The sequence below is a fragment of the Dasypus novemcinctus genome, chromosome 10 (genome assembly GCF_030445035.2).
Source record: "Dasypus novemcinctus isolate mDasNov1 chromosome 10, mDasNov1.1.hap2, whole genome shotgun sequence".
In the NCBI taxonomy this organism is placed as follows: Eukaryota; Metazoa; Chordata; class Mammalia; order Cingulata; family Dasypodidae; genus Dasypus; species Dasypus novemcinctus.
This window is the reverse complement of record NC_080682.1, coordinates 39,547,607-39,610,696: the sequence shown is the minus strand read 5'-3', so window position 1 is coordinate 39,610,696 and position 63,090 is coordinate 39,547,607. Positions and strand designations below refer to the sequence as shown.

At 37.0% G+C, this 63,090-nt stretch overlaps 1 protein-coding gene and 1 non-coding gene across 2 annotated transcripts; one reads left to right on the top strand and one right to left on the bottom strand.

The window, feature by feature from the left end:
• Positions 1 to 12,900: 12,900 nt before the first annotated feature.
• Positions 12,901 to 13,103, bottom strand: LOC111762040 (small nucleolar RNA SNORA73 family). The gene has a single exon (XR_002795257.2). It is a non-coding gene; the product is annotated as a small nucleolar RNA SNORA73 family (small nucleolar RNA).
• Positions 13,104 to 26,730: 13,627 nt separating this feature from the next.
• LOC101442248 (olfactory receptor 4P4-like) lies at positions 26,731 to 27,702 on the top strand. Its single transcript, XM_004483928.2, has one exon. It carries the CDS (start codon positions 26,731 to 26,733, stop codon positions 27,700 to 27,702), a length of 972 nt encoding a protein of 323 aa, XP_004483985.2.
• The last annotated feature ends 35,388 nt before the right edge of the window (positions 27,703 to 63,090 follow it).

Below are 63,090 nucleotides of genomic sequence, written 5' to 3'. Positions count from 1 at the left end.
AAGTTGTGAAGGAGGAACTTTTGGAAGAAACTCTAACTATATAATTGGTATTCTATATATGGTTATAGCAGAATTGTTCTTGTTACTAGGAATTCATGGAATTTAAGTACCTTCCCCATCGAAATTGAGCAGAGTGTCTAGTAAGAGATTAAATCCAGGCTTTCTGACTATGAAGTGAGTTGTAAGAATGAGCCATACTGTCTCTCTGATAGCAGTAGCAGCAACAACAACAATAATTCTGCTCATAATAATAACTTAATAAAAGAAGCACAAGTGTACTGTTCTCTCAATAGCTCTGGATCATCTCTAGAAGGAGAATGAGATAAATAAGTTAGTGATTGAGGTAAGGTACAGTCCTAATGTGGCCTGCCACCTTTCCTAAAAGTACACCTTGTGCACAGGACCTGGTGTATCACCCAGGCAGGATAAAGCATAATCCCCTAGTAGGAAGGGGATTTCTGGTACATTCCTTCCCCTCTTGTCCAGAGCATATGTAAATAACATTGGAGGCAGTTGACTCTGGAGAGCATGTTTGTTGACATTCATCTCCACACAGGTGGTGTATCTATCCCTTATTGGGAGGGAACAGGATTTCTCTTGTGTATGTATGGCACACAAACACAAGAAAGGGTGGCTGCACATAGAATATCTCACTTTGCTGGCCATGGATTGAGATCTTCTGAGTATGGGGAACTACATTAGTCAGCCAAAGGGGTGCTGAAGTAAAATACCAAAAGCCTGTTGGTTTTATAAAGGGTATTTATTTGGGGTAGGAGCTTACAGATACCAGGCCATAAAGCATAGGTAACTTCCCTCACCAAAGTCTATTTCCACGTGCTGGAATAAGATGGCTACTGCTGTCTGCCAGGGTTAAGGTTTCCTGGGTTCCTTTCTTCCCAGGGCTTGCTTCTTTCTGGGCCTAGGGTTCCTCTCTTCCTGGGGCTTTCTTCTTTTTCCTCTGTGTGTTTCTCTTTCCTCTTAAGCTTCAGCTTAAGACTTCAGTAACAAACTCCAACATTAAAAACCTACAACTCTGTCCTTTGCCACCAAGGGTTGGGGACTCAATGCCCTGCTGGCACAAGAGGAATATAATATAATCAAATATGCCCAGAGGAAAAGACCAGTTTAAAAATATAATCCAATATTTTTGTTTTGGAATTCATGAATAATATCAAACTGCTACAGGAACTAACACTCACTAGTGAAGCTATGAAGCTGGCATTGGTCTGTTTCTTCTTAATGTGAGTAAAATCTTTCCATCTGAGTTATGCTTTTGCTGAGGACATAATACCTCTATTAGAGTGAGTTGACCTCTCTTCTGGTACTCTTCTCTTGACCAGCAGTGATTTTCTCCCTGAAGGAAATTAGGGACTTGACTGGAGCTTCTTTACTGATGGGCAAGTGTATACTCTGACTTCATTTTTCCCTCAGAAGGAAGGAAGAAACCTAGAAATCCTGAACGGCTCTCCCCAGTGGCCTGGCTCCAATCTTTGAATATTCCCAACATTTTCCAGGGTAAAAATACTTTTGATGTCTAAATTTTTTCTGTTTGGTTTCCCTAGATCTTTGAGCATTGTCTCCTCTCCACCAATTTTTTAACATTCTTTTATTGCTTCCACTAGTAATTTTAAATTCCATGAGAACTGCATGAGATAAATTGAGGGTAAAATGATTTCACTAGCTCACAATTAACCTGAAATGTACAGATGATCAGGATGTAATATGTTTTATTCATACATATTTATTTTCTACCAAATGATAAAATTTTGTTTTTATATTAAGGCTTCCTTGAGGGCTCTTCCTTTTCTTGAATTAGTTTTACAAGGTGCTCTCTAGAAACCCTACAAACATTGTTCCCTCAGGCTCTTTCTACAATTCATTTTCATTACCAAGCTGTTATTAAACTCATCTCTGGGTTCAATTTTAGAGGTTTATACTTGCAGTTCTTTAGCCCTATTGAAAAGATGCTTCCAGCATTTTCGACTCTCCAGAATACTTAATGTGTACAATTTGGTGATGATTTTGATCCATGTGCCTACTTAAGTGTAAATATGTTGGAAACAACATTTGCTATAGAGTTTTTGGTTCCTGATGCTGAAATGGATGTGCAATCTTACTTTTAATTTCAATGGTAATTTGTATTTCTCCATTAGACTTAATTGCTCAGCTACTTGGAATTGATTGCAAGCAAGATCAGGCTCACCAGAAGCACGATCCATAGGTTTATTCATAGTGTTGTTCCTGTTTTGACAATGTATGATTCAGCATTTAGACTTCTAATCAATTATACTTTGGAAAATTTATCATATTATATTAATACCTGGTAGCAGAATTGCTGGATCATAATTTTGGTACCTTCAATAGATATTGTCAAACAATATTTCAAAGTATTTGTAAATTTTAAACTACTGCATGCAATGTATGAGTTCCATTGCTCATATTGAATATTTGTTTCTTTTCCTCTCACTTTCTTTTCTTTTGACTGATCTTGCTAAAGATTTTTCACTTTTATTCATCTTTCAAAGTACCAATATTTGGCATTCTTTCTATTCTCTATTTAGGATTATTATTTATGTCATTTATTTCTTTTCTTATTTTTGTTATATCCTTACCTCTACATTATTTATATTTAATTTGCTTTAATTTTCTAAGATCCTGATGCCTAGACACTTAGACAACATTATACTACTTATTTTAATGAACTTTAATTTTTAAAATAAAAAAAATTAAAATGCAATTTAAAAGCTTAATTAATTAAAATAAATCCTTAGGTTTAATGCAATTCTCTAAAAACTGCCAAACAGGTGTTATTAATTTTTTAGTTATTTAAGAACCAATACTTATATCAAAATTTGAATAATATAGATCAGCCCACCAACTTATAACTTTCTCCAAGTTTGAACTCTCTGATCTCATTGAGTTCTTATCTAGGGGTTACTGGGCCAATTATTTTCTTCAGAAAGATCCCTTATAAGGGACCTGAGTCCTTACCATTTTATTTTATTTACATAATTCCTCTGTGGTATCTGCAGCATTTTGTTGTTGGTTTACTGATGAGATCCTCTAATTCTAAGGGCACTCTGACAGCTGTACTCCAGTATAATTTATGTTTAAGAGTAATGACACACAGAATTGCACCAAGTTTACTAAATGGCAGACCATCACTAAGGATAACTTAGACTTGCAGTGGCTCATATGGGGAAGTTTTCAGCTGAAGATTGGTCATTCCAGAACTGCCCAAATAAAGTAAAATAATTAGGATGCCTATTTGAATTGATATATGGAGTTTTTTAAAAAAAAAACTACAGTACTCATTTTAGGGAACTATTTTAAGTTTCCTCAAAGGACTCCTAAATGAAGGAAATGAGAAATAAAAAATTCAAACCCTTAATTCCAGTGAGCATTTGGCTCTCACCTCTCCTACTACAACTTCTCCTTCTCTTTATCCACCTTTGCCTGAATATTCTCAGCTAACATATTAAAAGAATGGCCCCACTTTTCAGGTGAATTTAAAAAGTTGATTATACAGTTAGACCCTCTGAGGTTACCAGAAATTACCACAAAAAACTTTTAAAGGTAAATTCAAAGTTATCTCCAGTCAAAAACTAAACCATGAGTTTTACTCAAGTAATTTCCCCAAATCATAGGCAGATCCTCAGATATTCTAATGGGAATATATAAAATACATATAGGAGACCACTACCTCAGACTTCCAGACTGCTAACAATTGATCCACATGTTAGTTATTCCAGGGGAAGTTTATGAATGGATGCATGAGGCAGACTGGCTAGAACTTGGGGAACATATCCAAAACCCCAATATCTCCATCGTGTCATATTTCCATGGGCATGAAAAGGCCAAAAAACAAAGCTGATTACAAGAACCCAGATCTACACCCACAAGTTTTTCAAACCAATTAAAATTTTAAGTCCAGAAATAAAATGTCAAAACAATGGCCTAGATATAGGTGCCCCATTTACAATCTATGTGGCAACTGGAAGAGAGGTTGCTGTCCTCAGCAAAGTGAAAAAAACAAAAACTTTCCTACCAGGATGTAACATAAACTCTGCTCAACATTGCCTGAGTTCTGGGAACTTCAGTGACTTTCCCCCCAAAATACCATTAAGTGCACAAGAGAAACACATTTACAAATGAATTGTAAAATATTTACGTTTATCCTATGTCTGTTTCCCCGTTGTATATGGGAAGCAGATAACTAGTTTTGTGAATTTTACAGGTCCAAAACCAGGGGGAAATTTTGAACCAAGACAAACAGCTTTCCAATTATTGATTTTGATGTGATTTTTTTTAACTTAGCATTGCTACCGAAATGGTTTAAGGTTTTGTAATATTGTGATATAATGAATGCATTTTGCATATGGAAAGACAAGTCTTTTTAGGATTTGAAGTGTAGAGTGGGGCAATTTGTGATTATATTATGAATCCCAAAAAGAGAAAGATTATGTTTCACACTAATCTATTACTGTGGGTTTGAGACCATTTGACTGATTACATCACTGGTAAATGATTCATGTTGAGTCTCTGCCCTCTTAATGGGTTTGACATAAAGGAAGACACAAGATCTCCATGAGAGAAGGAAAAGGGAGCTAGGATATTTGATTCTGCAGTGTGAAAGGATTGATTAAGCATGAATCCCCCAAGAGACTGGATCCACAGTTCAGCTCAAGAGGAGGCCAGCCCTGCTATATGCCAGATAGATTGGACTTGAACTTGGAAAGAGAGCAGAATGGATAAAATATATGAGCCATCTATATGCTGCCTGCAATAGATTCACCTCACGTGTAAGGACACACCCAGGTTGAAAGCAAATGCCTGATAGATAGGCATTTGGGAAGAAGATATTCCACACAAATAGTAACCAAAAAGCTCTGAAGCTGCAATGTCAATATCAGAAAAAATAGATTTTTCAATGCAATAAGGTTAAAAGGATGAAAGAGGTCATTATATACTAATTAAAAGGGCAATTCACCAAGAAGAAATAATTATAAAAGCTTTTATGCACCTAACTTCACTGGTACTCTGAAGAGAGAAATAGACATCTGTACAACAATAGCACAATAGCTAGAAAATTCAATAAAACACTCTCAGCATTGGAAGGAACATCTGGACAGAGGAGAGATAAAGGAACAGAAAGCTTGAATAACATGATAAATGAACATGATGTAGCAGACTTCTACAAAGCATTACACTCCAAAATAGCAGGATATACATTGTTTTCAAACACATGGATCCTTCTTCAGGATAGACCATATATTGAATCACAGGAGGGTATCAATAAATTTTAAAAGGTTGAAATTATACAAAACACTTCTCTGATCATAGCAATGAAACTGAAAATCAATAATGGACAGAAAAGGGGAAATTCATAAATATATGGAGATTAAAGAACATATTCTTGTTGCAGTAAACCCAGATGACCTGGGTGGCAAAGAAACCCAAATGGCACTCAGAGAGGTGAAGGAACAATTTTATTACAAGCAGGAGCAGAGGAGAAGCAATTTTTAAATTCTGAGCCCATCTTACATTTTTTACAGGTTTACATAGGGTTTTATGTAGAATTAGCATGGCTCTCACTTATTGGCTAATGGCAGGCAAATTTTCTACTGTAATATGCAAGCAGAGTACAGAAGCAGAAAGCAAGAGTGGTCAATTAGATAGTTTCTTGCAAGGGTATGTTTTGCAACAGAGTTACAGAAGCAGAAGGCAGAAGTAGTCCATTTGATAGGCTCTTGCAGGGTCATGCTTTCACAGATGGATTTACAGAAGCAAGAGGCAGGAATGGCCCATTAGATAGTCTCCTGCAAGGTCATGCTCTCCTATTTCTCAATATTACCCCCTTTGATGCCCTTAGAATTTTTATAGGGCACCACTCCTGCTAAGTGGCTTATATTCTCTTAGGGCCAGGACTCTTGCTGTTGCTCTCTGTGTTACTGTTGTTTCAATGACCCTGATAAGGGCATTGGCTATGCAAGGGCCAAATGTGACTAACGTGAGCAGAGTGATCAGGGAACCTGCTAGGGGCATGAGCCAAGAGGGCCATTGTCTCTGATTAGAGCTCCATGATTTCTCTAGTTCCATTTTCTTTTCTGGATCTTGTCTCTCAGCTCTTTTACTTTGGTGTAAGCTATTCCTGATTGGTTGATGTAGTAACAGATTCTTCCCTGAAGAAGATGCATGTTCTTCCTTTTTCTGCTGTCAATAGATCTAGTCTCCTGCTTTGCAAGGTTACTGTGGCTAGTGAGTTGACTTGGCTCTGGAGGGAGACTAGGGAGTCAACAACTCATTCTATGCCCTCATTTAGTTCTCTGGAGAGTTTGTAATAAAAGCTAAAGGAAAAACTCAATCCTCCCAGTCCAGTTCATACTAGCACAACTATACTTGCTCCTATAAGGATGGTGGCGAGCAGAGCTCATCTGGCCCATTCTTGGTGCAGGTTTAAGGCTTGTTTTAGCTCATTTTCATGGTGTTAAGAACATCATGATGCAACACCCTGTACAAATGACTTCTAAGCATCTACATGCTGTGCTTCCACATAGGAAGAACAATCCTGGGAGGCTACACTGGGTCAGGTTGTTTGCTAGGGTTTTATCAGCAGTTCATAGGTTTGCAGGGATGGTTCTGACTGATTCTGATGTTAGATCAGAGTTTTTACCCAGAAAGCAGGTTATATTGTTTTTATTGCCTTCTGAGAGAACTAGCCAGATGTTGAGTGCCATGGGACCTATAGGGATGATTTCATTTTTAATTTTAATTAAGGTTTGGTTGGGGGTCCACCCCAGAGGAGATGGAATGCCTATAAAGGTTTTCCTCAAGAGGGGCAGACAGAACCAACTGATGTTGGCATCTGGGTGAGCATTAAGGAGGAGGGTATAAGTGGTATTGACTAGCTGCTCCACCTGTTGAATGGGGACTATGAGCTGAGTAAGCTGATGGAGTCCTGTAAGGTTTACCCACTGATATTTGGGGCCTTTGGCTGGGAGTTTGGCACAAACCTGTACTAAGACTTTCTCTTGGGCTTTGTCATGCACCACTCCCCCATCAAAAATGCCTACTCATGGGAGATAGGTCTAGCATACAGTCTCCCTTGGTTTACCCCTGGTTTACCAGTTGTCCCAGTGTTTTATTGTGCCCATCCAGAACTTTTGCCCATTTTCTGAACATAGGGTAACAGTTTGTATATTATAATATTTTGCTGGCATATAGGTGTAATAGTTAAAGGTAGGGACAGGAGACCATTATCCCTGGAGCTACTTTAGCCTCTGTATAGTGGTGGATACAAAGGCTTTGTAGCACCTGGTACAGCAGGGGTAGAGGTTGGCAGTGACCCCAAGCCAAATGAAGAAAAGCAACTTAAGGTAGCAAAACATCTTACAAGACACAGGTACTTTATTAAGATTAGTATCCTTTCAACTACACTCCAGCCTCTGGGAGCTGTAGCTGCTAGTCCAGTCCCAAACAGTAAGCCGAGCAGTCCAAAGAGGAGCAGGAACCACAGGTCCATCTAGTCAGATGATGATGACTCTTGGGGGCTCTGGGCAATTCAAATTTTCAAGGGACAGTCAGGTACACAGTGAGTTATCCAGTTATCCTGTTTTTATTGGAGTGTGCCCTTTTAACTTTAGTATGATAAATCCAAGGGGCAATACCTGAAACTTTAAGAGCAGTGGAGGATACAAGGAAAACAGTGTGTGGGCCCATCCAGGTGGGTTGGAGGGGCTCCTTTTTCCAGTCTTTTACCCAAACGAGGTCTCCAGGTAAGTGTGGGCATACTGGGCAGCCTAATGGGATGGGATCCCCAGACAGGGGATTTGGACCAGGGTTTTTCCCAGCTGCTGGAAGGTGGAACCTTGGCCAGTTTCTCCTATTAGTCTGAAATTTCCCTTGAAGGTGTGAATAATTGCGGGTGGTCACCCAAACAGGATTTCAAAAGGTGAATAGCCTAAGGTTCTGGGTGTGACTTTGACTCTAAGGAGAGCTAATGGGAACTGATCTTGAGGCCTCTTTCTTGACATAACTTGGCTAGGGCGGTTTTGAGGGTTTGATTCATGTGTTTCACTTTCTCTGAGCTCTGGAGGCTATCTGTTGTGTGGAGCTTCCACGTTATTCCTAACATTTTTACTAGCTCTTGGATGATGGCTGCTATGAATGCCAAGGCATTGTCATTGCCTATGAAAAAGGGTGTTCCATGCTGGGGAATTATTTCTCAGAGCAGAGCTTTAGTTACTTCTCTTGCTTTTTTAGTGTGGGTGGGAAAGGCTTTGACCCAGCCCAAAAAAGTGTACTTCATTAGTAGTAAGTACCTATACGCTTGACTTGGTTTTATTTCCATAAAGTCCATTGTTAAGTGTTCAAAAGTAGCAGTTCCTGTGTGTTGGATGCCTGCTGAGGCCTGGGGACAATTGGAGGGGTTGTTTTTAGTGCAGGTCTGGCATTGGCTGCTAAAGGTAATGTAGAGCAAGGCCATCTGGGCAATGTAGTAATATTTCCTGAGCAGCGCTCCTAAAGCAGTCTTTCACAGGTGGGTGAGCTGGTAGTATTGTTGAACAAGGGTGTAGGCAGCCTCCTTTAGAATGAAGATTCAGCCATCTGGGAGTAGCCAGTTTCCCTCTGGTGTCTGGTGCCCTCTTTCTTTCTTTGCTCACGTCTGTTCCTCCTGGGTATAGTTTAGTTTTTCAATGTTGCCCTAAAAAAGACATGTGAGGCAACTGTGGCAGAGCCTGAAGTTTGAGGGCTTTCTTGGCTGCCTGTCAAGCCACTTCATTGACTAATGTTTTTCCTTTGGTAACTGTGTCTGTTCCTTTCTGATGTCCCTGACAGTGGATGATGGTGACCCTGCTTGGTTTCCAGACTGCTTCCAGTAGTTGAAGGATCTCGTCTTCATTTTTTATTTCTTTTCCCCCTGCAGTCAGGAGTCCTATCTCCTTATAAATTGTTCATGGATATGTACAGTAGTGAATGCACATTTATTTTTTGTTTTGTTTTTGTTTTGTTTTTTGTCTTTACTTTTTTTAATGTTACATTAAAAAAATATGAGGTCCCCATATACCCCCCAACTCCCTCACCCCATTCCTCCCATAACAACAACCTCCTCCATCATCATGGGACATGCATTGCACTTGGTGAATACATTTCTGAGCCCTGCCGCACTACATGGTCAATGGTCCACATTATAGTTTACACTCTCCCCCAGTCCACCTAGTGGACCATGGGAGGACAGTAACTGTCCCTGCAGTACCACCCAGGACAACCTCAAGTCCTGAAAATAGTATAAATGTTTACCATTTGCCTGGTGGCTGGTAGTAGGGTTTGAATTAGAAGCCAGAGTTCTGTTTGCTGTGAAGACCGCCCTTTAGCTGGGGGGGGGGGGGGGGGGTGCTTCTACTAATTTTTCACCATGATGCCTGTGTTTCCAGCCTCTCTCCATCTCTGGTAAAACTGCTGCCATCTGTGAATAGGGTTTGATCTGGACAAGGAATTGGCCTGTCCTGGAAATTGGGGCAACTGGCATACACCTCTTCTGTTACTTCTGTTCAGTCATGTTCAGAAGTCCCTCTTTCAGTCATCAGGAATATAGTCGGATTCAGTGTGTACATGGTTTCTACTGTTTTCCTGGGATTTCTACAAAGCAGGCCTTGGTAATGAGTAAGGCTGGGGTTGGATAGCCAATGGTGACCCTGTGAGTTCATTAAAGTGGTGGCGGCATGTGGTACCATGACATGAATGGCTTACCAAAGAATGAGCTTGTCAACTTCTTTGACAAGGGCTACTCTTGTTGCTAAAGCCCTCAGGCAGAGAGGCCTCCTGGCAGCTACAGGATCTACCTGTTGTGATAGATAGGCAATAGGTCTCTGCCAGGAGTCTACTGTTTAAGTGAGGACTCTTATTGCCACCTTGTTTTTCTCAACCTTTACAAACAGGGTAAAGTCCCAAGATACATCCGGAAGATCTAGAGCAGGGGCTTAGCTGAGCTGTTTTTTAAATTTCTTCAAAGGCTTTCTGTTGGGTTATACTCCAGATGAGGGGTTCTTTTTCCAAGCCTGTGAGGACTTTGTAAAGGGGTTTAGCCATATCCGCAAAACCAGGGATCCAGATTTGACAGAATCCTGCCACCTCCAGATATTCACAGAGCTTTCTTTTAGTGGAAGGTGTTGGGATGGTTCAAATTACCTTCTTTCATTCCAGTCTGAGTGTTCAGTGCCCTTTTGAGATGATGAACCCTAGATACCTAACTTGTTGCTGGCAATCTGAGCCTTTTTCCAAGACACGTTATAGCCAGTTTACATTAGAAATTGTAGAAAGGCCCGAGTTCCCTTCCAGCAATTTTCTTCTGTCTCAATAGCCAGCAGGAGGTCATCTAAGTACTGATGGAGAGTATATTTTAAGTTTTACCATGGGTATGAGGCCAGGTCTGCCACCAGGGCTTCTCTGAAAAGGGTGGAGGAATTCTTGATACCCTGCAGGAGCCAAGTCCAAGGTAATTGAGTCTTTGGTTGGGTCCTGGGATTCTCCCATTTTAAAGCAAATAGAGACTGGCTTTGGAGGAAAAAAAGAATCCTTTAGGTCTGGACAAGTAAGCCAGGCAGGCCCAGGTGATAATTTTCCCATTAAGGTGTATGGGTTAGGAACGACTGGGTGTAGGATGATGGTGGTAAGGCTTACAGCCCACAAATCTTGAATGGATCCATATCCCATCCCATCAGGCTTCTTTACTGGCAGCAGTGGGGTGCTCCATCATCTGAATTGGGTCACCATAAGGATAAGTGGACTGGCAGGTATTTTTCTAACCTTCTTATTCATTTTGTTCACGTATTATATATAGTCCCAGTAATTAGAATATGCCCTAACAGGGGATGTGAAGGGCATAGTACATTATAGAGGCTGGAGTCAGAACTAAATCTTTATGAAGATCTAGCTATGTGACCTTGGACATAAACAAAATAAAGTTCTTAGTTCAAGTTTTGGTATAGCATAATGTAATTGTTTCATGTGTGGTTATAGTAGAAGCTCTTGTTACCAGGAGCTCAGAGAATTTCTTCTATGTCAACCCCATAGGATGTGAACTTCTAGCTAGTTAGAGATGGTGTCCAGGCTTTCTGACTTTGAAGTTGAGGCTTAAACTACTATGCTGCTCTCTGGGAGAAGCAGCAGCAACTCTGGTCATAACAGTAATTGAATTAACAAAGCACAGGTGAGTGCTTCCCTCATCAGCCACATTATGGTGAAGAGAGAAGTTTGTTGGTTATTTTTTCCCTGAAAGTAACTATGGGCTTAGCAGGATTTTTTTTGGAGGTAAGAATGAATTCATTTTTTTTCCCCAAAATGAGGAAGAACTTTGATGACCCATTGGCTGGCCTGCGTCTCTGAATACCATCAAAAGACTACCAGTAGTACCATTCTTTTTGTTCATATGACTTTATGTTTGGATTCTCAATGGATTTTTTGTTTATTTTTTGTATTTGTTTGTTTTTAATATATTTTTATTTATTTTTAAAAGGTACATAGATCACACAAAATGTTACTTTAAAAAATATAGGGGGTTCCCATATGCTGTACTTCCCACATGCCCCAATTGTCCCACATCAACCACTTCTTTTATTAGTTAGATTGCATTCCCCAAACATTTTAACTCTTTTGAAACTCTTTCCTTATTCTTATTTATTTCCAAATCCCAATTGTAAATTCTGTGACAAATTTATGAGATAACATATGTAAAATATCATACAGTACCACAATAACACCTATAATATGAGGATTGGCTGGATGCATATCTTATTTTCACCTATTTCTTTTTTCCAGCTGCTGAAACTATTTAACTCAGCCATGCTTTCTTAACTGATTCTCCTTTTCTTCTTATATGTATTGTTGAATTCTCCTTTGTAGTTCACCATGGAAATACACTTCTCTCAGTCTCTCTCTCAATTTCACCCAAATTATGAAGCTTTAATTGAATTTATCTTTAGTTCTAACTTGAGATACTTACATATGAGTATCTTTAGGCCCAGAATCTAAGTCTTCAGTAGCTGTAGTAGATGTTGTCCAATAGTATTTCAATGTTGTTGTGCAGTTTTGCACTACTACCAACAATACATCTGATTTTAAATGTTTATATTGGCAACTATATTAAACTTTCTTTTCTCTTTATTGGTCATACTAAAGGTTGCTGACTTTATTAATCCTTTCAAAGAAACAACTTTGAATTTGTTAATATTCACTATTTAAGACTAAGGCATTTCTCCTTTCCTTATTTTATTATATCCTTTTCTCAATATGGTTTGTATTTAATTTGATTTTATGTTACTAAATCTTTTTTTAATCTTAAAATCATCTTTATTTGAATTCATAAATACATTAGTTTAGTAGATGAATCTATTTTGCTCTTATTCTCAGAATACATGCATTTATTTAGTATATTAGATATTAAAACCGATATATACTCATATTTTTTGAATGTAATATTAAAAAATGAATAAAGACAAAAAAAATAAAAATAATGTAAAAAAAACTGGTATATGGTTTGGGGTTGATCTGAAAATTTTCATTTCTAGCCAATTTCCAAGATTCTTTCTTTAAGGCTGGAATTCTTTGATTTACTCAGTTTTTTAAAAAGCCAAACATGGAGATATGTGTGCCAATTTTCAAATCCCCCATGGTCATCTTCAAGATAGTATAGCATCTACTTTCCTACCTTGTATTTCAATGTCAAGGCTTTGCTCCTCTTCTCTCCTCAAATCCGAGGTATTTTGGAATTCTTTTGAGAATTTTGTGAAACAAAGGTACAAAGTATAAATGTAATTCACAATAGATTAAAAACAAGAAAAAGGACACTTCTCTTGAGCACATGGTAAACTGACCCTAGGTCCAGATTGTGCTGTTCTAGAGAACTGCTTCCTGCATGGTTTGTCTCCTCAGTTATTGTCCATTGGACTCTGACAAGATGTAGGAATATGCAGGTGCAGGCTCAAGAGCCCGGCTTCATCTCCAACATTGTGGAATGGGATTGCACATCACTGGGCTGAGCCTATGCTCCCCTGTGCCACCTGGAGAGCCCTGGAGAGAGTGGCCCCCTGGGGTTTCCATGTTGGAACTAAATCTTGATATGTGGAATATTTAGACGATTAGTTACCAAACTTCCTTGTATTTTTTATATCTTAGTGATGATAAATCTATATATCCATAAATTTTTAAAAGTTATCAAGGGGAATTGTATTGAGGCAAGTAAATCCAACAACTTAAATACAATGTGCAACCTACTTTCAATGATGTAAGTTACAAAAGGTCATTAAAAATAAATAATTGATTATCTCAATAACAATAATAATGAAATTAAGGGATTCTTTTTCTTGTAAACTCTTCCTACCATGAAATTCAATGTTCAAATTGCTAGACTATTGAATTCTATTATATATTAAAGAAGAAATAATACCAATTATATAAAAATATTTCCAGATCTCATGCTTTTACCAGTATTTCTCTCCTAATTATAAATTACAGTGGCTTCTATACATTCCTTCAGATATTCTGCATGCAGAATCATATCATCTGTAATACAAAGTTTTAATTCTGTGTTGACCTTTTTTTAAATAAGAGAGTTTAACAGAGTTACAAAATAAGTTCAATATGCAAAAATCAATTTTCATAAGGGACTAGTAAAAAAAATCAGGAATGGATATTTTATATTATCACTTTTAATTTTCTAGGGCTGCTGTAGTAAAGTCCCACAAAATAGGTTGCAAAAAATAATGAAAATTTATTTTTGAACATTTCTGGAAGCTCAAAATCCAAAACCAATTTGTCATTAGGCCATGCTCCCTCAGAAAGCTTAGATGAGAAGAGAATACATCCATGAATCCTCGAGCTTCTTGGGGTTGCCAGCCATCCTTTGTGCACCTTGGCTTATAAGTAAATCATTACAATCTTTGCTTCCATTTCCACATAACCTTCTTCCCCTTGCCAGACTCTGTGATCAAATTTTCCTCATTGTATAAGGAAATCATATAAACAAAAAGAAAGAAATATTCTGCTCAGAGTTGGATACCTCAACATTGTTAAGATTTTAATTCTTTCCAAATTAATCTCTAAACAAATTTTAACAAATTTGTTAAATCCCAAACAAATTCTAACCTGATAATTTTTATGTATGAATTCCAACCTGATTTTTAACATTCATATATAAGTGAAAAAAATCTAGATTAGTTCGCAACTTAAAAAAAAAACACTTTTGAGAATTTACAATGCCTGATATCAGGGTATATTATAAAAATACAGTAATCAAAATGATGTTTTCATACAAATAGACAATTAGTAAATGAAATTGATCTGTACATATATGCTCAGCTAAATTTCAACAAATTTCTCTTTGCAATTCAGTGGAGTAAGGACTCTGCAATAAATGGTGATGGAATGTTTGGATATTCATAATTAGAAAATTAAACCTAAAACTTTACCTCAAATAATGTACAAAATTACTTCAAAGCAGAACTTAAAACAATATACAAATGCAAAAGTACACAATGTTAAGCAAAACAAAGAAGAAAAACTTTTTGATCTTGGATTGGCCAAAAGTCCTTAAATACAATTCCAAAGGTATGCTCAATAATATACATATAAATTGGACTTCATCAAAATTAAAAAGTTTTGCAACAAAACCAATAACAATGACAAAGATGAATTAAGGATTAAATATTTAATATTCCACTTTACACATGTGATCCTCACATTCCTTTCTAATGAGTATCCTTGTGTGTGTTTGTGGGGACAGATGGTAGGAAGTATGACCAGCTACCTCTTTCTGTGTATTAATACAGGCCAGCTTGAGAGAAGAGTGGTCAACCTTAGGCATTATGGTGACATGAATGATTAGTAAAATATTAGGTTCTTAAATCCTTCCTTCTGAAGTGCTAAAATCCTTCATTATCTCAGAATTCCTTATCTTTCAAGACCTAAAAGCAAGAATTAAACTTGGAATTAACCATTTATTTCACTCAAAGAAAGACACAAAGTCCTGATTTGCTGCTTACTCACTCTTTCAGCTAATTTTAGCCTCTAGAAACTTCAGTGTCCTTATCTGAGTAACACAGCTTATAATACTTATTTTCAAATATGCATTATTGTGAGGAAAATTGATAGAATGAACTTAAATTGCACAATATTTTCTACAGACAGTTTTATAATTATAATTTTCTAAGAAATTCATCTGAACTACATAAGTTTCAGTAAAATACATATTTACTAAAGTTTTTTTTTAGTAGAGAACATGTGTGTTTAAAGAAAACTCATGTATAAAATACAGGATTCCCATATACAAACCTATTATTAACACCTTGTATTTATGTGGAATAGTTTTTACAATTCATGAAAGCACATTTTTATAATTTTTATATAGTCTATGGTTTAATTTAGGGTTTACTGTTTGTATAGTGCAGTTCCAGATTAAGACAAAGAATGAGGTTGGAGGACTCACACTTCTTGATCTTAAAACTTATTACAAAACCACAGTAATCAAAATAGCAATATACTATTGCTATTAGTATAAGCAATATGCTAATAGCATAAGGAGAGACATATAGACAAATCAAATCAAACTGAGAGCTCAGAAATCAACCCTCACATTTATAAGCAAATAATTTTTGACAAAGGGTCAAAGGTGGTTCAATTGGGAAAGAAAAGTCTCTTAAAAAAATGGGTCTCTATTTCCAAAAGTTAAAAAGAACCCTATCTCATGCTTAATACACAAATACTTTTTTTTTAAAAATCAACTAAAAATGGATCAAAGACCTAAATAATAAGAGAGAAAACTAGACAATCCACAGAAGAAAACATCTTTAGCACTTTGTATTAAACAATGGTTACTTATACTTTATATCTCAAGGACAAGCAACACAAGAAAAACTACAAGAATGAGATTTCATACAAATGAAAAACTTTTGGACTTCACAGGACTTTTTTATGAAAGTACAACAACCTAAACATTGGGAAAAATTGTTTGGAAACCACATATCCCATAAAGATTTAATATCCAGAATATATAAAGAAATCTTTCAACTTAAAAACAAAAATTCAAAAAAAAATTTTTTTAAATGACTTAAAGACTTGAACATACAGGTCAGAAATTACATGAAAAGATGTTCAGCATCTGTAGGTATCAAGGAAATGCAATATGTTACAAACTTACTTTAAAGATACAGATTGATCTTTTTAAATTTTAGGATGGCATGTTGTTTGAAATGGTAGAAAATTCTTCATTGTTGACATTCAAACAGAATGAGCTTATTCCTTGACAAGATTGTAGAGGAAGATATATAGGCTCCAGAAAAGGACTCAATGAAATTTACTGCAAACAATTAGATTTCATTAATTTTAACTCTACTCTTTTAAGTACAATTCTGCTTATAAATATTACACAATTTAAACTATAGTGTTACAAACATTTTCATGGTAATCAAGTTACATCATGCTGCAAGAGAATTTACAGTCCAAAAATTAAACTAAGTAGAATATAATCACCTTCATGCATGATTAGTGGAACTCTGTCTAAACCAAAGCGACATGGATTATTCACTAACCATAAAGTCTGAATGGATTTCAGATTATGTTGAGGCTGCATCAGGAATTCTGCTAATCTTCTCCAATAACAAAATCTGAAATAAATGAAGAGAAATACAAACCAGTAATTGAAACAAAGCTACTTCAATTGTCAAAAATATTTGGATATCTCAAAACGTCTAAGAACTGTTTATAGGTTTGCAGTTGGACTTTAAATATTCACTAGAGCTATGAGAGATTCAATGAGATATAAATCTTTATTCTGCAGAAATAACATAAAACAGATAACTCCTAGGACTGAAATTCCATGTCCTAGGAGTCATCTGTTTTATGCACTTGAATGAGGAAAATTTGTTTGAAAAAACACAACATGAACTTACATGATAATGGAAAAATTAATAGTTTTGAAAGTCCTCAGATATTATTTTCCCTGAGGCAATCTAAACTAATCTTTGCCAATTGCTCCGAAGCCACAGTCCACATTAATGCCCCTTATACCTCTAGGCATTTACTTTCCAACTTTGACTTGGCCTGACTCAGGCACTGATAATCTGGTGGCCCCAAAATGTAATCATGAGACGCATGGTAGTTCAGGAAACTCTGATGGCTCTGTGCTTATCTAACTTCTCAAGAATAGGAAGAAAGATGAATAATATCAGGTTAGCTGCTGAGAAAATCTGAGATAAGGAGTAACAACGAGCACCAAAGATAGGCAATATAGTCCAAATATTGACCTTTATCAAGAGTACTAGATGAGTAGAAGAAGAAAGATCAATAAAATCAGTGACTTGCAAGATCTTGACTGAGACCAGGTTATTTGTTGCGGGGGACTAACATTTCTGGAAGAGGTGGTTGAAGAATATGTATAAAATTTCTACTAAGAGCCATAAAATATAGACAATTCAAACAAATTTTGGCAAGACAAGAATTAAATATCTCCTTTAAAGTTGTCATCACAAACTTAAATGAAAGCATATTTTAAAAACTGTCCCAATATATGAACTATAAATAGGAGAAATTAATGAAATTGTAGTTTATTTTTCAGAACTTAGTCAATAATTGACAATCATTATATATTTTGTGTGTATAATTGTCACTCATTCTTTGCTATTCAGTATATGTGAAGCATCATTGGTTTTGCATGTCCAGTTGGCAATGTTTTCCCAGAAAGAAAAAAAAAAGTTCTACAAATTTAAAATTCAAAGATTAAATAAGGTATTTTAAACATTTTATTTTGTGCCTTTTAAAGTTCCAGAAAATTAAGAGGCCCTCCATTCATGCTGAAAGATAGAAATTTGATTTCATTCATAGGCAGTATGATTTAAAATATGGAAAAAATTATTGAATATTTTAAACATTTGCTGTTAATCTACATAATATAATGAACAGTAATAATGTTTCTATAATCAAACTGACTTAAAATATTCTTTAATCATATTTGAATAAAATGCTTACTTAATTCTATTATAAATTTTCATAAAAGATATGTAAAATAAAACATCATAAAAATCAGCTTAAATCTATGAATTAACAATAATTAATATTCTATGTATAAAAATCCAATTTTTGGAAATTTTCAATTATCTAGATATACTGATATGTTTCATCAAACTCATTTTTTTTCCTTTCAGACTCTCAACACATTTGTGCAAAACATACGCTAATCTGAAATACATGGAAAATCACAGAAGCATCTCTGAAACATTCTTTTCAGGCTTTCTTATGATGAGATCAGACAAATGGTTTGCTTTGCACTCTTTTTATTCTGTTATGTTTCTCTCCTGGTAGGAAACCTACTTATTGTTTTCTCTTTTCAATGCAGCTCCCTTTTTTACCAAAATATGCTATACCTCTAGTGTTACACTCAAACTGATTAGTGACTTGTTGGGAGAAAACCCATCTCCTATGGAAATTGTATGTCACAGGTTTTTACTATGCACTTCTTTGGCAGTACTGAGATCTTCATTATTGTTGCTGTGGCCTTTGATCAATACATTTTCATCTGCAAAACTCTGTACTACATGATTATAATAACCAGGACAAGATGCACCCTTCTTATCCTAGCTGCTTGGGCAGGAGGTGCTGCCCATCTATTTCCTCAATTGTCTATAGCAATCCAGTCATGATAAAATTTTGTGGACTTAATAAAATTGATCACTATTTCTGCAATAGTTTCTCACTGTTAAAAGTTGACTCTACAGAACCAGTGAGATGGTGGGGAGTAAGGAGCTCCTAGAGTAATCTCCTGCTACATGGCAGTTAGTAAACAACCTGAGCATTCTTGAGCTAGCTGAAGCACCTGTTTGGGGGCTCCAGGAGATCAGAAGATCATCCTGCCACATCCCTAAAGAAATGGAAGGAGGAGACAACCCATCTGTAGAGAAGATTCATAAGTAGAGTACCCCAAGCCATGGAGGATTGTGCCCATATGCCACTGGAGGCACAAGCCACCTCAGGAGATGTTCCATGGTTGGAATTGAAAGCCCCACTTCCCCAAATCTGAGGAGGAAGAGATGGTTGGATACCAACTTCAGCCATTGATGAGTAAATTCAGAGGGCTAAAGTATAATCCTGAGAACAGCTTAAGTTTGAGCCTGTTCAAGTCAGAAAGAGGCCAGTAGCCACCATCTTAACTCTGCTTCTGGCATGAGGGAAAGCAGGTTGGACTGAAAATCACAGTGCTGGTAGGGAACAGTTTCTTTCCATCCAGATCAGATTGCAGGTCTAGCATATGTCCCAGCTCTACCTCTGGAAGGGAGGAAGATGGGGAGACCTGTGCAAGCCTCTCCAGGAAATTACTGGCAGAGCCACAGAGGCTGGTGATGATCCTACATTGGCAGTGCAAACTGCCCCTGGAGCTATTCTGTGACTGGAATTGGAAGCTCCATTTCCCAAAAACAGGGAAGGAGGATACAGTTGGCCACTGATTTGGGCTACTGATTCGTAGACTTGGCTGGCTAAGTTATCACTCTAGTGTGAACAGCTAGGATGTGAATTTGCCCAAATTAGAAAGAGGCCGGTAGCCACCATTTTTACTCTGCCCCCAGCCTGAGGGGGAATCCAGGACTGAAAATCAACTGATTTCTTTCACCCAGATAGGCCTGCAGTCCTAGCCTAAGCTTCAGCCCCACCTCCGGCAGGCCCTGAACCAGTCTATCCTGTATCCAGATAACTGTAGATAACTTTGGCTGGCACAGACTGAATAATTGGAAGTCTACCAGGGCAACAGCAGTCATCTGCAGTGCACAGATTGCTGCCCACACCTGCAGCTCCATCCCTGCTCCAGGCAGGGGACAAAGGGATGCAAAACCTTATCAATCTTTCTGGGCAACTACAGTCTAGGGATGCACAACTTGTATTATTCCATACAGCTGTGACTCTGTCCTTACCCCTGGTAAAGGAGAAAGTTGGGAGAAGCTTCATTGGTTCCTGGGGCAATGAGAACAGCTTGAGCCTCCACAGATTATAGCACCAACTACATCCTTGGCTCCTACTGCACAACCAGCAAGAGAGAAAGGGTAGGAAGCCCTAAACTAAAGAGAAAAAACTGCACCCAGAATTAATATTCTAGTAACCGCATGCCAGGACATCAACAAAAAATTACAATCCACACCAAGAAACAGGAAGATACAGCCCAGTTAAAGAAAAAAGATAAGCCTCCTAATGACATAAAGGAGTTGAAACAACCAACCATAGGTGTTCAAACAAATCTCATTAATAAATTCAATGAGATGGCTAAAGAGATTAAGGATATTAAGAAGACATTGAATGAGCACAAAAAGAATTTGAAAGCATACCTAGAAAAATAGCAGATCTTATGGGAATGAAACCACAATAACTGAAATTTTAGAAACTTTGGAATCATAAAATAGAAGATTTGAGGAGGCAGAAGAAAGGACTGGAGAGCTTGAAGAAATGGGCTCTGAAAGTGAACAAAGGAAGAGATGAAGAACAGAAAGGAAAAAAAATTAACAAGATTTCAGAGAATGAAGTGACAGCAAAAGACATGCAAAAAGACATTTCATGGGTGTCCCAGAAGGAAAAGAGAAGGGAAAAGTGGCAGAAGGAATATTTGAAGAAATAATGGTAGAAAATTTCCCAACCCTATGGAAGGACTTAGCTATCCATGTCCAAGAAACACAACAAACTCCCATCCAAAAAAAAAAATTCTGAATGGACCAACTTGAGACACATACGCATCAGAATGTCAACTGCCAAAGACAAAGAGAGAATTCTGAGAACTGTGAGAGAAAAGAAATGCATAACATATAAGGGATATCCAATAAGATTAAGTGCTGATTTTTCACCAGAAACCATGGAGGCAAGAAGACAGTGGTTTGATGTATTTAAGATACTACAAGAGAAAAACTTCCAGCCAAGAATCTTATATCCAGCAAGACTGACTTTCAAAAATGAGGGTGAGATTAGACTATTCACAGATAAAAAGAAACTGAAAGAATTTTAAACCAAGAGATCAGATTTTCAGGAAATGCTGAAGGGTGTGCTGGAGCATGAAAAGGTAAAACAGGACAGAAAGGCCTGGAAGAGAGTCTAGAAATGAAGATTATATCAATAAAAGTAAACAAGAGTGTCAAAAGAATCAGAAAAATAAAATATGACAGAAGAAACTCAAATAGGAATAAATTTAACCAATGATGTAAAGCACTTGTATTCAGAAAACTGCAATTCAATGTTAAAAGAAATTTTAAAAAGCCCTAAATAACTGGAAGAACATTCCATGCTCATGGATTAGAAGACTAAATATCATTAAGAAGTCAATTCTACTCAGATTGATAAGCAGATTCAATGCAATCCCGATAAAAATTCTACCAGCATTTTTTAAAAACTGAATTCATGTTTTTCAAGTTTATTCAAAAGGGCAAAGCATCCTGAATAGCCAGAAACATCTTAAAAAATGAATAGTGAACTCTCATATAAAGACCTTTAAATTACATTACCTAGTTGTAGTTGTAAAAACAGCATGGTACTGGCATAAAGACAGACACATAGACCAATGGAACCAAACTGATGGTTCAGAAATAGACCCTCACATGTATGTCAAGTGATTTTTGACTAGCCTGTCAAATCCACACATCTTGGGCAGAACAGTCCCTTCAACAAATGGTGCTGAAAGAACTAGGATATCCATATCCAAAAGAAGGAAAGAGGACTGCTATCTCATACCTTATCCAAAAATAAACTCAAAATGGATCAAAAACTTAAAAAAAAAAAAAAAAAGCAAGAACCATAAAAGCTTCTAGAAGAAATTGAAGGAAAATATCTTCAAGCTCTCATGGTAGGTGGTAGGTTCATAAAAGAGATAAGAGGAGGACTGAGATGGATTACTAATATTGAATGTATGTAGAAGTTTTAATTAGCTTTAATGTAAAAGCATGGAAATGTATAGAGTGGATGGTAACAAATAGTAAGTAACAGCTAGTTTAAAAATGGGGATGTGGCTGATAATGGTAATTTAGGGATGTAAATACCAATTGACAGAATGCTAGAGAATAATCTAAAACTGTATAGCACAGTAAACCAAGAGGTGGATGAGAATTGTGGTTGATGATGCAGATGCAAGAGTGTCCTTGGTGAGTTAGAGCAAATATACATCACTACTTCAGGGTGGTGGGAATGTGGAGAAACATGGGAAAAATACAACTGGAGTGACCTATGGACTGTGGTTAGCAGTAGTAATGTAATATGCTTGCATCTAAGCCAATGATGTACTGTGTTGATAACGGGGTACTATGGAGAATGTGTACCAAATGTACACTATGGGCATGGTAACAATCAGATGATATTATTTTATCTGTAACAAATGCTCCACCACATTCTGCTGTGTTGATAGACGGGTGTTGTTTGGGAATTCTCCACAGGTGCATGATTGTTTTATAAGTTTACAACTTCTGTCACAAAAAAACATATTTAAAAAATAATAATAGGTTGGGTTGGGGGGGAAATACACCAGATGCAAGATAAGGACCATAATTATTAGTAAGATTGACAAAATTTTTAATAATCTGTAATAAATGTCTCATGTCAATGCAAGGTGTTGGTGGAGGGTTGATGCATGATATCCCTGTATGATGTTATGCATGTTTGCTTTGTAAGTCCACAGCTTTTACTATACACTTATTGTTTATGTATGTTCATATATAAATGATATAAAGATAATAAGAAGAAAATGGTGGGTAGGGGGAAAATAATTTGGTTAGTAGTAATATTTTGACAATGCTCTTTAATCATTAGTTTAAAATGTTTAACAACAATGCAACATATTGGCGGTATGATGAGAGATGAGAATCCTGTATGATGCTATGTATTTTTTTGTAAGTTCAAAACTATTACTATACATTTATTGTTTATGTATGTTCATGTAATTTTTTTTAAAAATGAAAAAAAAAAGAGTAACAGAAACATTCCTGTCATGCCCTGATGATATTTTTTAAAAAGAAAAATTCCATGTGACGGCCAGGCTCTGGGCCTCAGCAGACTTGCAGCTCCTACCCTCTGGTTTCTTGGACTTATCCTGGCCAGCTGACAGAGAGGTGAGGAGTGGCAACCACCACACCAGGGAGCCAAGAGTGCCTACAGCTGCAAGCAGGAGAATTGCATCCATCATCCATGTGGAATCTAAACCCCCTCTTGATGTAGAGGCGGACTGGGCATGGCCATCGCAGGACCACAGGATGGAGGAATGGAGTGTGGATTAGAGTGGACTTGCTGGTGTTCTGCTGGGGAAATATTGTGATTAGTAAGGGAAGGGGTTGTGGTAATGATGTGCGGAGGGTGGCCATGGTGGCTGCTGATGGTTGGGAGAGGGAGGAAGAGATGTGGTGTGGGGGTATTTTCAGGATTTGGAGTTGCCCATCTGCAGGGACAGATGCTGGACTTTGTGTGTCCTGTCATGGCCTACGGGGTGGACTGGGGGAGAGTGTAGACTACAATGTGGACCACTGCCCATGTGCTGCAGCGGTTCTCCAGAATATATTCGCTGGGTGCAGTGGATGTGCCACAATGATGGAAGAGTTTGTTCATGTGGGAGGGGTGGCGTGGGTGAGGTGGAGGGCATACGGGGACCTCATGTTTTTTTAATGTAACATTTAAAAGAAAATGAAGAAAAACAACAACAACAAAACTCCATATCATCAGTAAAATAATATAGGCTTTATTTCTGCTGCTATAACTACACATGCACTGGCTGTTGTACATTGCCCATGGGAGCTTTTCCCCCTGGGTCTTTTCTGTGCCTTTTAATTCATGGTGTTGTCAGAAACCTTTCCCACAAGAATCTTTTGTATAGAAGAATCATGAAGAGTCAGAGACATTCCACATTGATTTGCTGCTTTCATATATAGAGTCACAGAGAAATAAAAGGACCCCATTTGAAGGTCAGCTGGACATACTGAAAAAATGTAAAATGTGGCAGAAGTAAGTTTTATGGCTAATATATACACGTATTTAAATATAACATGTATGTGTATGTCGGTGTCTTTATAAAAGTTTGGAGATAAATAATCTGGGACCCAAGCAACTCCATTTATATATATATGTGTGTGTTTATATTTATATATATATAAACACACACATATATATGTATTTGGCCTTATTAAATTCAAATTTTGAAATATTCCTGTATATTTTTGCTAATTGAGGTATACTGATTGAGTAAATGAAAAGTAGCTAGCATATTACATAGAATATATTATTACTCGAATTATGATATCTATTTTCCTCTAAATCCACCAAATAATTTAACCCATCACAATCACTTTCACAAACTTTCCTTACTATAGATGTGATAAATAAAGTATGAAATACCAGATACAATTGCCATGGATGGAATTTCACACAACCCATATCCTCTCATGAATAAAGACATATTTCCCTCTTCTCAACATTCTTACTTCGGTGATTTTTCTTCTTTCAAAATGTAGTTGACACACCCTTACAAACAATTCGTAAAAGGATTTTCTCCAGAGATTTAAACTGTAAGTAAAAGGGAACTTTTACAAGAAGTTATTCAAGTAAAAGTCATGTAAAAAGGTGGGTTTGGAAATCCATCCAAATACCCTGTGTATCTTTGCATATGTGCATATACACTCTACATTCTACATGTGTGTGGAAGAGAGAGAAAAAGAAAGGATGCATTTGCATATAACACAGGGGATTTTGAAGAATTAGGAAAAGACCATAAAAGAAAGCATTTGAAAATGATTCCAGTAGTTCCAGGAAGTGCTTCATGATACATTTGCTTTTTCAGAAGGTTCCTAGTAACAACCCTAAGGACAATGCTTTGAAGATTCTTTTCCTAAAAGGGTTTTCTATTTTCCAACTGATATTCAATCATTTTAAGTACAGAAGACTGCATCCATTCATTAAGAATTATCAAGTCTTGCACGAAGGCTAAGGAATTATTCAAAAGTAAGAGTTTGGCTTTCTACATTTTTAATTACATAGCTTTTCTACAGTATTTTTCTGCAGCTTTTATGTAAAATTAAGCCTAGGTCTCTTTATGAACCAGGTTCTTGCACATGCACCAAAAAAAAAAAAATTAAAATAAACAAATAAAAGGTTTGGAAAATATCAATTTATAAAGAAACATTTTGTTAAGTGTATTTTGAACCAACGATAAAATTAGCCTAGAACTGATATTTTCCTTTATAGTTAATATTTGTCTGCCGTGAGTCCTTCCAACCATTCCCTTGTGGCAGAACTAAAAATAACATGCAAAACAATTAACTGATGAAAATCCTGTGTCCATTTTCTTATACAACATAATGATCTTAAACAAAACACTTGTAGTAAAGTTGTTCTGTGGACTTGACCTAAGTCAGAATCAAAAGTCCTTTTACACTGAATGCTTTACATAGCCTTCATCATTTTGCTCACAGCAGAAGGTAAATAAAACCATTGCCATTAGTTCCACTTGCAAATTAAGTAAAATATCTCAGAAAGAAGCCCCTTGCACAGGCAAGGTAGAATTTATTAGGGCATCCAAGACAAGATGCTCATTCTCATAATCCTTAGACTAGGGATCTGTACAGTATATCATACTATTCCCTCAGTTAAAAAAATATATATTGACAGTAAAAGTTTTTTATGTACATTGATTTTATAAGTAAGACATACAATTTCAGCATACCAGTTCCCTCCTCTCAGATCTACTGCATATGAGTGTCTGCACTCATCTAAATGTGTGTGTAAAGAAGCAGGTCATTCTTTCATATCATTAGTTCCTTGAAAATGAACAAAGAAAACAGCTTCCTAAGGTGTTTCCAACATCAGTTCTAAATTATGCTTTCCAAATAATTTAGGAGAATGGTGAAACTTTCATATAAAAATCTCCTGGTACCTATATTCAGAAACCTAGCCATTGCTGAATTTATTTTCCTGTTTCCGGGCTGTCCATGTCCTGAATCTCAACCAGATATGATGTTAGAAAGTCACTGGTTATTAGCAAGTAAATCAGTTTATTTCTCTTATATTATTACTCCTCAATTTTTTAACATTTCAGGAATAAATGTTTAGTTTCACTGCATGTATTGAATTTTAGTGTGAGATTGGAAGCAGACAGATTAAATATATGTAGCATAGAGAGGAGAGATTGGCTGAATTTTATGCCAGAGTTATTGACAAAGGGTAAAAACATTTTTCTTTCAAAAATAGAAAATAGTTGGAATCCACTGAATTGTGGATAAAGTAAAATAATTATGAAAAATCCATTGGATTTGGATAAAGTAAAATCCATTGGATTGTGGATAAAGTAAAATATCATTTCTTAATCCATATTTAATAGTTTCATGGTTTAGTGTAATTAATTGAAGCTTTCTTGTCTCTATTTCTGCATATGTAAAAATTACTCTAAATATAGTACCTTTTTATTCACTGGGTTGATATGGGAGATATATACATGTTAAGTATTTTGAAAAGTGTCAGTAGTAAAATATGCTCTCATTTAATATCATTTGACATGGAAAAATTCTCAAATCTACACAATGTTTAAAATCATAAATGTGTCATAAAAGCACTGTGACCTGTCAAATGTTTAAATTTACAAATCTTTCCAAATTTTAGAAATACATTATTTAATCTTTAATGTTAATTTTGTATTATTTCAGATAAATAAAGTTTCTGGTCTGTTTAAAAATTCACCTCACCCTCATGGAAAGCCAGAACAATGTTACTGAATTTGTCTTCTTGGGGCTATGGGAGAATACACAAATAGAGCTGTTATTGTGTTTCTTGTTCCTGCTCTGCTACTTGGCAGTCTTAATGGGGAACTTCATCATCTTACTGACTATAGCCTGCAGCCATCTAATCGAACAACCAATGTACTACTTTCTCTGCCACCTCTCTCTCATGGACATCTTCTTCAACTCTGCTGTTGTTCCGCGGTTAATCAGAGACTTAGCTGCAGAGAGAAAAAACATTTCCTACAACAACTGTATGACCCAGCTCTTCACTGTTCACTTGCTGGCAGGTGTGGAAATATTAATCTTGGTGTCCATGGCTTTTGACCGCTATGTTGCCATTATCAAGCCCCTGCACTACACAGTGATCATGAACCGGCAGAGGTGTAACACACTGATCTTCATGGCCTGGGGCTTGGCCTTTTGGCACTCTATTTCTCTACTGCTTATGGTCCTCAATTTACCTTTCTGTGGCCCAAATCAGATCAATCACTACATGTGTGATGTGAAGCCTCTTTTGAAACTGGTCTGCAAAGATATTCATGTGGTTAGTATTTTAGCTATTGTCAACTCTGGGATGGTGGTGATTGTAGTTTTTCTTGTCCTGGTGGCTTCTTACATAAACATATTGTACACTCTTAGGACACGTTCTTCTGCAGGACAACGCAAAGCTCTCTCAACCTGTAGCTCTCATATTATGGTTGTAGTTTTGTTTTTTGTGCCCTGTATGTACACCTATGCTTTACCTGCTGAAAGTGAGAACAAGGACAAAGAAATCTCTGTGTTTTATACTGTGATTACACCCATTCTGAATCCTCTCATCTACACCTTGAGAAATACAGAGATGAAAACCACCATGCAAAAGGTATGCTCCCAAATCAAAGTAAATAAAGTGATATTCCTTGTGCTTCAAATCCTGTATTTCCAGCATATTTATCATTAAAGATAATGTAGGGAAAAAAATTAAACCTTCTTTGGGAATATTAAATGATCTCTAAACTTGCATTAGCCGAAGAATCAAATTATTGTTATTCCTATAGCAATCTGCATTTGGAGAGTCCAACTTAGTTCTAGGGGTCACCATTTATATTTGAAAAATGCAAGACATATCTTCCCAAAGCACATCACTAAACGTGTCACTTCCCTATCCAAAAATTGCCATGTGAACTATTTTCCATTAAATAAAATCCAAGCAACCTTCTCACATTTTAATTAGAAAATTTGTCAAATTGGTCCAAGTCTTAAACTGCTAATCTTAGAACTCACTACATTGGAAGAAAGTACTGTTTTACACTATACTAGGCAAGGAAACATTATTCAAAAATGACTGTCAATTTCTAATCCCTTGGTCTAGGCAACTTGTTTACTTCTGATGAACCTCAGTCTTTGAAATGTTTATGAAAATGGGGTAATATTATGCTTTGTACTGATATAAGAGTATGTAGGCTAAGACACAATAACTTTGCCATGGTATATGGCATAACATAATTTTTTTTCTTATTACTCCATGCTCTTTATTTCTTTTCCTTTGCTAGGATATTTTAACAGTGACACTGCATCCCTCTGTCTTTTTCAAACCTACTCTACATTCTCTTGCACTTCTAGGTGTATTTATACTCTCTCCTCTCTTAGGATGCCCATTCCCATAAACTTCATATTTCATGTCTTCTGTATAATTTACTCTTCTTCTTGTATATTATTATTCAGAAAGATATTACAGACCCATAAATAAACCAAATGATTTCCTTGTCTCTCCTCTGTTCTTATTTTGCTAATTATATGTAAATTTATTCCTTTTCAAATAAAACACTCATTTTCTTTTATATGAACAGTATTTTCCCAATTTGACTGAGCTATGTATTATGTACTATGTCTTTTTTGTTAGTTTTTTTTTTCTCTCTCTTTTGAATAGTAATGTGCCTGGCACAAAGTAATATGGCAATAAATTCTTACTGAACTGAAATAAAAGATAGTAGCTTTTTGTTATTTGACTGCATATATATTACTTACATATATAAAATATCCCTTATGCCACTCACAACCGTGTAATAATAATGAAACACATAGTCTCTGAAGTGACAAAAATTTGTGCACAGCAAGGCCATCAAGGTTTGATGGTAAGCAGAAACAGGGAGAAGTCTCACTCACCTTTTGGCAGTTGCCATAGGAAGCAGCCTGCTACCTCAGAGTCACCCTGGCTGTGGAGCCAAAGCATTAAGTTCCTGCTTCAACTATGGAGAGCCTGGTCACTGGAAGAAAGGCTGCCTCAGATCACCACAGCCCTGTAGGGAGCCCTGCCTGGTCCCTGCCTCTGAGGTGGGAAAACAGGCTATTGGGCTTAGGAGCACACCAAATCTTGAAGGATGACAGAGCACAACCAAGGGCCGTTATGGCAAAGGCTGCCAGGGAGGACTGATGAAGACTGGGGCAAAAAGTGTCTCCTTGGACAAATCTGTGGAACATTGAACTGGAGAAGCACCTGGTGACCTTGGATGTGGGATGAAAGACTTTTTAATAGATATGAGAGCCACCTTTTCAGCTCTGACTTGTCACTCCAAACCTCCTCCTCCTCGAAACTGTCTCAGAGTGGGTGTTGACAGTAAATCTAAAATTAGACCCTTTCCTGAGCCTCTCCTTTGCCAAATACAAAACCTAATTTTAAATCATCCCTTTTTAATTGTTCCTGAATGCCCTACCCCTTTACTGGGTCAGGACTTACTTCTCACCCTGGGGCATACATCCATGTAGAAAGGCTTCTAAGATGCCTGTAGCCCAGCACTAAAGGTAAGAATGTGGAATTTATCCTAAATCAATAGTAAAGTAAATCCTATAGTCTGGGAATCCTGGATTCCCAGAAGGGTCCTCCAGGTTCCACGAGTTTCCATTGCTTATAACGCCAACCATCCCTACCCTTGCAGAAAGCAGTACCTCCTCAAGGAGGAAGCTGTTAAAAGCCTCCTGTCCATGATTATAAAGTTCTTGGAGAATGGCATACTAACATGCTGCCAATGTCCTTGCAACAAGCCTATTCTTCCTGTAAAAAGCCCAATGGCACCTACTGGCTAGTTCAAGACTTAAGAGTATTGAATAGTTTTGTTATACCTATGCATCCAGTCAGACACAAACTTTATACCATGCTGAACCAGATCCTAGAAACCACAGCTTGGTTTACTGCTCTTCACTTAAAGTATGGCTTTTTCTTCACTCCACTCCACCCAGACTCCCAATTCCTTTCTGCCTCTGAATGGCAGGAGTCCAAATTTAAACCTCCAGTCCTGCTTACATGGACCATTTTGCTGCAAGTATTCTGAGACAACCCCCTTAGTTTTGAGAATGCCGTAGATCAGGACCTAGCTGATCTCCATTTGACTCAGTGTAGCAGTTTGATATTGTTTATTAATTCCAAAAATTGATATTGGATTATGTTGTAAACTGGTCTGTTCCTCTGGGCATATTATATTATTTTGGAGTCAGATGTTTTACTCTTATTTGATTAAATTATGATTAAGGCTTTGATTGGGCCATGTCAGTAGGACTTTGAGTCCATACCCAACAAGGGAAAATGACAAGTAGATGAGTTAGTTGGAGTTTTAGTGCTGGATCCCTGGGAAGTTAATATACAGAGAAAAAGACACATGTCAAAAGAGAGAAGGTTCCATTAGACAAGGCAGAGGCACCAGGAAGAGAGATGAGCCATTCACCTGACAGCTTACAGCTGTCCTTGTGGAGAAAGCAGAGCAGCTGAGACTAAAGAGAAATGAGCCCTGGAAGAGAGACAAGAGTTGTCCCAGCCTGCAGCTGATATTGGAAGAACCTGGAACCACAGAACCTTGGGAGGAGGAAGAAGACTGAACCCTTACAGACATTGCCTACCCTCTTGTATCAACACATGACAACAGACTCTGGGTGCGAAAGTACCTCCTATGGTGCCTTGAGTTGGACTCTTTAGGGCATTGTGACAGAAGCTTCTATCTCAAATAAATACCCTTTATAAAAAAAAAAATTCAGTGTTTTTCATCAGCACACCTTTTGCTAACTAATATACTCAAAGCTCCCTTTTACAGTATGTATGTGGTTTATTGCTTTGGAGTCTAAGAAAGGATGTTTCCAATGCCAACATCATTTTAGTCCTTAATTTCCTAACTGATAGGGGCTACAGAGTATCATCATTCAAGGCACAAATCTCTCAGCAGAAAGTCTTTATTTCATGTTTCTTCGCACTTCAGGGGAATGGTCTCTCTCTCCAAAAAGAGATCAAGCTATCGCTGAGTATTCCCCAGCCTCAAACAAAGAAGCAACTGTGGGCATTCCTAGGAATAGCTGGTTACTGTAGACTGTGGTTACCCACCAGGTGCTGATAATCATCTCTTAGAATGGGGAACAGACCAGGAAACTGCCTTCCATACCTTAAAACAGGCTTTAATTAGCCTGCTGGCCTTAGGAATCCCTAACCTAAATAAGTCTTTTTTTTTCTGTATGTAACTGCTAGTCTAGAAACAGGGTGAGAATCTCAACCAGTGGTTTATTTCTCCAAACCTCTGGATAACACAGCGCAGGGATGGCCACCTTCCTGAGAGCTGTGAGGGCAACAGCCCTTTTAATTGAGCAAACCCCCAAATTAACTTGGGGTCAACCTCTCACAGTCTTCTCCCCAACCAGGTGAAAAGCATGCTTGAGGCCAGGGGCCACCAATGGCTTGCTGGCAGCCATGGTTAATTAAATATCAGGTTCAAATACTAGAGACCCCTGGGGTGCAGCTAAGGATGTATCAGATCCTCAACCAAGCCATCCTGCTACTGACAGAGAACACAAGATCAAATTCTGAGGGGCCCCTCCTCCACTCCTGCCTTAAAACTCTTAACCAAAACTACTCAAGAAGGTCAGTTTTAAAGGATGAGCCTCTAGAAAACCCAGACTTTGTGTGGTTCTCAGATAGAAGCAGTTTCATTAAAGAAAGAATTAAAAGGGCAGGTGATGCAGTGGTCTCTCAATTAGAAACTATAGAAGCCCAAGCCCTTCTCCCGGGACCTCAGTCCAGAGGGCAAAGCTGATTGACTTCACCTGAAGCTTAAAGCTGGCAACTGGGGAAAAGCTTACATTTACACAGACTCCAAGTATACTTTCCTCATCTTCCAACTCACTCTGCCATGTGGTGAGAACGAGGCTTGCTTACAAATAGCAGGTAACCTGTTAAGCACAGGTAAGTAACCGTAGACTTATAAGAGGCCGTTCTGTTGCCCAAAGAAATAGCAGTTTTGCATTGTCCAAGGCACCAGAAGACAAACACTGCTATAGCTAGGGGAAATGCCTGAGCAGAAGCCCAGCTAAAGTTGTAGTGCAAACCCATCTCTAACTCTTAACCATTATTCCAGAACCTGTCCCATTATCATCCCCTGGGGAGGACTGGCAGATAGACTTTACCCACATGCCAGCTTGCCAGGGCTAAGCATTTCCAACTAGAAGGGAAACAGCAAACAAGGTGGCTAAGGGCCCACTTCACCATGGCCCCTTTAAGATGGTCAATGGGTGACCTTGGACCTAGAGACAAGGACCTAGAGACAAGGTTCTGATCAAAACCTGGCAGAACAGGCCTCACTCCCAATTAGAACCAAAGTGGAAGGAGCCTTACTCTCTGGTTCTAATAACTCCCACAGCTGTTAAAGTTAAAGGAACTGCAGCTGGGTACACTTACCCTGGTGAGGCCCAAGGAAATGCCAAATCACTGGAAGTACGTGATGGGCAAGTGACAACCATTGGATGGCCTGAAATACCTCTTCAAGAGAAAAAGTTAAGTAATGCTTATGGCAAAGCCAGTTCCTCTAACTCTAGCCCAAATACTTATTCTTAGAGGGAGGGCAAGCCAGATACTCCTTAAGAAATCTTGTCTGTGTCCATTTCCTGTATTTTCTCCTTATACAATAACTAAAAGGGCAATGCCTTTCCTCAACCCCCTCTTAGCTGTCTCAGGCATAACCACCATCCCTGGGAACAGTGAATGGCAGTTTATACCAGACCTTGTTGATCTACCACAACCTCTCCTTAAAGTTAACCAACAGCATAGAAAAAACTAGCCATGCCTTAGAAGCTCTAGCTTCTAAGCAAACAGACATTCTTGCTGCTGTGGTGCTGCAAAATCAGAGGGCACTAAACAAGATAACAGTTGCACAGGGAGGACCATGTATGTTCTTCAAGGAGGAATGCTGTTTCTAATGTGAATTATTCTGCATTAGTCCTAGACAGCATTCAAAATCTGCAAGAAGCCTACCAACTTTGGGAGGATGCAACCATTGGAAGCATGTGACCTTTCCTAATCTCATGGTCCAGTAGATATTTGTCTATCTTCAAAATTCTAATTTAGTTTATTTCTTCCACAATCAATTCCTTATTATTCATGTGGGGATTATATCCAGCTCTACCCATGATGCTGAACTGGTCTCCCCCATACAGTGCTGGACTTGTCTTCCTCTACTGTGAGAGAATAGCTAGAGAATTTTACACCTTGTCAGGTAGTGCCTACTATCCCTTAAAAGCAGGAAGTAGTTACAGAAGAATGACTATTGCCCATCAGCACCGCCTTAAGAATAAGGGTGAAACCCTTTGTGGGGGGAGTTGAGGCAGGTTAGTTTACAAAAAGGGAAGATGAGTCTAAGACCTGGAAGAAAAACATGGCTGCAAAACACACAGTCATGGAGCCCTACCAGGAAATCCCTGAGGGAAAGACTGTCACCAAGAAGGCTCCTAGAAGGACTCTGTGAAACCCTGGACATGAGAAACCCATTTGGAATGACACTGGAGCAAGATCCCATTTGGGGTAAAGGGGAAGCCCCAGAAGCTCTCAAGGGTCTTCACCTTTGGCCCCCTGGGAAGTAATGGGTCCAGTAACCAATAAGAACAACAAACAACTTGAGTCCCTCCTCCAACATGAGGAAAGGAAGGAGTAAATAATAGTTTAATAAAGGTAATCCATACTCCAAAATGTTCTCTTCTTATAAGAGCCCACATTTACAGGTCCAGGTGCATAACCCTTTTCTCTTATCTCATTTCTCAGTAAACTACTGGACTAACTAAACTGGAAAATTCTTAAATTTTTTAAGTAACATAGCCAAGAACCTAGAGGAATCCATCATGCACCAACTTCATCATGGTTTGGAAAGTGTCCAGTTAACCATGTTTTTGGGTGGTTAATACCAAGCAAAAGCAGGTTCTTTTCTCCTGATGCACCCTTCAAGCCAATCCCTGAGATACTGGGTTTCAAAGAGAGAGTTTACTTCTTTGCACAAATAACGGAGGTCGGTTGTCTTAGATGGCCCAAAAACTGCTTCCCTGATCTGTAGAAATGTTAATATTTTATAACATATAGGTATTGTATTAGCCAAAGGGGTGCTGATGCAAAATACCAGAAATTGGTAGGTTTTATAAAGGGTATTTATTTGGGGTATGAGCTTAGAGATACCAGGCCATAAAGCATAAGTTACTTCTCTCACCAAAGTCTATTTGAAGGGAAGATGGCTGCAAATGGCTGTGAGGGTTCAGGTTTCCTGGGTTCCTACATTCCTGGGGCTTGCTTTTTTCTGGGTTCAAGTTTCCTTTCTTCCTGGGGCTGGCTTTTCTTTCCTCTGTGTGCTGACTTCCTAGGGCTGCAGTGTAAGTCTTCAGCATCAAACTCCAAAATCAGAAACCCTTAACTCTGTCCTTTGCCATGCCTTTTATCAGTGAGTAGATAAGACCAAGGGATGAGGAATCAACACCCTACTGACACAATTACTTAATCAAGTAAACCTCTGAATCCAGTAAAACTCATATGACCAGAGGAAAAGATCAGTTTATAAACATAATTCAATATTTCTTTTTGGAATTCATCAATAATATCAAACTGCTATGGTACTAATGAATAATTGAGGTGGACCTGAATATAGGTTCCTTATTAGCAAACATTAAGGTGCTAAACAAGATGGGGGACATATGGAGCAAACCAGAGTTAGTCACAAGGATTTGGCATGGGGGTATACAGAACAAAGATCTTTACAAAATTTTTCATATGAATATTAAACAGAGATGGATGGAATGGTTACCAACCCAACATTAAGCATACTGGAGGGTGAGCTGAGTCCATAAACAAAGACAAATTCAATCTAGAATTACCATCACAATAGAAAGCATACCCAAAAGGGAATCTAATCTATAAACAAGGGTAAAGGCAATCTAGAATTCCATCACAAAGGTAAGCAAACACAAGGTTGAAGTTAAGTCTAGACTAACCATAAACAAGGGAGGGACCACTTTGGCTAACTTTAGTAATTTCAGATATTAACTTTTTGCCATTCTATAATATAAAGATGTATTTGTAATGATTTTATAATCACAATTATTTATTAATTCTTAACCCTTAGTAACAATGTATATGCTAATTACATTAATACCATCTAATGTCATACTTAACTATAATTTCTCTTACAGTACATTATAATGTCATTACTCTAAAAATGCATTAAACACTTTAGTTTCAATTGTTTGTTATTCAAAACAAATTCTAAGTTAAATAGTAGAGTTAAAGGTAGTGAAACTTCCATTGTTGGCAGTGAATTTCATAGTCCCATTCAGTAGTTATGTATCTTCCTCCATATTCCCATTTAAATTTGCATATGAGCAATAAAGATTTTTCCACATTTCAAAAAATCTGCCATACTAAAATTAAAAAGAATTAATTTGTATCAGCTAAGATAAGTTTATAACAAGGTATATTTGATAACTCTGGAAGAAAATTTGAATGCGTCTTGGAAATCATACTTTAATTAAAGAGCATGTATTCTCATTATGCTAAAACACACACAAAATGTTTCACAGAATATATATTCAATCTAACAAAGAAATAAAGTAATGATTTCACTAATTTTTTTAGGCCAGTAAAAAGAATGTATTTGGGAAAGAGGGTAAAGAAGAGAGCTTGCTGAGAAATGGGAGAGAAAGATGGAAATACACACAAAGATTTGGTGCAGTCTCCTCTAGGCAAAGAGAGCCACTAAATTTTTATAGTCGAAGAAAAAAACCAGGCTAGTGATATTGTTACTGAATTTTGTCCAGGTTCTTGACTATGCTGCAGAAATGAATTTCAAGAGCATGTCAGGTGAATTAGGCCAGTAATTTATTAAGGTAGGGAGGGATGAGGAATGGGAGAAAATATTAGATCATGGGTCCCAGATAGAGAGGAAGGGGCTGAAAAGTGATAAAGAGGGCTGATTTAGAGACTACAATTCCCCATTATAGATTACAAATGCCCAAGTTTTATTTGGGTGGCCATGATGGCAGAGGAAAAATGCCTAAAGCAGGATGCAGAAGGCAGGAACAGGGGTCCAAAGGCAAGAGAACGAGTATAGGCCATGTGCCTGCTTATTGAACTGTTAACTATTCCACCCCTTTGCCATTGTCAGGGGAGGAGTTCCAGCTGTCTGCTATTTTGACTGATTACCACCACCACCCCACCCCCATCAATCTCCTGTGAGGGTCCATGATAAAGTTCTTGGGGAATATCCAGGGCTTCTCCTGACTTCCAAAGGAAACTTTTTTCTGAATGGCAAAATCTTGGGAGGGTCTTCCAGCAACCATCTCGGCATTTTTGATGTCCACATAAACTTCTTGGCAGGTTCCAGATCCATCTACTGATTCCTTATCTTACTAGCCAGCTTCAATATTTGTTAGGCTTTGCCTTAAGATAGTCAATCTATCATCAGAATAACATTTTTTTTTGTTATGGACTGTGCAAATTAAAATTTATATGATCATCCTCTTTAAATCTATATTTTGATTTTGTTATTTTTTATTTCATAGTATCTGGTTGTATATGTGTGCATGAGGAGGGAAATATAAAAAGGTAAAATAACAATAAAGGATTAACAATTCCTGATGAACATAAATAATGACACTTTCTCTCCCTCCCCTCACTCTTTGTATTTAATTTCTAAAATCTGCAAGTTGTCTTTCTTTGTAATCTTAAATGTTTGTAAATTTAAGATGCAAAATGTTGAATGACTCTCTTGCAAAGTTTACCACACAAGAGGGTCCCCATTTCTTCATGAAGTATTCAAGAAAGATATTTCCCTATCTTCCAGTTTCTTGGAAAAAAATAGCATAATTTACTGGGGACTCAGTAAATATTTCAGTAAATCTACTGAAATATTTTCAGAATGTGTATGAAATGTTTTGTATCCCTTAACCACATAAAAAGGTGGAGTTCTTTTTCTGTCTTTGCAATAGTTTGGTGATTGTCAATATTGAATCATATTCTGGTTTAAGGCTCAATCAACAATGAAATTATTATTATTTTGATGAACTTATTTGAGCTGTTAATTCATGAAGGAGGCAGCTTTCAAAAGACATGGAAAAGAACTCCTACAAGACAAAGTACATAAAGGTGAAAATTTAAAGTAAAAATATTTGATTGGTTACTGGACATGGAAATTTGAAGTAACAAATTTTTGATTGGTTACTGTAATAGAACAAATATTTGATTGGTTACTGTAAAATTTCTCTTTTAGAAATTTGATGATTATAGGGTTAGGTGTGATGGTGTGACACCTAGTGGACATAGGGCTTCCCTACATTTGATTTAATCGTATTTATTTCCCTCCTTTTGATCATACCCTTGATAGAGAACTTGATCAACTATTTGCCTATTTTGTTCACCACTTCAGTCTCCAGATTCTTTGTAGAAATTAGTAGTAATGGAGGTTGTACTCATAGCCATCATAGCCATCTTCCCTTTTCTAGCTTCGTTTTCCTTGGGTTGTTTCAACATCAAGGCTACCATCTGCTGGGTCACTAGCAGTGAAACCAATACCGCAATCGCATCCGGCATCCATGTGGAATCTAAGCCCCCTCTTGATATAGATGTGGAGTGGACACAACCATTCCAAGGTCCACAGGATGGAGGAATAGAGTATGGATTAGAGTGGACTTACTGATATTCTATTCATGAACTATTGTGATTAGTAATTAAAGAAAATGTGGCATTGGTGTGGAGAAAGTAGCCGTGGTGGCTGCTGGGGGTAGGGAGTGGGAGGAAGAGATGAGATGTGGGGGCATTTTCAGTACTTGGATTTATCCCGGGTGGTGCTGCAGGGATAGTTACCAGGCACTGTATGTCCTCCCATGCCCACTGAGTGGAAGGTGGAAGAGTGTGGGCTATGATGTGGACCATTGACCATGAGGTGCAATGGTGCTCAGAGATGTATTCACCAAATGCAATGAATGTCTCATGATGATGGAGGAGACTGTTGTTATGGGGGGAGGAATGAGGTGAGGGGGTTGGGGATTATATGGGAAACTCATATTTTTTTTAATGTAATATTTAAAAAATAAATAAAGAAAAAAAAAAGACTTATGAGATGGCACAGTGTATCAGGGAGATCAGAATGAAAATTACCTGAAGAATAATGAAGTTAGCAGAATGCCTGGAGGCAAAGGACCCCAGCCTCCATGTTAAACCAACTAAGCAAGTCTAAAGCTCTGAGAGTACCAAATTCATGGAATAGTTTTTATTCCTTCCAATATGTCTGATGCTCATTGTTCTATATTCACAGTTTGGTTTATATAGAAACATTTTTCTTGTAAAAGGGTCCCCCTGAGGCTGTGTAAGTATACCTAGGGCATTTCAGATCTGATATACTACTTTTATTAAGTTATTTACTTCAAATTGGAAAGTTTCAGTGGCTCTAATGGTATTATTAAAGGTACCATCTGTAACTTGATGAATATTTCTGATGACTTTCTCAATGGAGGAATCCCATGGAACTAGCATATGGATTTGAGGAAATTCCACCCTTTCTCAGGTCTTTCAATTAGTAGATTTTCTTCAATTGATCAGGATTTCTAAAATTGAGGTCTTAATTGATAAGCAAATAACCCCAAATTTAAAATATCTCAGTTTAAATAGAAACTAAAATTAGTTTGGAAATCAGGAATCCAGTACTGCAATACCCAAACCAGGAATGGGGAGAGGTCCAATATCCATGTTTAATGCAAATGAAATACAGTCCAGTATTCATAAGGCTGAGAGTTAAAGTGGAACACTGTAGAAGCAATATTTTCATCCGAGCTCATGAATTAGGTGTGTCAGCCATATTTTTGTGGGTAAAGTTAGATTCATAACAGATCCAAGAGGGGTATGTTACTTCAATCTAATGAAATCCAATTGTTGAGACTAAGTCATTTCAAAAAAAGATGAACTGTGAGGACCCAGGGCCCCCACTAAGCCCTCAGCACGTAGCTTCCTCTATGACCTCGACATAAGTAAAGGTTAACACACACCTCCTAGAGAAGAAAGCATGAATATATGGTACATAAAGTATAACCCTCTCAAAGTAGTAAATGTCCTTGGTAAACATCCATCCTTGAGCATAGTGAAAACAACACCAGAGCCTATATGTATGCTTCATATGACCCTAGCACAACACTGTTCTCATACACTATGTAATGTCCTCATTCTGAAATCTCTTATATTACCTCCTCATTTTCCTGTCTTTTTACAGAGCACTATCTTCATTCTCCAATTGTCTGCCTTTGGAGAGTCTCTCCTGTTCATAAATCCCAATAAAGCTTGCGCCTGATTCAGTACCAAGTATGTTCTTTGGTCTCATGCCTATACCAATTTGTGCCCTTCAGGAGTTGGGTTGGAACAATTGGTGAGCCAGGAGACCAAAGGACCACTGGCAGTAGCTGGTATTAATATAGCCTGTACATGTATATGCATATATTCAAATTTATCTAACTCTGTATCCAAGTTTGCCTGGTTTCCAGAGACCCAATTAAGTTATATAAGCTCTATAGGCTTTATGTTTTCAGGAAGGGTGTAAACTGAATGTGTATTTGAGCTTACATTCAAATGGAATGTGGGCAGTATGTTAATTCAAGCTTACCTGGTATGCAAAACAAAACTCTAAACCCTAAGAAAACTAACAAAGTCTTTTTTGTGCCCAAACCTCTCCTGGTCCCACCCCATGTGTCTCTTGTATGAAAATAACCCAAAGGCCCTACTCTGGGCTTGGCTTTTTAGACAGGAGTCCACCAAGCTTGGCCAGTCATAATAAATCTTCCTTCTCAGAGAATCCCTGCACCCTAGCCTTCAATACATGATCACCAACTTCTCTCTGCTGCCACTACATTTCTGGGGGCTTGTTCAGGATCGCTGTGAAGGCCAGAGATGGTAACAGTTGGTTACTTCTCAGATATCTCTGAGAAAGACAGGAGGGCCCAGGAAACCCCAGGCCAGGGTGTCCCTGGATGCCTTTAGTCCAGAAAGAGGTTGTGACTTCACCAGAGCCCTCCTGGAAGAAACCAGAACCACCAAAGTGTCTAATGGAAATTCTGAGAACAAAACAGGAGAACTCCCCATGCCAGACAGGTAGGTCCCCTGGAGGCATAATGTAGGAAAAGCCTAACTGTAAAGGTTAGAAGGGGGGCCTGATCAACTCCCAAAAGGACCCTAGTAGTCCCAGAAAGTTCAGGGGGAAGCAGTCTTCTCTAGGTCTGAAAAAAAAAAAGAAAAGTGGGTGACTGTGTGTTTGTAACTGTGGAGACTGAGTAAAATGCAGAAACATAGTTCTGCACGGCAAGAGTGGAGTTCTAATCTGCAGATCTGTGGTGACCTCATCTGGCGAGGGACACTGAAAGCACTCTGAGGCTCTTTATCCAAGTCAGGGGTTTATGGTGACCTGCTGTTTAATTTTAGTTAAATACAAGTTAAAGTTTGGTGGTAGTGAGAGAGGTTTCATGGGTTAAAGTCCCACTACCTCATTGGTATTTCAGTGTTTTCCACTGGAATGTATCCTGAAGAGTTGGACTTGATTTGGAAGATCTTGTTTACTGAAAAATGGATTAATTTTCATAATAAAGCTTGGTCTGAACGTGAATTGAGCAATGGAGTAATATGGTCAGAAATAAATCTTTAAATTTTAATACTGGATCACAATTGAGCTTGTTTTGTAAACAGCAAGGGTAGGTAGGCAAAGAGTCCTGTTAAAAGTTCCTCTCTCATAAGACCCCTTCCGTAGCTTAAATGTCTGAAAACACAACACTTCCCCAAAGGTTGTGAATTGATACTGTGTGAGTCCCCTCAGCTCCAGCTGATAATCTTAAAAGCAATAAAAACCAAAAATGTGAAATGATGGCAAGCTTGGAAGCAACCATACCAAAGGAGTAAAAATTGTGAGTCAAATTAATGAACTTTATGCATCTGTCAATGTGCCCTAACTCTTTCTGTGTTTGTCCATTTGTTAAGTGCAGTATTTATGTTCATACTTCTGGATGGTAATATTAAATTATGTAAAATGGTGAACTTCGGTTAGGCTGGAGCTCTGGGATGCCAGGTCAGTTGACTAAAATGTGTCTCCTCATTCTTCCTATAATAATAATGACAGCTTCTGGCATACCAGCAACTCCCCATAAAAGTCTCTTCTCAGGAATCAGGAAATTCTGTCTATTGCTGATCCACATGGCCACAGAGCAGCCTCTGTATAAACCCTAAATTCCAGTTAAACAGTGTAAAAAAAAAAAAAAAAAAAAAGGCCTGAGGCCCAGAAACCTCATATCATGTTTCCTTGAAGAAACGAGAAAATAAACCTCAAACTTCCATTAGTGTAAACTCGGTTGTGCCTATAAAAGATACGACTAGTGATCAAGATAAAAAGAGCTCTTATGCCATCAATTAAAATCAAAGAGTTCCTATAAATGCTAAAGGTATAGAATTTTCTCTTCTGTTTTAATCTGTGCTTAACTCTGTGTTCAACGTTAAAATCTGGATTTAACTTTGTCAGTTTACTTATGTCTAGGAAATCAGATTTGGAGTTCACCTGTTAAAAATTGAGTAACAGTGAAAGATAACAAAAATAAATCTTTAAATGTCAACAATGTCTTCCTAGGGAATTTAATGGAAAAATTACAAGTGAAATTTATTTAATTGCTAAAAAGTAAACAGAGAAACTGCACAAAGTTGTTACTAATAAAATTGTTTTAATTGCTTAATTAATAAAATAAAGGTGCCCAAATTGATTTTAATTGAACACTTTCTAGAAACTAAGCTTAAATCATTGTACAAATGCCTTTATATATATAAAACAGCAAAAAAATGATGAATGAAATTATTACAATGGAGTAAGCATAGCCTAGATTTCAGTTATTGTAATAATCTTAAACTAATTTGCCTTTGTTTATGGCTACTTCAAGCCTATCTTGTGCTTGCTGTAGTAATGAAATTATAACTTAAGCTCACCTTTAATTATGGTTATTTTATAACTATCCTCACCTAACCCTTAAACTTCAGCTATTGTGATGGTAATTATAAACTGAGTTTGGCCTTTGTTTATGGCCACTGCAAGTCTGGCCTCACCACTTGCCTCTGCTTATGGTTATTTCTTGACAACTTTACCCCAGTTGCTCAGGAAAAGGAAATTTGAGACATCCCTGTCTCCAGCTTTCTCTTGTGGCTCCAAGTGTGAACTAAATTACTGACTGGTGGAATTCTTGACCCTTGAGATTGGACATCCACTCTCCCAGTCATGTGGCTGCTGGAGTCCTGTTATCTCTGAGGACTCAGAAGTAAAAGAAGCCTCATGCCTTGACTGTCAGGGTTCCTAAATGTAGCAATTCATGAGAGAAACCAGTTCCCCTGAAGCTTTAATAGCCTCAGTGAATATATATGTAATTGGTCTTGCTCATCCAGAGTCTGCTGAATGCAAGGTAAAATATAAAGTTTTGAAGCAAAGGAAAATTGTGTTAAAGCATTGGGAACATTTTGGTTATAAGCCATTAATTAAAAACAAAATTCTTGTGCAAAACTTCATGGTGATAGTGCAAATTTTAAAAAAAGCCTTCTGAGGAAAGCGGCTATGTCTCAATTAGTTGGGCTCCTATCTACCATATGGGAGGCCCTGGGTTCACATCTCAGGGTCTCCTCGTGAAGCCAGGCTCACCCACACACTGTGGAGAGCCACTGGCCCACAAGTGCCACAGAGTGCTGCCCAGCCCACAAGCTCCATGGAGTGCCACCCAGCCCACAATTGCCATGGAGTGCCACTGGCTTGCAAGCGCCACAGAGAGCTGACTCAGCAAGGTGATGCAACAAAAAGGGAGACAAGTAAAAGCACAGAAGAGCACACAGCAAATGGACACAGAGAGCAGACAACAAGCAAGCTGCAAGGGGGGGGGATAAATAAAAATAATAAATACAGACACACGGAAAAATGCATAGTGAATGGATGCAGAGACCAGACAGCAAACAAGGCACAAGGGGGGGAATGAAAAAAAAAGTCTTCCAAGAAATCTTTCAAATGTTGTTTTACAGTTAAACTTCTTTTGTAAAAGAATGAAAGTTTTAAGTAACTAAGTTGTGTTTCCATGCCAAACTATACACGTTTGCCTATTTGCTCAATGCATATCTTCATACATCTGGATGATAATATCAAATTAACAAATAATTCTTTAAAAAGGTATATTCAAATTGTTAAAAATTAAATATTCAGTTATATATGTAATAAATATTCCTAGTACCCAAATTAGGCTAAAACAGAAAGTCATATAAAAATCTAAATATAGTAACTATTGAAAAAGGGAAAAAGGATTTTCCTGAGCTTTTTTTTTTTTTTGAGGAGATAAAGATGGGACCAGGGGACTCACAGCTTCTGAAACTGAGAGCTTCGACCCTAGTTTCCACCTCGTACTTATTGGAAACTACCAAGAAGTTATTTGCTATCAGAACTGCAACATCATCTACAATAATAGAGAACAACTACAACATCTCCAATAGAACAGGTGTAACATTTACAATAAGGAACATATAAACCAGTTTCCCACAACACAACAAGCTGAAAGGGTGGGTGCAATCTCTTCCATAATGCTTCTTTGTAGTTTATGGTGGAAGCAATCCTAAACTACAGTATTGCTTGCCTCAATGCTATTACACCTTCCAAATTCTTCCCCTACTGGATAGAGCAATTGAGGGAAACTAAGATTTACAGGTGTCAGATACTTATGTGTTACATCTTTTTTTTGTCTTTATTTATTTATTTTTTAGTGTTACATTAAAAAAATATGAGGTTCCCATAGACCCCCCACCTCACTCACCCTACTCCTCCCACAACAACAACCTTCTCCAGAATCATGGGATACTTGCTGCACTCAGTGAATACATCTCTGAGCACTGCTGCACCACATGGTCAATGGTCCACATTTAAGTTTACACTCTCCCCCAGTCCACCCCAAGGCCATGTCCAGTAACTGTCCCCACAGTACCACCCAGGACAACTCCAAGTCCTGAAAATGCCCCCACATCACATCTCTTCTTCCCACTCCCCACCCTCAGCAGCCAACATGGCCACTTTCTCCACCTCAATGCCACATTTACATCTATAACTAATCACAGTTCCAGAATAGAGCATTAGCAAGTACACTCCAATCAATACTCCACTCCTCCATTCTGTGGACCCTGGGATAGCTATGTCCACTACACCTCTGTATCAAGAGGGTGCTTAGATTCCACTTCGATGATGGATTGAGTTATCCTGTTTGCAGTTGTAGGCACTCTTGGCTCCCTGGTGTGGTGGTTGACCTTCTTCACCTCCCTGTTAGCTGGTTGGGGTAAGTCCAATAAACCAGAGGATAGGAGTTGCAAGTCTGTTGAGGCTCAGGGCCTTGCTATCACATGGACAGTCCAGATATTCAGGTCCCTGAGTATACACTAAACCCCAGTGTCAACCACAGGTCCAGTAAAAATAACAGGAGAAGCTTGTGAACAAAGATCACATCTGAGTCCAACTCCATCACATTCAGGAACACAAACTCCAAAGTAGAGACAACTGACATGGCACTTAACTCCATCTGCCATGACCATAGAACCTGTGGGTCTCTGGAGCCCTCAAAAGAACCAACACCCAGGGTTGTATCGACTTTACCTGTCTCTGGGACTCTGTTGAGGTGTGCACAAGGGCGACACCTCTGATGACCTCCTGGCTCTTTTTTGGAGACTCATAGCCACATAAACTCATTTGTCCTTTCCATTTCCCCCTTTCATTCAAGGTCAAAAAGCATTTTTATCTCCTGATATTACATGTAGGCTGAGATATTCTGCTGCTCTTAGTTGACCCTTTCATTCAAGGTTGTTCTCCAGCCACATCATCAGCAGGTACATGGTAGTAATCCCTCAGTGCCAGGGAGGCTCATCCTTGGGAGTCATGTCCCATGCTAGGGGGAAGGCAATGCATTTACATGCTGAGTTTCCTAAGCTCTTTTAACCTATTCAACCCCTAGGGCCTACTCTTTGCAAGAATTCTGAAGGAGGAGTTTGGTGTAACAGATTAAAACTCTTCTAAGCAAAAGGAATTAAAAGTCAGTTTGTATTAAAAACAGGTTTAACCCACTGTAAAGAAATGAAAAAAATTCTTTGTATAAACTATAACAGTTCCAATTTACTTAGCTTAAGTGTCATCTCTTTGGTTTATAAAGACCAAGTTAATAAATTAACATTATATGTATTAAATCTTCAAAATAATGAAAGTTGCAAGTTCATGTTTAATGAAATTAAGCTGAAAAAGAAAATGTAGATCTGCCTTCTTTTAAATAGATAAAGTAAATTCCATCAGTTGCTAATTGTAATCACCAGTCTATGTGGTTGTTGTCAATTGTAAAGAGTTTATAAATATATCTTCTAAACTAAAACATTTAAATGGCTAGTTCTAAGAAGCCATTATTAACTAAAAATCTAAATATTAATGGCAAAAAGTAACTTCATAGCAGTAAAACCTGTCCAGAAGTCACCTAAATGTGCATACTCAAGTGGTGGTAATGAAAAGTTACCTTGATTCCATTGGGAATCTTCAGTTTTCATTTTAAAAATGGGTAAAATAGTTTTTCCTCTACTGCTAAAGTAAAATACCTGTGTAATTAACATCTTCATGGTAAAAATGTAGATGTAAAAAGCAAAATACTGAAAAGTTAATTTAATATGTAGCACATTGCATTAAAAATGTTTAAAATGTGTATAAAAATCAGAGATAAAGTTCATCATTGTCAAACTCTCTTGTGCATTCAGACTAGGCTTTCATACACTGCAGGTTGTCTTTCCATTGAGTTATTGGCTAGGTTGGTCACTGACCCCTAAAACAATAAAGATATCTACTAAATATTTGGTTGTGCTCCTGAAATTGATGGAAACTACATTATAGTTTCAAACTCCTGCAGCAGTCAATGATGGCTCAATATAGCCAAATGTACAATGGATATCACCTCCAGACTGGCACTGTTCCATAGTGCCAAAGAATGCTATGAATGAGGCTGGTGGAATACTGGAAACTACTTTCCCAGCTTCTCTCTAGAGTCAATGGCGCTGCAGCTTCTGTGAAGAACATACCAAGTGGAGCAATGAATACCAGAGTACCGTGAGTAGAATTTAAACACAATTGACACTATAGCTCGCTCCCATGAAGATATAATATGTATGGTATTGCAAACCTGAAACTTGAAGCTATTAATTGCAGCTCAAGGAAAAACTTACATATTGAGTAGTACATTAATTAGTATTAAATAGTGTACCTATATCCTATTTGAGATATGTCTGATGATTATGGTAATATTTCTATTAAATCATCTGCAGAAGAACATTGAACATGTTAAAAATCCTGGCCAATTTCATTTTCAGATAGTTAATGAACAAGTCTGTAAGATTAAAAAAAGGTCACCTTGCCTGAGAGCAGAGGGGCCAACAGCTCTTTTAAATGAAAAAGCCACCTAATTAGGTTTGGTGGCTCACAGTCTTCAGCCCACACCAAGTGAAGGATGTGCTTGAGGCCAGGGGCCACCAATGGCTTACAGGTAGCCAGTTAATTAATACCAGGCTCAATTTCTAAAAACCCCCAAGGTGCAGATAAGGGTATGTCAGACTCTCAACCCAGCCACCCTACTACCAGTAAAGAGCCAAAGTCGGATCCTGAAGAAACCCTTCTCCGCTCCTGTCTTGAGACTCTTAACCAAAATTACTCAAGCAGACCAGATTTAAAGGATGAGCCTCTTGTGAACCCAGACATTGAATGGTTCACAGATGGAAGACGTTTTTATTAAGGAAGGAATTAAAAAGGCAGGCTATGCAGTGGTTTCTCAATTTGAAACCATAGAGGTCCATTCTCTTTCCCCTGGGACTTCAGCCTGAAAGGCAAAGCTGATTGCCCTTACCCAAAGTTTAAAGCTAGCAGCTGGGAAATGGGCTAATATTTCCACAGACTCTAAGTGTGCCTTATTTGTCCTTTATGCCCACTATGCTGTATAGCAAATGAAGCTTGATTACTAACAGTAGGTCACCTATTAAGCACAGGCAAGAAATCCTAGACTTACTAAAGGCCATACTATTACCTCAGGAAATAGAAGTTATGCATTGTCCAGGACATCAGAAGACAAACACTGCTATAGCAAAGAGAAATGCTCGAGGTAATGCAGCTGCTAAAGTAGCAGCACAAACCAAGGTTTCCCTCCTGTCCCTTATCCCAGCACCTGTACCAGTATTTAAAGTTCCACAGCACATCCAGGAAGAACTGACCAGGGCAGCTAGCCTGGGATTCACCCTGGAAGCTGATGGGTGACTTGTTAAGGATACTCAAGTCTACCTGCAAGGAGCAGTGCAATGGAAAGTCCTTCATGGACTTCACCAAGCCATTCATCTGGGGAGGGAAGTCCTAACCAGCTTAACCAAACAGGTTTTCAAAAGCCAAAGCCTGGTAAAAACAGTCAAAGAATTACTAGAAATTACTCAATTAAAGCCAAAAATATAAAAAACTTTACTCTGTAGTTCTAATCACTCCCACAGACCTTATAGTTAAAGGAATATCCAGCTTGGTGCACTAATCATGAATGAAGCCACTTACCCAAGAAAGTGCCAGTTCACCAAAAGCACCTGATGAGATGTATAAATGCCAATTACTGGATGGCCTTAAGTATCTCTTCAAGAAATAAAGCTAAGTAGTGTCTATGTCAAAAAGAACTATTCCCTCTAACTCTAACTCAAATGTCCATTGTTTGTGGGAAGGCAAACCAAACCTTGTCTGTTTTCATCTACTTTAACTTAACTAAAATGGCAATGCCTCTTCCCATTCTTTCTCCTACCATAAAAATTGAAATTGGCAATGTATACCTAAACCGATTGTCTATTGCAGTTTCTCTTCAAAGTTAACCAACAGCATAAAATAACTCAAGGAATAATACTGATTCCCACCAATGTTGTGAAAATGCAACCTTTGCAGGCACCTGACCTTTTATCCAATGTCCTCTTAGTATAACCATATATTCTCAAAATTCTAATTAAGTTTATTTCTTCCCGAATCAGCACCTTGTTAGCCATATGGGAATTTCATCTAGCTTTGCCCAAGATGCTGGATCCATCTTCCTCTAACCTAGAATAGCAGGGAGGGCTTTGCACCTTGTCAGGTAGGAAAAACTGTCCCTAACCAGCAGGAATTAGCTACAGAAGAAAGATCATCTCCCTTCAGCACCCTTTTAAGATTAAAAGTGTAAACTCTCTAAGGGGGGAATAAAGCAGGCATGTAAGAAAATCAGTGGATGGATCTGAAACCTGGCAAGAAGTCCATGCAAACATCAGTGGCCCCAAGATAGTTGCTGGAAAACCTTCCCCAAAATTCTGCTGCTTGGAAGGGGGCTTCCTCCTGAGGCCAGGAAGGGCCCCAAATATTCCCCCCAAAAACTTTATCATTAAACCCTCCTGGTAAATTAGTGGGAGAAATAAGCAAACAAAGCAATAAGCAACTGTATCTCCTCCCATGCTTTCATCATACTTCCCTGCTTCCTTCACTGAATAATAGCTGGGGTACATGCTTCAATAAATGATGCAGTAAAACATAGACAGCTACCCAACTTATAACTTCAAAAATAGTGAAGCAAAAGTTTAACAAACTTAAGCAGGCATCGAAGGGGGGAATAATATCGCCTGTACTTCTATATGCATGTATTCAAACTTATCTAATTCTGTATCCAAGTTTGTCTAGTTTCTGGAGAGCCAATTAAGTGATATAAACTCTATAGCCTTTAGGTTTTCAGGAAGGATGTAAACTGAATGTGTATTTGAGTTTACATCTAGATGGAATGTGGGTGGTATGTTAATTCAAGCTTACCTGGTGTCCAAACAAACCCCTAAGCCCTAAAAAAAACTAACAAAAAAAGTCTTTCTGGTGCCAAAACCTCTCCTGGCCCCACTCCATGTGTCTCTTGTATAGCAATAACCCACAGTCCTGAATCTGGGCTGGGTTTTTTGGACAGAAGTCTGCCAGGCCTAGCCAGTCATAATAAATTTTCCCTCTCAGAGAATTCCCATGTCCTAGTCTTCAATATGTGATCACTGACTTTTCTCTGCTGCCACTACAACACAATCTCAGAGAAAGGAGATTCAATGGGGGAAATCCCAGGTTGACCTATAACATCCATGTAGGGAGGGGTGGCTGCTGTCCTAGATGGGCAGGGACTGCTGAGAAAATATGGGATGCACTGAAATCTCTGGCAGATATACTGACTGTGTTACAGTAGATAGTAGAGCATCTGTGCTTAAATAAGGAAAAGGGAGACTGCCAAATAGTTGTGGTTATAGCCTGGCCCCTGTTAGGAGACTCAGTAGGTGGCTACTGAGGCAGAACAAGTGGCAAAGGCTTCTGTGGTAAAGGAAATTTAAAGTTAGGAAGGGATACACACCTACACAGGCAGAGATGAAAGATTCCTTAAATGGTTATTTGTGCTAAGTTGATAATCAGTTAGAAACCTTGACTTAAAGATATGCCTAAATTAGGCATTGTAGGCTGCCTGGAGTCCAGGTCTGGGAGGTATTTATCACCCCTAGGTGGAACCCCAAGGCCTGGGATCCTATGGGCTCCTCAGATGAGGAGAAAGAAGAAGAACATGAAGTGGAAGAAATGAGGAGCCCCCAATTGTGTGTCCTTTATGACTAAAATATTTCCACTAGGAGTTTTTCTATTTTTTTTAAATCATCTCTATGATAAATAGTTACTTGTTTCAGTGACAATGATTCTTCTTATCTAAATCTATTCGAGTTTCCCTTTACCTATGTTAATAGCAGTGATTGTAATATCACATTCCCTCAGAATGTAGGATTGAATTTTAGCAGCATTTGTGGATAAAACATTCACATGATCTAGAGAACACAGAAGAATTTTGACCTAATAAATATACATTTATGTAAAGCTAAAGTACAATTCTTACAAATAGTTTAGAATCAGAGAATTCTGGACCATATATTTCTATTAACTGCAACATATACCTTTGTATAAATATTCAAGAAGGCAGACAGTGATCTGGTAACTGGTCAACTTCCAAAATCTTTTCTAATGTGATGAATGTTTACAAGACTTTCTCCCAAATTTCTACCCATTTATATCCTTCCCATTGCTTGCATGAAATGTAGTAATAAACTGAGTGAGAAGTGGAATAGCTGATTTCTAATATCCACAGATTTGTTTACCAATTCTAAAAAAGTTACTGAGATTCTTTTGTTCTGACTCACTTTTATTGAAAATCATGGGCTGGAATTAAGTGAGTAATATCCAGTTTAAGCTGCTTGCCAACCTATTTATATATGAATTACAATTAAATAATTTATTTTAGATGAATAAATATATTTGACAACTAATATCACACCATTTCAAAACCAAAAAAGTATATCAGTTGTAAGAAGTAAAAGACAGGTTACTGAATCATCCCCTGATTATAAAACATTGTTCTACTGTAGTTAACTCTTAAATATTCTGTGCTTGATAATTAACTTTACAACCATGTTCAAAAAAAAAAAAAAAAAAGGAATCTAAGCCTTGTAGCAGTACCAAAGACCTAAGAGGGATATAATGAGACCTTCTCATTAACAAAATTATAATTAAATAATAATTTAAAATTCTCCCAAATGGGACATTTTTAAAAATATCTTAAACCTGCTACTTATTTTATAGGTGTTTTCAACCTAGAGACACAGAGGTTGAAATGGTGAAGCAATAGATGTGGAGATGTCCAGATATACTTGCTACTAAATTATTCTGTTTAAAATGTAGACATCCTAAAGGTCTAGATATGGCTGTCACTTTGGATTCAGACTAAGGTAGATGGTTTTGTGTAGCTTTTACAGTCCCACTGGGTGCCAGATAGTTACTCACAACTGGGTAAAATAGCTCATGCTAGTGCCTTCTCCTTATTCTACATTCTCTTTTTTTTTCCTAAAAGAAAACAGTCACTAAATATTTTATCCATTTAATAGTGCAGCATTTGACCTCTGAGTGTGAGCAGACTAAAAAGTTTGTTACTGTTACCTTTTATTATCTCTTTTAATGACTCTAGTTTTCTGTTGCCTAGGGTGTGTATAAAATTTCTAACAAGAGCCATAAAATAGTTCATACAAACTTGGGCAATTTATGAGTTATGTGTCTCTTTTACCAACTGTCATCACAAACATAAATGGGAACTTATATTTTAAAAATTGGCCTAATATATGAAATAAAATGTAGAAATGATTGATGCTGCAGTTAATTTTGAGGAACTTTAGTTACTGACAATCTTTTTTTTTAGTATATAATTTTCAACCACTCTTTGCTATGTGATACAGGTGAAGTTTCATTGGTTCTGTATTTCCAAAATACAAATTTGCCTACGAAGCAAAAACAATAAGCTCTACTGAACTCAACTTCACAGATTTAATTTGGTATGCATCAAATATTTCATTTCATGCTGTAAGAGTTCAAGAAATTTAAAAGAGACCCTCCATTCGTGTTGAAAGAAGAAATTTTACTCCATGGCTGTAGGGAGTCAAATATTTAAAAAATGCAGAAAGTGTAATTTTAGTTGAATAAATTAAACTTTTGTTTTTATCTAAAAAATACAATTAAGAGGAATAACGTATTTTCTTTATGGTAAAACTAATTTGAAAATATTTTTAATCATTGATATAATTGAAAAATGCATTATATTTTCTACAAAATTGTTCATTTTGTAAATTAACATATCATAAAAAAGAAAAAGCATGAATAAATAATAATTCACATAAGTATTCTATGCATAAATATCCATTTTAGATAAATTTTCTATTATTGTGATATATCGATATTTTCAACCAAAATCATTTGTTTTTCTTTCAGCCACTCAACTCACTTGTGCAAAATATGCACTAAACTGAAACACATGGAAAGCAACAGAAATATCTCAGAATTAATTCTTTTGGGACTTTCTTATGATCAGAACATACAAACGTTTTGCTTTGTGCTCTTTTTATTCTGTTTTATTTCCATATTAGTAGGAAACCTGATCCTTGTCTCCATTCGATGCAGCTCCCTTTTTCACCAACCCATGTACTATTTCCTTGGTCATTCACCCTGTACGGTTATCTGCTATACATCTGGTGTTACACCCAAAATGATCAGTGACTTGATAGTGGGAATAAAATCCATCTCCTACGGAAACTGCATTTTACAGGTCTTAACCATACACTTCTTTGGTGGTACTGAGATCTTCATTACTGCTGCCATGGCCTTTGATTGCTACTTTGCCACCTGTAAATATCTCCAATACATGATTATCATGAACAGAACAAGATGCAACCTTCTAATCCTAGCTACTTGGTTGGTGGAGCTCTCCATTCCTTTCCACAAATTTATCTGATAGTCCAGTTGCCCTTTTGTGGTCCTAATGAAATTGTTAACTACTTTTGTGGTATATTCCCACTGCTAAAAGTTGCTTGTACTGATAACTTTATCACTGGTGTCCATATAGTCGCTAATTCAGGTACACTTTCCTTATAATCTTTGTTATCTTATTTGTTTCTTATGTCACTATATTATTTACTCTAAGAAATCATTCAGCTAAGGGAATACACAAAGCTCTCTCCACCTGTGGGTCTCATATTACTGTGGTTGTCTTATTATTTTTTGGGCCATCAATCTATGTCTACCTTAGATCACCTGACACTTATCCTGAGGATAAAATATTTGCACTGTTTTACACAATCATTGCACCTATATTCAATCCCCTAACCTATATTCTCAGAAATACAGAGATGAAAAATGCCATGAGAAAAGTTTGGTGCCAAACTTTATTTTTGAAGGAAGCACACAATTAAATTATATAGCTAGAAACTTCCCCAGAGATTAAATATTTTATTGTTCTTATGAATGTAGTAGATTAAGGTGATAGGACTTAGACTTTTAAAGAGCCAGCTATTCAAATATTAATGCTACCATGCAAAATTAATATGCACACATAATTATTTTTACGGGATATTGAAATGGATTAGGTAGGATTACCTGAACAGACACCGTCTTTGTTAAAAGAATGAAGATGATGCTTTCTTGAGTAGTGAATTTTAATGAAAAAAAATTAAAGGTAATTTTATTAAAACCTTCAGATTGACAAGTAGGACACATCAAGACACATATTCTGTAGTAATGAGAAGATAATATCTATACATATTCATTTTAATTTTGATAATTTTTTACCTATATAACATGTAATGCCATTCAAAATCAATTGTGTGATGTAAAAACTAGTAGAATATGACATAACGTGGTTTCTGGAGGTCAACTCTTTGGAATTTATGTTAAAAATAATAACTTGTGAATATAGGCCATACACTAAGTTTGACTTTCTTGAGGAAGAGTCACAGAAAAGAACTTTGTAATCAAAGAAACGCTGTTCAGAGAGCATTTGCCATCTGACCATGTAATGGATATACAATCTCATGATATGTGAAGGTAAATTATTTCTAACCTTTGACTTTAATTTGTTCAAATACTCTTTAATATTGATTGCAAGCAGGAGCAAGCATGATAGAAAAGTGAGGATATGGGACTTATTTTTCTTGATAAGTATAGATAAGGTACTCATACTACATTTAATTGATTCTTTGGTACCAAGTATGCAACTTTGTAGTATTGTAAATCAACACCTAGAAGTGAAGTGACTGGATTATAATTTGCGGTAGGTTTTATAAAAAATGTCAAACAGCATTTCAATGTGTTTGTTTAATTTTGCACTACTAGTAGTAATATATATAATTTCCATTTTATTGGTATTTTGTGTTGTTTCTCTCTTTCTTTGGTGATCATGCAAAAAGTTTGTGAATGTTATAATCTTTTCAAAGAATGAGCTTTACCTTTATTGATAATTTATTTTACTTATTAATGACATAGATATCATCACACGTTCTATAGCTTTTAGAATGATGATAAAGGAATATCATGAACACATTAAGGCCAAAAAAGTCAACTTTGAAAGAATGGACAAATACTTGAATGTTATAAAATTTTTGTATCTCAGGAGAGTAAATGATATATAATCTCAAAATCCTTGTATTTCTTAAGAAACTAAATTTATAGTTTCAAACCATCACCAAAGGAAAAACCCTGCATATATAGCTTCATTGTTGTATTTTCCAAAACAGTAAAGATGAGGTAATACACATTCTACACAAACTCTTCCAAAAAAAGAAATAGACCAGTATATATCTGAATTCTTTATGTAAGCTCTAATTTCTCCAATAATTATCAAATATAATAGCTATTCTTTACTTTTGCTAGCATTTTCTACATGTACAATGTTACAACCGATAAACAACGGCAGTTTTACATCTTCCAATGTATATGAAGGATACCCTTTAAACAATTAGTAAGATTAGGAAGTTTATCTCACAAAACATCAATATACAAAAATTCAATGTAAACATTTTACTTCTAACAAAAAATCAGGCATAGAATTTATGAAATGATATTTAATATCATGAAAATTATTAATACTTAAGGAAATATTAATACTTAATGAATTGCTAACAAACATTTCTAAGGCAGCTACATTGAAAATCACAGTTTGATGAAATAAATTAAAAAGCACCTTATAAGTAAAAGGACATTCTACATTCACCTTGAAATTTAAAAATGCCAGTTATCTCACCTGCCAGATTAGTGCCTAGATTCAAAGCAACAGTTTCAAAATTCCAGGAAAGCTTTTTTTTCCATTTAAAACTAAATGTAACATTATATGAAATGCAAAGGATCTAGAAGAGCCCACAGAGCTGTATGATAGAACTGAATTGAAGAAGTTTCACTATCTGAAGTAATCCCTTACTATAAAGCTTCAGTAACCAAAGCCATGTGGTATTTTCCTAAAGATGAACCAGTAAATCATTGGTAAAGTCTAAATATATCCATACATGTATGTTCAAATAAATCTCAGCAAAGTATCTCATGTGATTCCACAGAGAAAGGATCATCTTTTCAAGGAATTGTGTGGAACAACTGGACATCCATATGTACAGGAAATGAGACTCATCCTATTCTTCACACTTAAAACAAAAATTCACTCAAGATTTGTAGATGTTCACAAAAAATAAAAAATATTTAGTTTAGAAACAAACCTAGGAGATTCACTTTTACCAATAATCATGGGCTTGGATATCCAGCTGAGGCTGTTTGCTAACCTATTTATATAAAATTTTCTTTAAAGAATTTATTTTTGATATGTAAATATGTATGCCAATTTATATTAAGACATCCCATGAGCAATCAGTATCACATGGAGCAAATAAAATATAGATCAATGAACCATTCCTTAATTATTCATTGTTATCTATTTATAGTTGAGTACTAAACACAATGCACATTTTGTTTTTGATAATTATTACACTTAGTAATAAAAGGAGGATAGTAAGCCTTATAAAGGCACTGAAGAACTAATAGAAATACAATGAGACTTTTCATTTATGAAGTTAGAGTTGAATAATTATTAAAAAGTCTCACAACTGGACATTATTTTAATGCCTTATCAGTTATTTGTTTGACCTCTAAAATCATCCTAAAGACACTGAGGTTGAATTTATGAATCAATGAATGTACTGGTTTCTAAATAAACTTGCTACGAATTTATCCTGCATTTAAAAAAAAAAAAAGGACATCCAGAGGGGCCAGACATAGCTGCTGCATTTGCTCCCAGACCAAGGAAGAAGATGTGCTATAGCTTTTGCAGCTCCCCTGGGTGCCTGATAATTCCTCATACTTGGAGAGAATATGGGAGTACATACCCCATATTCTAAATTCTCATTTTTCCCAAATAAATAAAGTCTCAAAATTGTACAAAATGTAAGCTTTCTTCCATTCATTAATGTGACAATTAGACATTAATTGCAAACTGACCACAAAATTTGTCTTACAGTTACATTGTGTCATCTCTTTTATTGATTCATATTTTGTTGCCTAGATTGTATATAAAATTTCTTGCAAAGCTATAAAATATAATAATGCAAACTTCTTTATTTCTTTCAGCACTTTAAGTATTTCAGAATGCTGATGCAAAGTACCAGAAGTCTGTTTGCTTTTATAAAGGATATTTGTTTGAGTCACAAGGCCGTAAAAAGAAAGTTAACTATCCTCACCAAAGTCTGTTGCCACATGTTGAAACAAGATGGCTACTGATATTTGTGAGGGTTCAGCCTTCCTCTTCCTCTTAAGGCTCTGTGGTCCCAGCTTCTTCATATCTCAGCTGTAGGTTGTCATAAGGCTCATCTCTCTTCCTGGGCTCATCTCTTTCTGGATTCAGCTGCTCTTCTCTCTCCACAAGGCCAACTATAAACAAGCAGGCAAAAGACTTGGCTCACTCCCTAGGGATCCAGCACCAAAAATTAAGCTCTCCCTCTGCCATATCATTTTTGGTGTAAGGCTCTACCATTCAGTTCCCCATTAGGAATAATGGTGTAAACTCTCTTAGGGAAAAATTGAGGCAGGTTAATATAGGAAATAGGGAAGATGGCTGGTCAGAATAAAGCCTGCCAAAGACTCTGGTCATGAGGTTCAGTTTGAAAGTCCCAGACTACTTTGTTATCTAATAATGGAAATGTTGCTTGTATGCCATTAGAACAGCATGATATGTCCCTTATTGTTCCTAAAATTTGTACCGTGTGGAACATCTTTTTGGCATGGCAAAATACCACCCATCAACATGTTTGGGACAAGACCTTGTCATTAAGACAGACTCAGCTGCTATCTTTCAATGAGACTCATAATTATACATAGATACATGTATATATACATATGAGTGTGTATATATATATGTTTTCCTTTATAAGGGAATAGGTGAATAAGCCCTAGCCTTTATTACAATATGCTGTGTGTAATTGTTTAGTATGGTTTGTGGCTGAGTCTGTCATGCTAGATCGCATTGTCCCTGATTGCATGGAATGCCAAGAGGGCATCTTTGATGTGGAAGTTATCCCCTGAGTTATGTAATTTTACTATCAAGGCTAGATATAGAGTAAAGCATGCCCACTGGTGGTCCTACCCATTGACCATTGTGTTGTTGTTGTTGTTGCTATTGTTTTGTGCCAGGTGATGCAATTGTCACTGAAAAATACATCATGACTTTAGCCAATCCCACTGCTTAAGCCCTTAATGAATCCAAAATAACAATTTCCTTAGTAAACAAAGAAGTTACCCAACTACAAAAGGTAGTTTTAAAAAATAGGATGGCTTTAAGTTTTCATTCTGCATTACAAGGTGGACCTGTGCCCTCACTGATGTTCAGTGTTGTGTAAATATTACTCCTTTTATTCTCTTGCTTTTATATTGTTGTTGTGTAATGTGGATGCAAAGCTTGTGCTTAGGTCAATGTATGCTGATACCTGGTGGTGGATTATGGGGACCCACAAGCTCTCCATCATTTCATATCTCTGATATTGACTGATTTTAAGATCTCCTCTGGAATCAGTGTTGCCTGTAATATGCAAGCTCGATCCTGGAAACACTTTTATTAGTAACCGGCAACCAGTTAGGAAGGCATAAATAGTATAAATGCAGTTGAGCACTAATTTAGTCATTTAGAAAGACAGACTTTTAACTCATGTTCTTGATTACTCTTCAGAAGTACACTTAGACTCAAAGTTAAGGAGTAAGCTACTGATTCAAATTTGAAAGTTGGCTTTAATACCTTGATAAAAATTCTGATCAAAAGAAAATGTGACTGGAACTTAAAACATTGTCAAAATAGCATCCCATTTAAACTTTTCCACAGTTTACACAAGTATTATGATCTTTCAGTTTTGTAACATATTTTTAATTGCAGACTTAGAAAAGTTGCTAGCATTTTTTTCTTTCTTTCTTTCTTTTTTTAGAGTTTTTAGTTTTATTAATGTGGCTATCCAGATCTCATTAGATTTAACATGGAAAGAGAGCAAAGAACATTCATGTTGCTAAGTTTTTCTATTTCTCCAGCAGCTAAACTGATTTAATCAGCCCCCACTAGCCTATAGTAGCACAATCCAGGAAGCAGGGTTTTGCAGGGTTGCTGCAGAAATGTTTTCCCCATCTTAGTTAACTCCTACTTTCATCCGTATTTTCAGAGCATCCTTGTGCTCACTTGGAGTTCCACAACAGTCAAGCAAGTGGGTGACCCCATATTCTCTTGGCAGTCTCCACTCATCCAGGAGGTAGCCACCTCTCCCCACATGGACATTTCAAACCAACCGAGGATTTCCCCCAAGATTCTCCTTTCCCTGAGCTCATGCCCACTGATGCCAGTGGTCCTTTGTTATCCTGGCTATCTAGTCAATTGTTGCAACCCAGTTCCTGAAGAACATGATTTGGTGAAGTCACAAGACCCAGAACACACTTGGCATTTAGTCAGGCATATGTTTTTTTGTGACTTACAGAGAAGAGAGAAGGTTTGACTGTGGTGGGTCAAAGAATGAATAAAGTTAGTGCTCTGCAAAGAGATAGGAAAAATGAGGAGTGATATAAGGGGTCTCAGAGCAAGGACATTCCATAGGGTTAATAACAAGACAGTTTAATAGGACATGAGAACAGAGTTCCTGGTAGGATCACATGAAGCATACACATGAGATGTGGTGATGTTTTCACTAAGCTCTTAGGAAGTACATTTACTGATAGAGCATCTGCCTACCATATGGACTGTCTAGGGCTCATTCCCCAGGGCCTCCTGACCCAAGTGGTAAACTGGCCTATGCCAGCAATACTGCTGTGCACAAGGAGTGCCATGCCATGTGGGGTGCCCCCACGTAGGGGTGCCCCATGCACTAGGAGTGCACCCTGCAAGGAGAGCCACCCCACGTGAAAGAAAGGCAGCTCTGCCAGGAGTGGCACCACACACATGGAGAGGTGATGCAGCAAGATGACACAACAAAAAGAGATGCAGTTTTCTGGTGCTGCCTGATAATGCAAGTGGACACAGAGGAAAACACAGTGAATGGACACAGAGAGCAGACAACAGGGGGAAGGGGAGAGAAATTAAAAATAAATCCTTAAAAAAAAGGATGTTTACTTTCTCAGGAAGATAATACTTTATGATAACATCTATACAGTCTCTTCCCTATTAGTAGAGTTGTTAACCTTTAACTTATGTCTAAGTTACAGAGGCAGCTTTGTGCTGAGAACTTGGAGGGGTCTCTGGGTCCCCACGGTTCTATATGGGAATCCTGTATTTTCTGCATGATAAGCCTGTATATACATAACTTTTCAAATTAAAATATTTTAAAAAGAAGCAGCTTGGCTCAAGATTAACCCCCAAAAATGTCCCCGTGTTTTTTCCTGGCCTGTGCTGTTTCCCAGGCTTGTGCTTCTTCACTGCCTGAGGAGTTCCCTATAAATACAAGAATTTGAATGGCTCCTCTATTCCCTAGGAAATAGACCTTCTGCCTCTTCGGTGTTCTACTACTACAATTAAAGCAGGTAAGTCTTTGTCCCGGCATTCAGTTCAATAGTTTCTTATACTATTTTCACTGTCTCAAGCTGATTTTACCTGAAGGGCAAATTCTGGGAGGGAAACATGCCAGGGAGGAATTTCACCTGTCAGTCTTTCCCAGCTGGAACCTGACCAGTAACCTACAAAGGGGATTCTGGCCAGTACCAAACTGTTCTGGGAGGAAGTTAAAAGGAGGGGCCAGGAAGCATCCCAGTAGCGTCCTTTGGTACCTTAAAGCTGTATTTTCTTGATTTGACACTTGCCGGGTAAATGCAGCCCTTTAACTGTTTATGCAGTTTTGAGGAAACATGGCCTCTGTAGCTTTAGCTTAGGGAGGGTCAGAACAATGGCCACCCTCAGAGACAGCCACTAGTTATCAAATGAAAATCAGCTATAAGACCACACCCCACTCCCGGATCTTGGGAAACTAGCTGAGTTGAAACTTCACTGCTGCTTGCCGCAAGTCTGTTGAATGGGCAAATGGTAGCCACTGCAGAGTGCAAGTCATTAGTATTTACTGAAATTTCCCAGCCTTTCCTCACACTCTTGGATGCTGTGCAGTGTTCTCCTAGTCTCCAGCATTTCGAAATTGTTGATTTAGACAGTTCTTGTGTGTTTATTAGTCATTCTGGTAGAAGGACTGATTCTTGGAGTTTCCTACTCTGCCATCTTCCCATTTTTGCAAACTTTCTGTTTCTTAATGTGAGAGATGATATCATTGCACATTCTATATATTTTAAAAGAATAACAAGGGAATATTATGAACACATGAAGACCAATAAATTTGATAACTTAAGTAAAATAGATATAATTTTTTGAATGATATAAATTTTAAAAACTCCTGAAAATAATGGATAATCTCAATAACTTTATATCTATTAAATAAATTGAATGTGTAATTTCAAATATTCCCATAAAGAAATCCCTTGTTCATATACTCCACTGATGAATTCTACCAAAAATCAAGAAGAAATAATACCTATTCAAAACAACTCTTCTGAAAAAAGGTAAAGAGAATATATTTGTACTCTTTCCTTTAGGCCAGCATTTCCTGTTATTTTCCATATACTGAAGTTTTTCTTCACTTGCTTCTTTAGAATTTTCTATGTGGACAAATATCTCACATATAAATATAGACAGCTTTATTTCTTCCTATCCAAAGTAGATGATATTTTTTTTCTTTAACAAGGTAGAAGAGATTTCTGAGTTATATAACCAATATACAAAAATTGAATGTAAGGTTTTATTTGCAGCAAAAATCAGTCACAGAATTTTTAAATGACATTACAGTAGCATCAACATAATAATAATGAAATGCTACATGTTAATGAAATGCAAAAATATGCACAAGTTGCATCTCCACTGAAAACTACAAAACTTTAATGAGAAAAAGTGAAGAACACCATAAATGGAGTGATATTGCAAATTCATAGATGAGACAAATCCACATTTTAAAGATGTCAATACTTCCTCCTCTCAAATTAATCCCTATATTCAATGCAATACCTACAACAAATCCAAGAAGGCATTTGTGTTTTCATTTTAAACCTAATTCTAACATATATATGCAAATGCCAAGGATCTAGAACTGCCCACACAACTACATAATAGAACTTAAAAGTAGGCCGTGCACTATGTGAAATCAAGGTATATTTTACAACTACAGTAATCAGATCAGTGTGCTATATCCTAAAGATGTACAATTAGGTCAATGTAAGAGCCAAGAGTATTGAAAAGTAGACCTGCACATGTGTCTTTAAAGGCACAATAGCAAAAAACTTAGGCAATTCTCTGAAGAAAGGATAGTGTTTACAAGGAACAGGAATCATGAGGAACAATGAACATCCCTATGCACAGGAAATGATCCTCAACCAATACCATGCACTTTATACAAAGATTATTTCAAAAAGGAACACAGATTTATTAGCAAAAACAGTAATATTAAAAGGTTTTAATAAAATATAAGAAAAAATTAATGTCTTAGATTAGACAGTTGTGAGATATGGTAAAAAAGAAAAAAAGCATGATCCTTAAAAGAAATTAAATGATAAATTTGACTTTAAGAAAATGAAAACTTTTGTTGTAATAACGAGAATGCTAAAAGATTGAAAACAAAATTCAAACCTATGAGAAATATTGGAAAAGATTTAGTTATTTAAGATCTACTACTCAGAACATATTGAATTATCTCAAAACTTAAAAAGAATGAATAACAGCAAAAAAAAGTTTCCAATAGACTCTTGATAAGGATGATATTCACTATGCAAAAAAAGCAACTGAATAATAATAATAAATACATTCAGTTTTTGCATGTAAAATCTTCCTACCAAGGAATACAATGCTCAGATTGCTTAACTATTGCATTCTATTACATATTAAGGAAAAATTATTACCAATTATATATACATATTTCAGTACTCTTCTGTTAGACCAGCATTTCTCTCATAATTATAAATTATACTGGTTTCTATGCATTCCTTCAGATTCTCTACATACATGATCATATCATCTATAAGAAAAATAGTTTTCCTTCTTAATTAATCTGGGTGACTTTCTTAAAAATGAATGAGATCAATATGGCTTCAAAATGGTCAGTATACAAAAATCAGTTTTCATTTGGGACCAGGAAAAAAAAATCAGGAATTGAATTTTTAAAATATCACTTTTAAATTCCTAGAGGTACTGTAAAAGAAGAGACTATTTCCTTGAATCCTTTAGTTTCTTGGGGTCGCTAGCCATCCTTGAGGTACCTTGGGTTCTAATGCATTATTCCAATGTTGGTTTCCTTCTTCACATAGCTTTCTTCCCCCTTGCAGAATTTATGTTCAATGTTCCCTCTTCTTATAAGAAGGTTCTATTAGAATTAAGCACAATCTAACCAAGATTCATGTCATTTTAACTAGTTACATCTTCAAAGACCCTATTTCCAAATTAGGTCAAGTTCATGGGACCAGGGGTAAGGACTTCAACATAATTGGGAACACAATTCAACCCAAAGCAGTCATTCATAATAACATCAAAATATGAAATAGTTATGGTTAATTGTGACATAAAATTGTACAAGAAATATATATTAATAACTCTAATTATGTTGAGAGAATGGAAAGATCTTAATAAAAAGAAAGAAATATATTGTTCAGAGTTGGACACCTCACATTATTACTATATTAGTTCCTTCCAAATTAATCTCTAGGTCAATGCAACTCCAAGAAAATTCTAGACTGGTAAAAAATTTCATCAATTTACAACCTGATTTTGACATTTATATGGTAATGCAACTGATATGGATTATCTACCAAACTTTAAAAAAGAACAAATTTAGAGAATAGCACTACATGATATCAAGGTATATTAATAAAACAACAGTCATCAAAATGACATGGTGTTTTCATACAAATAGGCAGGTAGTCAATGAAACAAACCTGTACATATATGCTCAAATAAATCCCAAAAAGTCCTTTTCCTATTCAGAGGAGCAAGGATACACTTTTTAACAAATGGAGATAAAATATTTGGGTTGGACATTTATACGTATGAAACTAAACCTCAATATAAACCTTAAATA

Excerpts from the sequence above, each read along its gene's own strand:
- LOC101442248 (XM_004483928.2), top strand. The coding sequence starts at position 26,731 with ATGGAAAGCCAGAACAATGTTACTGAATTTGTCTTCTTGGGGCTATGG.